This window comes from Hibiscus syriacus, unplaced genomic scaffold, assembly GCF_006381635.1.
Source record: "Hibiscus syriacus cultivar Baekdansim isolate YM2019G1 unplaced genomic scaffold, ASM638163v2 tig00000991_pilon, whole genome shotgun sequence".
NCBI lineage: Eukaryota > Viridiplantae > Streptophyta > Magnoliopsida > Malvales > Malvaceae > Hibiscus > Hibiscus syriacus.
In genome coordinates this window covers 717380-789468 of record NW_024061840.1, presented here as the reverse complement: position 1 = coordinate 789468, position 72089 = coordinate 717380, and the positions used below count along the sequence as shown (strand labels likewise).

Below are 72089 nucleotides of genomic sequence, written 5' to 3'. Positions count from 1 at the left end.
ACGAAATTTGTTTCAAGGAAAAGATATTCAAAGATTTTGTTTCAAGGGAAACTGTCTCAAGAGAGACAAGATTTTGTTTCAAGGGAAATTGTCTCAAAACTCGTTTTAAGGGGAACTGATTTAAATATTTTGTGTTTTAAGGGAAACGTTTTCAAGGTTTATGTTTCAAGAGAAACTATCTCAAGGGAGACAAAATTTTGTTTCAAGGGAAACTATCTCAAGAGAGACAAAATTAATTTCAAAGGAAATGTTTTCAATGTTTATGTTTCAACAGAAATTGTCTCAAGGGAGACAAAATTTTGTTTCAAGGGAAACTACCCCAAGCGAGATAAAATTTATTTCAAGGGAAATGTTTTCAATGTTTATGTTTCAAGGGAGACAAAATTTCGTTTCAAGGGAAACTATCTCAATCGAGATAAAATTCATTTCAAGGAAATGTTTTCAATGTTTATGTTTCAAGAGAAAAGTCTCAAGGGAGACAAAATTTAGTTCCAAAAGAAATGTCTAAAGGGAGACGAAATTAGTTTCAATGAAAACAAATTTAAATATTTTGTTTCAAGGGAAACTTGGAAATTGTCTCAAGAGAGATAATGGTGAGCACAATTCCCTTCGTCGTGAAGTTAAAACCGTGGTTGACCCCTTCGTTGTAAAGTTGAGCCTTGGAATTGGATATCCTTCGTCGTGAAGTTGAAATTCAAGTAAGTTGTATTGTTCCAAGTCCAATATCCTCCTCCGTGAAGTTAAAATTGACTATGGAACTAAGAAATTGTTTGTTGACAGCCAGCCGCCCCTTCATTGTGAAGTTGAGCTTGGGCTGCTCGAGTCCAATATCCTTCGCTGTGAAGTTGAAATTGGCTCCGAAATTGAGAAACTGTTTGTTGACAAGCAGCCGTCCCTTCGTTGTGAAGTTGAACTTGTGATGTCTCGAGTCCAATATTCTTCGTTGTGAAGTTGAAATTGGCTTTGAAATTGGGAAATTGTTTGTTGACAACCAGCCATCCCTTCTTTGTGGAGTTGAACTTGTGTTGTCTCGAGTGGCACGATATCCTCATCGTGGAGTTGAAATCGCAGGTGGCCCTTTCGTCGTGAAGTTGAGCCTTGACTTGGATATCCTTCGTTGTGAAGTTGAAATCCAAGTATTATATGTTGCGGGTGGACACGATTCCCTTCGCCGTGAAGTCAAAACCGTGGATGGCCCCTTTATTGTGAAGTTTGGCTTCGAGCTAGATATCTTTTGTCGTGAAGTTAAAATCTACTCTCGAGCGAATTGTGTCGCTTTGAGTTCCATATCCTTCGCCGTGAAGTTGAAATTGACTCTGACTGAAACTGGAAAGTTGTTTTGTTGTTAGATAGTCACCCCTTCGCTGTGAGGTAGAGTAACCACCATGTGCTTTTGAATCGAGCATCCTTCATCTTGAAGTTGAAACTTGACTCTAAAAGCTGCAAAAACTTATGTATACAAAAAATGATAAATGCGATGCTCTTAAGTATGTCTAAGATGCATGTAACATGAATTAGTTCTGTTTTATCCCCTAGATGGAGTCTCGTGCTTTGTGTACTTGTTCCTGCATATGGAGGAAATGCCTTCAAAGGTCTGATAATTTGCATCAGAAGTTTAATTCCCAAAGATTCCCCAATATTCGATGTTGAATCTAAAAAAACGCCCCAATATTTGATATTAAATAAAAAAATGCCCCAACATTTGATGTTGAATCTTCAAAGATGCCCTCATTGTTCCTGATTTCTTGCTTCAGCATTGATTCTAAGCATGAGTTTTGTGTTTGAGAGAAACATGTCATTTACCAAGATCCACTCTAGAGAGATTGTCTTGTTTTGAAAAAAAAAATGTTTTTCTTTCTTTTTATTTTCAAAGTTCTAAAAATATCAAAAAAGAGTTTCGAAAAATGTTTAACCAAAAGTTTTTGAAAATATTGCCCCTTTCACGGTTTTACAATTGAGACAAATCATAAAACTAGAGTTCATTGGATATCAAAGAATTAATTACATTGTTAATCCTTCAATAAATTATAGTCGTTTGACACGTTCCAAGATCAAATCTATTTTGGGAAATGGTTAAGTAAGGAAAGGATAAAAATGTCTCAGGTTATTGTGTTTGGTCAAAGGTTTGGCATTTTTGTTTATTTGATGCTCAAAGGTTTGATGGGGTATCTTGCGTGCTCCTCTATTGGAAGTGCTCTTCGACTCCCAACTTTCATGGTCACGCTCGGATTGTGTGATGCCTTATCAAGGAATTTGTGCGATCATCTCAACTGCACAATTTTTATATTCGAGCCGTCTTTTCAGGTTTTCAACTCGAATCCTCCTTTGGTTTCAAGACGCCATTCAGAATTTACGTCTTGAACCCTCATTTGTTATTTTTCTCTGCATTGCAAATAAAGATTAATCCAGATGAGCAGGATGAAATATGAAGATAGTCTCTTATGTTCAGAAATCCATGTATGATTAGAAGGGATTTTTAAGGCACGTAACGTAGGTCATGGTTCATGGTTATGATAGAAAGGGATAAAAGGCCCAAACAAGTGTTTAAGGGTGATTGAACCAAGGATCAATTCATTCTGATGTCTTCAATCATATCTTGCTCAATTTGAATATGCTCGTATGTGTCTCTCTCTTGATGCTCTATGATCTTCGAGTGAAGTGATTCAGTGATTCAGAAATGATTGTGTTTGATCAATCTCATTTAATGCTCTATGATCTTTGAGTGAAGTGATTCAGTGATTCGAAAATGATTATGCTTGATCAATCTCATAGTTTGAATCTCGATGCGTCGTTTGAATCGAGAGAATCTTTGCATATGCATCTTGTCTTCTTTTTTCTTCAATTTTCCTTTGTTTTTTTCTCTTTCTCTTTTTATTTTCTCTTTTTTCCTCTTTTTGTTCTGATTCAATCTTCGCACTTGGCATTTGGTTCACCTTTCAGTATCTCATCTGAATCAATATCTTCACTCATGCGAGCAGATTTTCTCCACATTGCCCCCTAGTGTGGAGGGTGATCCTTGGATAGGGTTGAATCAGAAGAAAAAAAATACTATAGGCTCAAAAGGGGATACAAGGAATATATATTTTCTCCTGTTGTCAAGGGATGAAGAAACAAAGTTATTCATCATTTCATACATGGAAGTCCTCAAAGAAGAGGTATCCCCAGGGGGATAGATTTTCAGGATTATTTTTATTCACATGAAAACAGTGTAATTAATACATGGTAGAATTATTTCGAGTGAATTCTTCTTTCTTCTTCTTGCCCCCAACATGTCTCAATGTTCAGGCTCCTTGCGAGATGCCCCAAGTTGTGTCTTAGAAGAATGCTCATGTTCAAATGAACAACTCAATGCCTTGGGTTTTAATGGTATAAAAATGTCAATTTTGAGTCTAAAAAGACAATGGTGTGACTTTATTAACTCAAAGAAAGGTATGGGTGTATCAAAAAGATAAAGGAATTCTTAAAAAAAAATTCAAAGGGAGGTAATGTCAAAATTTGGTTTCTTTGGTAATGACCATGAGTTATGTTGGGTAGAGAAACAAGGTATTTTATTTTGGGGTTTGAGACAGGATAAGAAAGGTCTAATCTTGCCATATGTCAAAAATCTATAATTCTTGAAGAATTAAAAGAATCTTTAATTCATTTAATATTCGAAGAACTAAAGATTCAAATTTGTTCAATTGCTCCACCTTAAGAAGTAACATAAATTCAATCGTTTAAAAGATTAAGCGAACATGAAAGATCAAAGACGTGTTCAAACAAAACAATCATCTAAGTGTAAATGATATATGCAATGCCCCCCCTTCTTCGGCTATCCATGCCCATGAAGCCATCAAGTTTTGGATCTTGCGCTTCAGTGCCTTACAGTTCTCAGAGGAATGTTTGGGGATTCCTATGTGGTAACTGCAAACAGCTTCAACATCGTATCCCTTAGGATATGTGGACTCTTTTCTCAGATCATCCTGGCAGGCTTAGTCCTACATTCAGCTGATCAAGCTCCCACTGTACTGATTTCAGTTTTTCTTTAATTGTTAAAATCTTGCTTCCATGTGGTATCATGTGGTTAAGACCATTTCATCGAATTCTCCGTGAAGAAATTTCATGTTTATGAAAATGCTTAAAAATGAATGTAGATGCAAAATGCAAAAATGCATGAGATGTTCGAGGTATTGATCCGAAAACATGTATGTTATTATAAATAATCTTTATTGGGACAAAAGTGTTTTATCTTTTAAGAGATAATAAACATATTTAAAGGTACATCCGGACTAAATACTCTAGACCCTGAAACAAGTTGACTAGTCATTTGCCTTCGTCTTTCATCGGTTGAATAACATGTCGAACCGCTCCGGTCTCTCTGAGTGAACCGTGAAAATGTTGAGTTGTTTTTTGTAATGGTTCCCAAAAGTATCGAATAACTGCATCTCTGGCTTTCATCCTTTGCTGAACCTGTTCTATAACGGAAACGCCATTGAAATCCTCCATCAAAGGGATTATCTGAAGTTCATTGAATTTGTCGACAATGGCTTCCAATTCAGCTATCGTTTTGTCATCTTGTTCTTGTTGTCTTTGAAGGGACTCTCGAGGTTAGTAACTCATTTTTGAAAAGTTGACTTTTGATCTATTTGATTGTGGGCACCATGTCTTCTTGATCGAATATAACACATAGTTGTCTTGCAGATTATCCTCATTTTCTTTCGGAGTGTTTTCTGACCATAGCCGGACCCCTGCGTTTTTCACCTCTTGTATTACAATCCCTTTGTCCATTAATGCAGATAATTCATGTTTTAACAAACACGTTTTTGGTGGATCAACACCTCTTTTAAATGATGCAAATGATAAAAACAAAATAAAAGAGAACAAAAATAAAATAGAGTTAGTGAGGTAAATTAAAACAATAATAAAAACGAAAAATCCTACCCCACATGCTTTAATTGCTACCCGGACATGATCTCTATCCCGCATACTAATTCCACACAAATCCTAACCGCATATTTGTCTAGTTCACATGTTTTGAACAGAAAGTAAAGCATGAAACAAAATAGCCTAGGGTTTGGAATGAGATTTTGGGGTGGGCTCAAATTCTCCATAGCCTTTCGGTTTAGGTTCTAAAAAACGGTACCCGAGTTTTCCTTGTCGGTGCCCCCTTGGGCTTACCAGACCCTTAGTCCTAAGCCCATTACAAGCTTATGTGGTCTAAGTTAAACTCGAGAGGAAACATTCCCTTATGCCCATACGGAGAATAAATTCACAAGAAGACATAAGGTATATGAATCCTGAAGGTTACTTGCTAGGCCCATACGGTGAATAAATTCACACGAAGGCGTCGCTTTCACCCCCACTTAAAAGGGTTCGGAGCTCGGGTATAGAGTCAGAGATGGAAACTTTTTCAAAAATTTGAAATCATTGAAAAAAGTCAGTACAACTATTTACTTGAAAAAAATAATCAAAGATAAATAATTGAAATCGAATAAATAAATTAAAATTTAAACTTGTAATTTTCGCTAAAAAAGAGACAACCGGAAATTAATTTCGGTCTGAATCACTTACCTGTCCCCAGCAGAGTCGCCAAGCTATCGTAACCGTCTTTCGGTTGGGCCCCGAACTGGGCTTCGACTTGAAATAATTAGGTTGGGAGTCGCCACCGACCACTTTAAAATGAATTTAGGTGGGTCGGACACCATCTTACTTGATCTGCGTTTTTACCAGAAATGTGTCGGTTTGGGAGTCGGTTACGGTCAAGGAAAGATTAGCACCCTTGAACCACCCTTTCGGTACCGATTAATTTGCCGGTTGTCTTAAATTAAGAAAATTATAATTTAAAATTAAAAGGTAAAAATACGATCACAATTACTTACCTTAGATAGTTTTAAAGGTGTGGTCTTAAGAATGTAAAAAAACCATGTTAGTTAAAAAGGTAAGAAATAAATAAATAAATTGAATTAAAATGAAGAAAAAACAAATTAAATAAAAGATAAGATAAAGAAAGCAAAGATAAAATAGTAAGTAAAAAAATAATAAATAAAGGAAAAAATGAAAAAATATAAATAAAACAAATAAATAAATAAATAATAAAAATAATATATATATATATAATAAATAAAAAAATAAAAAATAGTATATATATATATTAATAAAACTGATAATAAAAAATAATATATATATATAATCTAAAAAAATAAAAATATATACTAAAGTAAAAAATAAAATACATAAAATGTAAAAAAAAATATTACATGAAAAAAAAGAAAAAAAAAACAATTAAATAAAATGAGTAACAAGGGAAATGTGCGTATAAATAAAGTTAAATAAATAAAATAATAATAATTAAAACATAAATGTAAGAGACCGGATCAAAAGTAAAAAAGATGCTACCTTTTATTTCCTTTTCGAATCGTTTACAATAGCTTTGCCTTTGTATTTTCCGTGCTTTCCTCTGTATTTTGTATGTAAATCGTGTGTTACAAATGGGGAGGATTACATGTATTTATAGTGAAAAAAACTAACTATTTTTAGAATCCTATTAACAATAGAATCCTAATGCAATTAGACTCCTTGCTCGGTTGTTGCATGTTTGTTGGTGTGGTTGTTGCTTTAAAAGATATGGTGGTGGAAGAGTCCTCCTAGGAGAGAAACTATTGCTAGTTCTATCTTTTAAGAAAATGGGTGTCTACAGATAGTACTGTTTATATTGCAATAGTACTATTTACCTATATCGGTAATTAGCGTTGCGAATTTAAAAATCGCATTGCGATAGTACTGTTTTCCTATATCGGTAATTAGCGTTGCGAATTTGAAAACTGCATTGCGATAGTACTGTTTACCTATATCGGTAATTACCATTGCGAAATCAAAATTCGTGTTGCGATTTAGAAAATCTTGTTGCGAAAATGAAACTTGTGTTATGAAAAATAAATTCGCGTTGCGAATTTGAAATTTTCGTGTTGCGAATTTGGCTTCTGTGTTGGGATTTACAAATTCGCGTTGCGATTAACATATTAGCATTGCGATTTTGGAAAATCGCGCGTTGCGATTTACATATTATCGTTGCGATTTACATATTCACATTGCGATTTTGGAACCTGTGTTGCGAAATTGGAGTTCGCGTTGCGAATTTGTTGGTCATTTTCGTAAATCCAAAAAAAGTTGGTTAAAATTGTATATTATAAGGCATTTTCGGTCACTGAATTTATTTTCTCTAAAATAAATTGTTATATAAAAACACATTGAATCATAAAAGATTTAATTAATAAATAAATTAAATTTATTTCAAGTCTCATTTCGTTCGAACGTCGTATTAGATTGTATCACTTCGATCAAGTGATACTTTCCACGCCCGTTCTACAAATATGCTCTTGAAATTATCCGAAACAAATTTTTAGATAAAGAAAACAATGAAAATAAATAAATTTTGAAATTTATAAAATAAATATTTACAACACATGAAACTAGTATTTTATCTAAAATAATACCGAGAGTCGGAATATACAAAATGCATATACATGAAGGATTAGAACAAATTAAAAATATTACAAATCAAAATACAAATAATAAAAACAAGAAATAATCATATTCGATTTAAAGGACTAAAATAGAAAAACAAGGAACTTAAAGGACTAAAATAGAAAAAATAGAAACTTAAGGGACTAAAACTACAAAAACAAAACTTAAGGGACTTAAATAGAAAAAACAAAAACTTAAGGACTAAACCACAAATATAAATAAACTAGGTTCCCAAAATCAAAATTATTAAATAGTACAGGTGTTAGAAATGAAAATAATCCAAAATAAAGCTTAGGACTAAAATAAAATGAACTAGAAACATGGAGGATCAAATAATAATTAAATCAAAATAAGGTAGTGACTAAAATAGAAGATTCACAAATGTCATTACTAAAGTCAAACATTAACAATAATAATATAACAGGACTAAAACAAAAATATTGAAACATCAGTGCCCCGAACAAAATAAGGTAAAAATTTAATATTTAATCGAAAATACAAAACAATGACCAAAATGAGTAATATTCAAAATCATCATTCTAAAATGCAAAATCTTAAACTAATGCAAAAACATATATACATGACTAAAATGGAACATAAATAAATAAACAAGCTAAATAGGAAAAATGAAATTTCCATTACATGATTAAAATATAAGTATTACAAAGCAGGGACCCCTCCAACACAATTAACCCATACGCAAAAATCACACTCTAGGTCCTTCTTTCATATGACGTCGTTCGGGTGTGATATAAAAGGCCAACATAAGGCCCAAAAATATCCCCAAATCCCCCATTTACTTCCTTCTAACCAGAGAAACAATAGAGAGATAGAGAGATTCTCCTAACTCTCTCATCAGAGAAGGGAGATTTGGTCACCGTCGACGGCGCACGGTGGTCGGAGAGAGAGAAAGCCACCAAAAGACTCATCTCTTTTCCCTTAAACCGAAACCCCACTTAGTTTAACCTAAAAAGCCCCCTAATGACCTAGATTTAACCTTTTACCTCTCGAAAAAACGTTGAGAATCGGTGGCTTTTAGACCTCCCAGTTGCTTCAAATCGAGGTATGTATCCCTCTTTCTCTTTTTGCTTCGGTTTTTGTTCTTTGTATTTGGCTCCTCATTTTTTCTCAAAAACTCTCTGTATATTTTTTAAAACCCCCCTAATGTTCCCTTTTTTTTTCAACACCCCTGAATTAATTCTCTTTTTTATCTTCTTTTCCTTTTATCTCTTGATCTCTCATTTCTTTGGATGACTTGTGTTGATTTGAATGCTCAGTTGGTAGAGAAATGATACCCTAGATTCTAGTATAAGACTTGGGGATTTATTTGGATTTCTTTATTTATTTTTATTTGTGTTTTCCGCTATTTGATGGATTACTGTCACTATTGGTGGTCATTGTGGATGATACATCTGGAGGGAAAATTTGGCGACAGATCAGGGGCTCGGCGATCGGCTCACGCGTACGGGGAGAGGGGCTATGCAGTGCACGTGCGACTGGGAAGGTGAAATGTCACTGGCGGCGACTGGAGCTGAAGGGTCTTGAAACCCTAGCGGGGGTTTGGGTGTTAGGCCTGGACCAGGTTAGATTTCAGACCTCGGGTCTAGGTCAGCAGTTGTTTGGGTCTTGTACTGTTGGGCTTCGGTGGTTTGGGCTCCAGTATTGTGATATTTGGGCCTACACAATGTAAACTGTAAATTAATACTTAATAATAATAATAATAATATAATTAAGAAAATAATATTTTTGGTAGACCCAAACAAAAATGAGTGTCTACAGTTGCCTTCTTTGCACATTCTTGTGTTAACAATAATAGGGCAAAGACGAAAAAGACAACCAGTTTTTGTTCGGTTCTCTTTTTTTGGTTTTGGAAACTTGATGGTTTTTTATTTGGGGATGACATTGCTATTACGTGATGAAGAGTTATGGTCTTCTAAGGGTGACACAGCTCCTACGTGATGAAGAGATCTGGTCGGTGGATGACACGTCTCATACATGATTAAGAGTTCTGCCATCTTTAGGAATGGTGATAACACGGTTTCTACGTGATGAGGATAGCTGGTTATCTATGGGTGACACGGCTCCTACGTGATGAGGAGGTCTAGTCGGTGGATGACACTGTTCCTACGTGATGAGGATGATAGACGATCTTTAGGGATGATAACATGGTTCCTACGTGATGAGGATGGCTAGTTATCTAAGGGTGACGCTGCTCCTACGTGATGAGGAGGTCTGGTCGGGGGATGACACGATTCCTACGTGATAAGGATGATAACCCATCTTTAGGGATGATAACACGGTTCCTACGTGATGAGGACAACTGGTTATCTAAGGGTGACTCGACTCCTACGTGATGAAAAAGTATGGTCGGGGGATGACACGGTTTCTACACGATGAGGATGGCATGCCATCTTTAGGGATAATGGTTTCAAGAGAAACTGACTCAAAGGTGATGCTTCAAGAGAAGTTGCCTCAAGAGAGACAAAATTCGTTTCAAGGAAAACGATCTCAAAGATATGTGTTTTAAAAGAAACGGTATAAATGGAGACAAAATTTGTTTCAAGAGAAAAAGACTCAAAGATTTTTGTCTCAAGAGATACAAAACTTTGTTTCCAGATAAACATACTCAAAGATTTTTTAAAAAGAGAAACTGTTTCGAGAGATAAAATTTGTTTTTAAGAAAATTGTATCTAGTAAGACGACACTTTGTTTCTCAAAGGCGACAGATTAATTTGCTTGTTCCTGCAGGTCAAGGAAATGTCTTCAGAAAAAATGATTGTTGACTTCATGTAGTCCAATATGTGGATGTCATTGTTCTTTTAGGTTGAATATATTTGGTCATTTCTAAGCTTTTATTTACTGAAAGATCTAAATGATATATTTATTACTGCCTATCTTGAATTTTATGATGGATGCCAGGATGAAATTTATTTGATGTTTTATTGAATTTGTCCTCAAGAGAGGGAAAATGTATTTAATGCACATGATGATGAATGCAAAGATGCAAATTTCATGTATCATGTATGTATGCTGAGCAGTCTTCAGTCTATCCTTGACTTAATTTGTCTTCATTTCCACCAGGGTGTACTCTTGCAAACCTTAACCTGAGATAATTTGTTTTCCTTGCCCCATTAAATTTTGCCCCAAAAATTTGTCTTTTCTTGCCCTAGCTTCGATCTTGAGCTTCATAGATATTCGTTGAATTCCAAGATATGCCTCCAGAGAGATTATCTTGTTTGAAATGATTTTATTCTTTTGGAAACAACTTGACGAAGAAAGAATATGTGAATTTTCATTGTCAAATGAACTAAAATAATGCCCATTCTTCGGCCTCACAATTGGAGCAAATAAAAAAAATATGAATTCATTGAATATAAAAATAACTGCTCTTTTAATCTTTGATAGCTGCAAATCTTTGACAAATATCAAGATTGAAAGGTTGGTTTTGAGGTTGGCTACCTAAATTCTAAGGTTTGTGATACATGCACCAGATTCCATAATACATGCTTCTTTGGACTAATGTTTCTACTCGAACCTATTTGAAGAACAAAGTCTCGAAGATTCAAAACATATCTATTCGGTAAGCATAATATGTATGAATCATTAAACGATTCTAATGTTGCTCCCTTTAATGTTTCATATTCAATGTTTAATCTTTTTGAAGAAAGTGAGGATGACACATGCATCACAAGGCTCACATCAAAGGAAGAAGTAACAAGTCTTCCAAATAATCCACTCGTCCAAGCCTTGGAAAAGAAGACCAGAACAGAAACATACTTGAGATGACTTTTTTAATGAGATCCTGATCTTATTTGTCAACATATCTTCTGGATATACAACCCTATGTCTCTTATCTTTCTAACGGTTCTTGAATCGCATCAATCTAATATCGGGAACTCAAGATACGTTCATTTTAGTGAAGAGAGTGCATGCAGAAATTCCTATACGAGATAAATATGTGATTTTGTAAATATTACGAATTTTCAATATTTATATTGATTATTTTTAATATAATTTAATATAGGATGATGCATTATCTTTTAGGATTAGATTTATTATTTTATTAGGAATTAATGTTGAGTTAAAACATTACTTTTAGTTATTATTATTTTATTAGGAATTAGAGTTAAGACATGTTTATTTTGTTATCATTTTATTCATTAGTTATTTAGAACCTTTAGAACTTAGCCCTTATGTAAAGGAGGCTTCATTCAACTTTGTAAAATATATTTCTTTGATTAATAATACAATGAGAGTTCATTTTTGCAAGTGTTGATTGCTTTGTGCCTTCGAAGTTTCTTCTCCTGGAGTTCTTTCAAGTTCTTGTGAGGGAGATTAATCTTCACACTCCAATTTGCCTTTTCATCGCGACTACGAGGGTTGGTTAGAGACATATTATCATGTTTGCCTTTTCATTGTGACTAGGAGGGCTCGATAGGACATTATTCATCTATTTTCCACAAATCCATCCTCACCTTTACCATCCACCTTCACAAGGGAGAGCTTTTGATTTCGTGATTATCATATTTTATTTTTAAGTTCTTTATCTTTTGTTTATATTATTCTAATATTATATTTTACCTTGTTTCCAGTACCTAAAAGAAACCCTAAGAACCCTACTTGTTGCCACCACCTTCCCCTATTCATTCCCCATTGTTCTTCATCGAGTCTAGAGTTTTCTAGGTTTGATTCTTCAATAAGAAAAAAGTTCATTAACCTGCCACCGCTTCCCTATTAGTTTGTTTCATTGATTGGTTATCGTGAAGATTAGGACATGCCTCTCTTTCTTAATTTGGCATTTTGATCGGAGGCGAACAAAATGACTCAACTAGCATAGTCAGTTGCTAGACTTTTTAGAACATTTCTATTTCAGTTCTCTGAAATCTTTCATTTGTTCAAGCTTCATAGACTCACCTAGTCAAGGTAGCGCAGAAATATCAGTCTAAAAATGAGATTTATGAGTGCTCATGTGAAGTTGACTATAACAGGTGTTCCTCAACTCCCTTAGTCCATATTCACCGAAACTCCTTATTTATTATTTAATTTAAACTGCCATTGATTGGCTAGCTGAATTCAGCTTTATTGTACATATATTTTATAATTGCCTTTATATGGCTAGCTGAAGGATTCATGTAGTCATAAAGTTTTGACTTGACAACCATAGTGGAGCAAACATCGGATTGCCAAGTACCCGATCAATGTTATGGTTTGAATGTAATCTATTCATAAATCCAGAGCTTTCGAGTTTCCTCTATAACCAATTGATTTAGTAGAATAACTCATCTTTATTGTATACTTATATATATATATATATATATATATATATGGGTATATATGAATTATTCTTAAGCTTGCCAAGGAGAACCTGTTATAGTCCAGGTGCTGTTGAAGGTCAGAAAATCTCATCGTTAGAGTTCAATTTCCAAGCAACTGACCTAAACTAGATTCACCTACTCGACCATTCCATCTGAGAATATCATGATCATCGTTGAACTTCATTAACAGATGTAGAAACCAATTAGTTTTGAAATATCATATGCTAGTTACCCCATTTTGTTAATTCCTAACACAAACCTGAATGCCAAGATGATTAAATGTACATGCGAGGAGAGAGCTAACTTGGTTCCTTCAAGAGAATGATATGCACTCTGATGTATGATTGATTAGGATCAAGGGGTCCTTATTTTGCAGGGTTCAATCTTGTCATTTGTCATAGATTTATAACCTCAATTATTAAAATGCTTTTAAGTAAGATAATATTCAAAGAATTCAAGATTTAAATTTTCTCATTGCTCATTTCCTCATAACGAAGCATTTTATTTAAAATGTTCGAACATCAAGCGACTTACTAATATTTAAACATAAGAAGTACAAAAGAAAAACAAGTTCAAACAAGATGACATGCATGATAATGCAACAAAACTCCTGATGGATGCCCCAACCGACTCCCGATCAGAATACCCCATCACACATTGAATGTCAATGACCCTGAATCGATCAGATCTTAGACCTTGCGCTTCAATACCCCACAGTTCTCAGTGATGTGCCCTGAGCTCCCAATGTGATAGTTGCATATAGTGTTTATCATGGCCTTCGGGATATGGGGCCTCTATTGGTTTGGATTGAATTGGAATCACAAGGTTCCTCTCAACTAGCATAGGGATCAATTCCTCAAATGTCATTGGGATTGGATCAATGTGAGTCTTTTCACGGAAGACATTATGAGTTTTGGTCCTCAGACTACCTAGATAAGATTCCACAATGTTAATCTCAACTCTTTCCTCATTGTCAGTATGGCTAGTGCCACTTATCTGGCCATTCTTGACAGCTCTTTCGATTATTTCTCCACACATGACGATGTTAGAGAAACTCTTGGTGGCTCCTATCATGTAGTTGATATATGTAGATTTTAATGTGTCGATGAATAGAGTGATGAACTCTCTTTCAGTCATTGGTGGATGTACTTGAGACGTAACATCTCTCCATCGTTGAACATATTGTCAAAAGCTCTTATCACTCCTCATCTCCATATTCTCTAGCATTGTTCGATCTGGGGCCAAATCAATCATTTATTTGTATTGGCCTAGAAATGAACGAGCCAAATCCTTCCAATAGCGGATTTGAGTACGACTTAGTTGGTTATACCACCTAGAAGCGGGTCCAGTTAGATTGTCTTGAAAGCAATGGATCGACATCTTATCATTGTTAGTGTATCCAGTCATCCTTCGAACAAACATCGTGAGATGGGCATTAGGACAACTGGTTCCACTGTACTTTTCAAACTCAGACATCTTGAATTTGAGCGGGAGCTCCAAGTCGGGAACTAGTACTAGTTCTATTGCATCCATCCTGTTGTGAGAGCTCTATCCTTTCCTTCCCTGGAATGTCTCTCATCATCATTGTTTCAAATTCTCTTGGATCTCATTATTGGCTCTTCTCATCTTATCAAGATTTGATATATAGTGATTAGTAGAATTACCCCGAGGATTTATCACAGTTGTACGAGATTTAGTGGCTGAGAAGCCTACTTGGTGGCTTGGAAGCTTGTGGGGTGAAATGAGTATTTCAGAACTAGGATAGGCTATCACACATTCAGAGGTTTCACAGGTTGAGGAAATCTTCTCTTTGCCTCTTTCCTAGTTGAGCCCAGCCATCTTTGTTACAATTTGATTAACCAGGTCATCTTGGTTTTGCAAGATATGATCCATGGTAGCCTTTTGCACCTGCTCCATTTTAGCTTCCCATTCTGCCTGCATTTTTTGCAAACTCCCTTCCAGTTCTTTCTTTAGTTTCTCAAATTTAGCTTCCATTCTCAGTACTGTATGAATGTAGTCACACAGTTAGAACCACTTCCTCAAAGTCCCCCACAAGATATGATTAATACATGTAAAAATACTTAAATGAATGTCATGCAAAATGCCATGATACAAATGCAAATAAAAAATATTGATCCCAACGATAAATATCGTAGAATAATTTTCCCCAAAAATAAAAGCCTTCACATTACAAGAGAGTCCACTTTAAGAATGCCTTCGCTTAGATTTTGAGTATGAAGTGGATCACTACTTCGTCTCGGATTTTCATCCTCGGAAATAATGCCCTAAAATGTTGTGTACACTAACTCGGTTAATGCCCATGTGGTGGTGAAGTTAGTGTGTCGCTCCTTGATGGTTAGCGATGAAATGATCATAGATAAGAATCTACTGCTGGATAACTCCTCAGATCAATTAATCATCATATCAGTCAAGAATGCTACAAAATCTTTGAGCAAGTCTCATTCTGGTACTCTAAACTTATTTTAGCCCTCGGCGCATGTCTGTGTATGCGACTGCTTGATTGAAAACTTTCACCTCTTCTTGAGAAAATTTTCTCTCGAATATCCCCTTGCGGATCAACACTCTTGCATTATGTTATGACGATGTAATGCAATGCAAAAATGATGAAAATGATATAAGCAAAAGAAAATAAATAAATTATTGTACACAAACAAAAGAAAAGAAATTAGTTAGTACAAGTAAGACAATCGATACACATAAAAATGTTATTCAAAGATGAATATAACACCTAGCCCGTCATGATAACTATCCGAACATGCTTTAATTAAATAACATTCCTACCCGGACATGCTATCTACCCAAAATAAATTTTCAAGAAATTAATCCTAACTGCATGGTATCTAGTTTGCATGCTTTTATTTAACAGAATTTAAAGCAAAAGGAAAGGTTCAGAAATGATTATCCTTTGTGTACACTTATTTTGGGTATCTACTGACGGACAGAGGTTCGATATGATTATACCTAGGGTGACCATTCTAAGGTTCACTATATGCATGGCTTCAGCTTTAATAGAAAAGGGTACCCAAATTATCCTTGATGTTGGTGCCCCTTGTGCTGCCACACCCTCGATCCTCACCCATTATAGGTTTCAAATGGAACAAGTTCAATTCGAGGGGATTCACTGCCTTATACCCATACGAGGAATAAATCCCTACGAAGGTATAAGGTATGTATCCCATGGGTTATTTGCTAAAACTCATACAAAAATAAATTCTTATGAGAGTAAAACATTCACCCTGACTAATTTGGATCGAAGCTCAGGCCTAGAGCTTAACTCATACAAATGCACGTGATGTGTGTGAGGAGGAACGTACCTACCTTTGACTCAAAAATGGGAAAGAAAAAAACCCGACAAAAATTTTGACTGAGCTGAAAATAAAAATTCAAACGTTAGTATGACAATTAAAAAAGAAGCAATTAAAACTTCAATAATCGGATCATAAGTTAACTAAAGACTCTAACTTATAGTTTCCACCACAACAACAATGTGTAAGCCACTTACAACCTGACTCTCTAAAAAGGTTCACGGCAGAGTCGTCAAGCTATCATAACAATTTTTTGATAAAACAATTAAATATTATTTAAAAAAAACAATTATGACTTTTATTTTAAAAATTGGTTATTTTGAAGTGATTTGGATTAAATTGAAAAAGGAGTTATCATCGACCTTTGGGTTAGGTAGGTCGAATACCTAAAACGTCTTTTTAAAACAATTTCAAGAAAAATCATTTTTGAGACAAAAATCGATCTGCGTTTACCAAAGATTCGATTTAAAAGGATTCGGTAGTCGGTTACGTGTAGGGAAGGGTAAGCAACCCCACAACGCCCAAAACTAGTATTGAATCGCTTACACGCTATCGTAAATGGTGGAAAGTATAAATCAAATATATAGTTAAACTATGATACATTTATTAAAATTCGATTAACCTACTTCTAATTAATTATTTAAAGAAAATCCTTTAACTCGATTAAAATCTTGAAATTTGCAATCCTCCGTCGGGAAAGCTATTTCAACTATTTTTCATTGTTAAAGAATATTCCTCCTCGGTTATAAAAAAATGTGAATCGAATATAAATTGACAATCAATATTTGCATGAAATAAAATAAATTGCTATATAAAAACACATTGAATCATAAAAGATTTAATTAGTAAATAAAATAAATTTATTTCAAGTCTCATTTCATTCGAACGTCGCATTAGATTGTACCACTTCTATCAAATGATACTTTCGACGCCCGTTCTACAAATATGCTCTTGAAATTATCCGAAACAAATTGATAGATAAAGAAAACAATGAAAATAAATACAATTTGAAATTTATAAAATAAATATTTACAACACAGGAAACTAGTAATGTATCTAAAATAATACCGAGATTCGAAATTTATATAATACATATACATGAAGGATTAGAACAAATTAAAATATTACAAATCAAAATACAAATAATAAAAACAATAAATAATCATATTCGATTTAAAGAACCAAAATAGCAAAACCATGAACTTAAAGGACTAAAATAGAAAAAATAGAAACTTAAGGGACTAAAATAACAAAAATAGAAACTTAAGGGAATAAAATTGCAAAAATAGAAACTTAAGGACTGAACCATAAATATAAATAAACCATGTTACCAAAATAAAAAATATTAAATAGTACAGGTGTTAGACATGAAAATAATCCAAAATAAAGCTTAAGATTAAAATAAAATAAACTAGAAACATGGAGGATCAAATAATAATTAAACCAAAATAAGGTAGTGACTAAAATAGAAGATTTCCAAATGTCATTACCAAAGTCAAACATTAAAAATAATAATATAACATGACTAAAACACAAATATTGAAACATCAGTGCCCCGAACAAAATAAGGTAAAAATTTAAGATTTAATCTAAAATACAGAACATTGACCAAAATGAGTAATATTCAAAATTATCATTCTAAAATCCAAAATCTTAAACTAATACAAAAACAGATATACATGACTAAAATGGAACATAAATAAATAAATAAGCTGAAAAAGAAAAATGAAATTTCCATTACATGACTAAAATATATGTATTACAAAGCAGGGACCCCTCCCACGCAATTAACCCATACGTGAAAATCAAACTGAAGGTCCCTCTTTCATACGACGTCGTTCGGGTGTGATATAAAAGGCCAACATAAGGCCCAAAAATACCCCAAATCCCTTATTTGCTTCCTTCTAACCCGAGAGACAAGAGAGAGAAAGAGAGATTCTCCCAACTCTCTCATCAGAGAAGGGAGATTTGGCCACCGACGGTGGCACCCACAACAACACACGATGGCCAGAGAGAGAGGAATCCACCAAAAGACTCATCTCCTTCCCCTTAAACCAAAACCCCACTTAGTTTAACCTAAAAAACCCCCTAACGACATAGATCTAACCTTTTACCTCTCGAATAAACGTTGAGAATCGGTGGCTTTTGACCTCCCAATTGCTTCAAACCGAGGTATGTATCCCTCTTTCTCTTTTTGCTTCGATTTTTGTTCTTTGTATTTGGCTCCTCCTTTTTTTCTCAAAAACTCTCTGTATATTTTATAAAACCCCCTGAATGTTCCCTTTTTTTCCAACACCCCTGAATGAATTCTATTCCCTATCTTCTTTTCCTTTTATCTCCTGATATCTCATTTCTTTGGATGACTTGTGTTGATTTGAATGTTCAGTTGGTAGGGAAATGACACCCTAGATTCTAGGATAAGACTTGGGGATTTATTTGGATTTTTCCCTAATTTTTATCTGTGTTTTCTGTTGTTTGATGGATTGTTGTCACTATTGGTGGTCACTGGGATGATAACACCCTGATATCTGGGGCTTGACAGCTGGCTCACGCGTGCGGGGAGAGGGGCGGTGTAGTGCACGCACGGCTGGAAAGCTGAAACGTCACTGGCGTCAGCTGGAGCTGAAGGGTCTTGAAACCCTAGCGGGTTTGGATGCTGGGTCTGGACCGGGTCGAATTTCAGGCCTCAGGTATGGGTCATCAGCTGTTTGGGTCTTCTACTGCTAGGCTTCGATGGTTTGGGCTCCAGTATTGTGATGTTTGGGCGTGCACAATGTAAATTGTAAATTAATAATAATAATAATATAATTGATAAATAATATTTTTGGTAGACTCAAACAAAAACGGCTGTCTACAATTTTTTTTCGATTTGGTAGAGATTTTGATTTAATGTTAAAACTGGTAAATTAAATTTTTACCATTTTAATAGATTTTTTACCATGTAAATATTTTTGTTGTAGCCAATATAAGTTTTCGTGTCATTCTTAGCTGTCTAATTTTAAAATTTGATGACATATTTATTGTTGTAAATCATCTGGCCTTATTAATACCTTAGCATCAACTACAAACAACAAGAAACAAAATAAAGTCATCATTCTTACTAATGACGAAGCAGGACGGGACGAAGATCATCTCATCTACATTCGTTTCACGTTTGTATGAATATTAAAACTTTTATAATATTCATTTTCCAACCAAGTATATTGGATCGATTGATCAAGTTGGTCATCTTTAATCCATTAAGTTATAGGTTTAGACTCACTAGGAGCACTCCCCTTTATTGGATATACATATATTTATATATTCATTTTCGTTGATATCAATTATATCTATTTGTTTTACTATGCTTTATTCAACTTGTTTTATTAATATATATTCAACTTAACCTAGTGGCAGATTTAGAAATATTTTTTAGGGTGGACACATAAATGTTAACAACATAATTTTTTTAAATGGGATGAGTACAAATTAATAAAATTTCAGGGTAGACACCGTTCGTAAAATAAATAGCTAATCGAAGAAAACTCAAATTTTAAGGTGCACACGAAAAATTTTAAGGTAGACACCATTAGTAAAATAAGTAACTAATCGAAGAAAACTTGTCACCCTCACTAATACGTGGCTCCACGACTGACCTAACCATTGTTATTTTCTAGTATTCTTTTTTATGTTTAATTAATATTTTTTTGGTAAAAAAGATTATATAAAAAAAAGAAAAAAGGTGTAGAAACTCAAACTACTCCAATAAGCGTTGAAGAAAATTGCCGCCACCCAAAGATTGCATGCATTAAATTCCTTCAATTTTACCGTTGTCTTTTATTCTTTATTACAAAACCACAAATCCATGCAGCGTAACGGCTTTTACAATGGGTTTATGACTCGGTTCATGCAATCCATGTTGAAACAATCAACATTGGCGTTTCTTACAGCTCAAATCATTCTTAATTAAGGATTTCAAAATTCGGACAAATATTACAATGCAAATCATCTTCCAGCTCAAAAAATTTATGTCTGCAAAATTAACGTGGTCTTTGGTGGTCGGATTTCATAAACTGTTTGATTAATCTGTTAACAAAGTCAGAATATCATGAGAGGCAACAGACAATAGGATATGATATTTGACCCATTGGTAAGTTTTGCCCACAAGAATTTAAGTTGACCCATTAATTTCCAATCATTACGTCATTAACTTATTAACTGACAAGTAACAAGGCCATTTAATAATTAACATGATGATATATTTAATCTTTATTATTTATATGTTTGATCACGATTATAAAAAAATAACTTTTGATATTGTTATTTTTGGTAATGCTCATGTGAGTATGGACATAGTATCCCACAATATTAAAAGGAAATATTCCTTGTGAAGTGTATTCAAAGAGTCTTCTCTTCCATTCTTTTGTTGAACGTGGATAAGATAACTCCTGTGTACACGGGCGTCACCGTTATTTGTTCAACTCGGTTTGTGGTCATACGTATCTTTTATAAGTCCACACGTGTTTTGTTCCTTTTAGAGAATCTTCGTAAGAATTTATTTTTGTGTTCTAAAATAAATGAAAGATTTTAATTTCAGTTTTATAGTCTCAATAAATATTTTAAAGTTTAAAGATTTAGGGGATTGAGATGATGGTAAGGATGATGATCGGTTAGTGGATGACCGTTGATGGATGGGTGGTCACTTGGCACCGATGTGGTGGTCGAAAATTGTAAGCAACAAATTAGAGTAAAGCAATAGTTTAAAGCTTAAGAATGGTAGGCACTGATTTTGTTGAAGCACCGAATGGTAGCTAGCTGGTTTTTGTTGAAATTGGGTAAGGGGAAATTGCAAATTTAGTCTTTATACTTTAGGGTATTTACAAGATTAGTCCTTAAGCTTCAACTATAAATACCCTAACCCATTTAGCTTCAAAATAATCCCAAATCATTCGAGATTTCTCCCAATACTAGAGAATTTAGAGAGTTTTCTTAAGAGTTGTTTTCTCTTTTTTATCAAGATAAAATTGTTATTGTTTTCTCCTTGTTAGATCGATAGAAGCTGTAATTTCTATTTTCTCATAGTGAAATTCTTCTATCGTTGCCTGTGGATTTTACCCTATATTATTTAGGGGGTTTTCACGTAAAATTTGTGCATTCTTTATCTTCATTTTTATTTTCTCAAATTATCAGTTGCGATTTTACTCTATCCGATAGCCGTATTTCGCAACAATTGGTATCAAGAGCCAAATTAAAGTGTGTAATATCTACTTATTGTCTTTGTGGTTGCCACCAAAAGATGATCCTCTAACGTAAAAAGTAAGGTATTACCCATTCTTTGAAGGTTCCAGAGAGCTATTCACGATAGTGAAATAGTTGGAGTTATCCGTAATAGAAGCTATGACAATGAAATTTGATATTGAAAAGTTCAATGGGAGAAATTTCTCATTGTGGAATTTGAAGATGAAGGTCATCCTGAGAAAAGACGGTTGTCTAGCAGCTATTAGTGAAAGGTCGATAGATTTCACAGATGACAACAAATGGATCGAAATGGACGGGAATGCTATGACAAACTTTCATCTAGGATTAACAGATGAAGTATTGTCAAGCATCGATGAGAATAAGATGGCTAAAGAGATATGAGATCATCTCACCAAACTGTACGAGGCCACATCGTTGCACAATAAAATTTTCCTTGAGAGGAAATTGTACACTCTCCGGATGCCAGAGTCTACATCAGTGCTAGAGCACTTAAACACACTAAACACTTTATTTTCTCAGCTTAAATCCTTAAGATGTACAATAGGAGAACAAGAACGTGCTGAACTTCTACTTCAAAGTCTACTTGATTCGTATGATCAACTCATCATCAACTTAACAAACAGTAATGTAATAAGTCTAGTCTTCGATGATGTTGCAGTTGTTGTTCTACAAGAGAAAATTGGTGCAAGAGCAAGGAAGACAAACAAGTAAATCTGCAACAAGTAGAAGCGTTGACAACGATGAGAGGGAGATCAACAGAACGTGGCCAAAGCAGCAGTCACAAACATGGTAGATCGAAGTCGAGAAGCAAAAAGAATTTAAAGTGCTACAATTGTGGAAAGAAGGGTCACTTGAAGAATGATTGTTGGAGTCTAGGTAAAAACGCCAATCAACGAGGTAATACTGCAAACACTTCAGATGATGGAGATGCTCTATGTTGTGAAGCTTCAACCACCGTGGAAGGTAGAAAGAAATTTGCAGATATATGGCTCATTGATTCAGGATCAACATATCACATGACCTCAAGAAGAGAATGGTTCCATCATTATGAACCTATCTCAGGAGGATCTGTGTATAGTTACAATGATCATGCCTTAGAGATCGTTGGCGTTGGAACCATCAAATTGAAGATGTATGATGGAACAATTAAAGTTGTTCGAGATGTGCGACACGTGAAAGGCCTAAAGAAAATTTTATTATCCTACGGATTGTTGGATAATAATAAAGCAAGATTGAAACACGGAAATGAATCATGAAGGTGTTCCATGGAGCGCTTGTGGTGATGAAAAGTGAAAAGATAGCAGCAAACTTGTGCATGCTGAAGGGAGAGACTTTGCTAGAAGTAGAAGCCTCTTTTGTCTCATGTAGTTCAAATTCTACAATGCTATGACATTAGAAACTTGGACACATTTTAGAACAAGGACCAGTGACGAAATTATAGAGGCAAAAATGTTCTAGAATTGGTTCATTCTGATGTATGGCAAGCATTAGCTACATCCCTAGGTGGAGCAAAATACTTTGTCTCATTTATTGATGACTACTCCAGGAGATGTGGGTGTACCCTATTAAGAAGAAGTCAGGTATGTTTTCAACTTTTAAAAACTTCAAAGCGCGGGTGGAACTTGATTCTAAAAATAAGATCAATTGTTTTAGAATAGATAATGGAAGAGAATACACAAGTAAAGAATTTGATGACTTTAGCAGGAAATAATGCATCAAAAGACAGTTCACAGTGGCAAACACTCCTCAACAAAATAGAGTGGCAGGGCGGATGAATATAATCTTGTTAGAAAGAATAAGAACAATGTTGAGGGCTGCAAACCTAGAAAAATCATTTCGCGTAGAAGCAGTCAATACTGCCTGTTATTTGGTGAATCGAGTTCCATCAACTACAATAGAGCTGAAGACACCAATAGAGATGAGGACTGGTAAACCAGCTGATTATTCAAACCTCCATGTATTTGGAAGTATTGTATACGTGATGTACAACTCCCAAGAAATTTCAAAGTTGGATTCAAAATCCAATAAATACAAATTCTTGGGGTATGTTGATGGAGTAAAGGGGAATCGCTAGTGGGATCCCACTTCCCGCAAAGTAATCATCAGTAGAGATGTTATCTTTGTTGAAGATAAACTACAAAGAAAAGAAGACGATGATAGCACTGAAAAGTCAGAGACTACACAGATACATGTGGAAAAGAAATTTGAACAAGGAGATTCTTCTGAAGCAAAACCAACACATGATGAAAAAGAACCAGAGAGTTCTCAAGCTCCAACAACTCGTCAATAATATCTTGTGAGAAGACGTCCCAATTGGTACTCAGATTATGTTATAGAAAGAAATATTGCATACTGCCTATTGACATAGGACGGTGAGCCATCAACATTCTAGGAGGCAATAAACAACTCAGATGCTTCATTATGGATGATGGCAATGAAAGAAGAAATTGAAGCCCTTCATAAAAATAATACATGAGACCTTGTGCAACTACCATAAGGAAGGAATCCAATTGGTAACAAATGGGTCTTCAAAATCAAGTGAAATAGTGATGATCAAGTGGAGAGGTATCGTGCAAGACTGGTGGTCAAAGGATATGCTCAAAAAGAAGGTATTGATTTTAATGAAATTTTTTCTCCTGTTGTTCGACTAACAACAGTTCGAGTAGTCTTGGCAATGTGTGCTACATTGAATTTACATATAGAGCAGCTAGATGTTAAAACAACTTTTCTTGATGGAAATCTTGAAGAAGAGATTTATATGCTCAAACCTGAAGGTTTTGAAGAAAAAGAAAAGAAGAACTTGGTTTCTAGGTTGAACAAATCTTTGTACGGTCTAAAGTAGGCGCTAAGCGCCAAGGTGTTGGTATAAGAGATTTGATTCCTTCATTATGTGCCTTGGATACATCAGACTTAATACATACCCTTGTGCTTATTTCAAGAGGTTTGGTGATAACGATTTTGTTATATTGCTATTGTATGTGGATGACATGTTGGTTGTAGGACCCAACAAAGATCATATTGAAGAATTGAAGGCACGACTGGCTAGGGAATTTGAAATGAAGGACATGAGATCAGCAAAATAAATTCTAGGGATGCAAATTCACCGAGACATAAGTAATAGGAAGATTTGGCTTTCACAAAAGAATTACTTGTAGAAGATCTTGTCACGATTCAACATGCAAGATTGTAAGCCAATTTCTACCCCTCTTCCTATTAACTTCAAATTATCCTCCAGTATGAGTCCTAGTAGTGAAGAAGAGAGGATGAAGATGTCTCGAGTACCGTATGCATCAGTAGTGGGAAGTTTAATGTTCACTATGATATGCACAAGACCAGACATTGTACAAGCAGTGGGAGTGGTTAGTCGGTACATGGAGAATTCAGGCAAAGAGCATTGGAATATAGTAAAGAGGATCTTGAGATACATCAAATGGACCTCAAATGTTGCATTACGTTACGGATGATCAAATTTACTTATCAATGGGTATGTTGATTCTGACTATGCAGGAGATTTGGATAAAAACAAATCTACAAAAGGATATGTGTTCAAAATTGTTGGTGGAGATGTAAGTTGGGTTTTAAAATTGCAGTCAGTTGTTGCTACATCCACAACAGAGGCAGAATATGTAGTAGCTACACAAGCCACTAAAGAAGCAATCTGGTTGAAAATTCTATTAGAGAAGCTTGGGTACAATCAAGAGTATGTTTCTCTGTTTTTTGACAATCAAAGCGTCTCGCATCTAGAAAGGAATCCAGCATTTCATTCAAGGAAAAAAACATATACGAGTTCAGTACATTTTATTTGTGAAAAGGTGGAAGAAGGAACGGTGGATATGTAGAAAATTCATACCAAAGACAACATAGCAGATTTCATGACGAAGGAAATCAATGCTGATAAATTTACTTGGTGTCGATCCTCTTGTGGCCTGTCATAAATGTAAGCAACATGAAGGTAGAAAGAATGGTGTGAATATATGATTATTTCAATCAAATCTTCAAGTGGGAGATTGTTGAAAGTCAAAGTCCATTTGGTGGGTAGGCAGTTGATTTTGTTGAAGCACTGAATGGTAGGAAGCTGATTTTGTTGAAGCATCGAATGATAGGTAGCTGATTTTTGTTGAAATTGGGTAGGGGAAATTGCAAATTTAGTACTTTAGGGTATTTACAAGATTAGTCCTTAAGCTTCAACTATAAATACCCTAACCCATTTAGCTTCAAAATCATCCCAAATCATTCTAGCTTTCTCCCAATACTAGAGAATTTAGAGAGTTTTCTTGAGAGTTGTTTTCTCCTTTTTATCAAGAGAGAATTGTTATTGTTTTCTCCTTGTTAGATCGAGAGAAGTTGTAATTCCTATTTTCTCATAGTGAAATTCTTCTATTGTTGCCCGTGGTTTTTACCCTATATTATTTAGGGGTTTTCCACGTAAAATTTGTGTCTTCTTTATCTTCATTTTTATTTTCTCAAATTATCAGTTGCGATTTTGCTCTATCCGATAGCCATATTCCGCAACAGGTTTGTGGTCATATGTGTCTTTTATATGTCCACACGTGTTTTGTTCCTTTTAGAGAATCTTCGTAAGAATTTATTTTTGTGTTCTAAAATAAATGAAATATTTTAATTTCAGTTTTATAGAGTCAATAAATATTTTAAAGTTTGAAGATTTAGGGGATTGAGATGATGGTAAGGATGATGATCGGTTAGTGGATGACCGTTGATGGATGGGTGGTCAATTGGCACTAATGGTGGTGGTCGAAAATTGCCAGCAACAGTAATAGGGTTGGAATTAGAGATTTTAAAGTTTTGGGTCTTTTTTATTTTAGAAAAATATTTGGGTTTTTAAATAATAATATTTTTAAATTTTTAAAAATATAATTTTTCAAGATTACTAGAACGTGGCATGTGTCATTAAACAAAGTTTTTCAACAACCATTGCTATTGGGGCACCTAAAGTGGTAATGTTTGTAACGTTAGGCACCTGGATGAATCGAAAAAAATTTGGGCACCTACTTGGGAAGAGCGGTATAGTTTGACACTTATTTTCTAATTAAGTCTTTTATTTATTGGGGACTACAATAGATGAATGAGGTTAGTCATGTGTTTTGAGTTCATTTTTGTCTTAACAAATAAAGGATTCGTTCACTTGTTTAAGAAAAGAATTGTTCATTTCTAATATGTACTTGTTCAAGATTCGTTCACTAGTGCTTAAACAACTAATCTCGCTATTGTTATTTTTGCATTTTAATTGAAATTGATTATCAGTTTTCATAAATGAATTCTTTTGCATTAGTGTGGTAATACTAAGTACGACATGTAAATTCCAAATTAAGAGGAGAAATGTTCCTAGACGAGTTAATAAAAAGCCTTTCCTTTCTTTCCTAGTTAAATATAGAATGGAAATGCACTCGTAAATGTGTACTATCATCATCGCCGTTGTCCTTTCAATTAGCTTGATTCAGTTTGGTTCGTGTTCATGTTAATACATACCTTAGAAACAACATAAGCAATGTTGCGATACTCGGCTTCTGCTGTTGATTGAGCAACTACATGTTGCTTCCGTGATGCCCACGAAACAAGTTTTCCACAAAAATAAATGCAATACCATGTTGTAGACCATATATCATCATAATCGTTTCCCAAATTGACATTAAAAAACCCTGTAATAGTCAAACAATGTTGAGGAGAAAACTTCAAACTAAAATCAATAGTGCCCTGCAAATAACGAAAGATACGTTTGACAACTTGTAAATGAGTATCACACGATGTTTGTATAAACTGGCACACCCTGTTCACTACATAAGTTATTTCAGGTCGTGTAATAACAATGTACAAGAGTGTTCCAACGATGCTTCTGAATTCAGTGACATCCTCAACTGGACTCCCAATATCAAAACTCAATTAACAGCTGGTGACCATAGGTGTAGGCAATCCTCTTGCATTATTAAAACCACATTTATATAACAAGTCAATAATATACTTCCTTTGACTTAAAAGTATACTTCCGTTAGCTTCATAAAAAACTTCAATACATAGAAAATAACGAAGTGCACCAAGATCTTTAAGAGTGGAAGTTTCATTCAGATTTGTCACAACAGTCTGAATCTCATCGATGTTGCTTTCGGTAATGATAATACCATCAATGTACACTAAGAGATAAATCAAAGCATGTGGAAGTCTTTCTCACAAAAAGAGATAAATCAAACCTTGCTCTGAGCCCTGGGACAGACTCTAACAAAATGATCCAATGACCCACAGCTGAAGTAACCTCCAGACACCCGATAACACTCTGCTAGGTGCCTCCTACCATATGTCAAGCACATTGGGTAGGATGGAGTCCACTCTGTCCTGCTGGCGCTTGATCCGAAAACTGACGCTAAGGGTTTTCTACGGGGCCCAAACCTACCCCTGCGATCTGAACTCTGAGTTGCTCCCCTAGACAGTCGTAACGATGGTCTCCCTCAACTCTGAGAGCCCCTGTCCAGCTTCACCAACAACTGTGATGGTCTATCCGTCTTTAGAGCTCTCCGAATCTGATCCACCGAATCGCTATCGGGTCAATTCCACAAAAATACAGGGAGGGTCAATTGTCAGATGGGTGAGGATGTCTAAATAGACTAATAAAGGCCCTCCCTAAACTTTCTACAACGGTAAGCCTCGGTCACTACAAGCTATGGTGCATAACGGGTCAATCTGAGGAACTCCCTCTCATACTCGAGTACAATCTTGTTGCCCTGGGTCAAATGCATGAACTAGTCCCTCAAATAATCCGTGTGGGAGTCTTCAATGTACTTTTCTTTGAACTCTAACAGAAAGTAATCCTATGTAGGGCTCTCTAGCTCCATCGCCATCTTCACTGTCTCCCACTAGTCGATCACGTCACCTTTCAAGAGGGGAGTGACACACTATAACATGCCCTCAAGAGTTAGATGCAGCTGAAATAATATACGGAATATCTCCCTGAGCCACTGATCTACTGAAATGGGGTCGTCGTCCCCAGATTCATAGAAGTCGGTAGTCTTGTACCTATAGAGCCTCTCGATCAGAGACTATTGAGGTGCTATTACTTGCTGAACTGGAGATACGAGTGGAGGAGGTGGCATGGCAGATGTATTCGGAATAACGCGGACTATCTGCCTAAGATTGATCTTCATCAAACACTACATCACAACTAATAACAATTTTTTTGGTAATATGATTGTACAATTTGTATGTTTTTCATTGTTTACTAATAACTAGAAAAATATGCTTTTTGCCTTTGTCATTAAGCCTTTTCCTCCTCTGATCAAGAACATGAGCATATATAGGCGACCCACCCAAATAATTTGAAGTAATCTACTTTCGGTCTTTGACCACTCCAAGATTCTTGTGGTGTAATATTTTGAAAACATACGATTGAGATTCTGTTCAAAATATGAACACTTTAATTAACAACTACAAGCCAGAAAGCTTTTGGAACTCCACTCCTTGCTAATAGACTTCGTACCATGTTCAGAATTGTGCGATTATTCCTTTCGTAAACGCCCTTGTGTTGAGGTGAGTACGCTGTTGTTAGTGGTTTTTTTTATCCCTTGCTCATCACAAAAAGCAACAAAGTCATCTGAATTGTATTCTCCACCATGATCACTATGCAATACCTTAATCGAAGTACATGTTTCCTTTTCAACTAGACCTTTGAAACTTCTAAAAGCTTTGAGAGCTTCAGAATTTTGATGTAAAAAATACACCCATGTTTTTCTACTAAAATCATTAATGAACAATATCAAATATCGTTTACCTCCATTTGACATTGGATTGATAGGTTCACATAAGTCTAAATGCACAAAATTCAACACCTTCTTTGCCCTCCATGGTTTTTCTTTTTGAAACGGTTCACGATGTTGTTTATCGATGACACATTCTTTACATACTTGAGAAGAAATTTGGAGTTGTGGTAGTCTTGTCACCATATTCTTTTGTTGTAAAGTTTTTAAACCTCCAAAATTTAAATGGCCATATAGAAAATGCCAAACCCAGCTTTCATTTTTCAACCTTACAGAAAAACATGTGTTAGTGACAGTGTGGAGGTATAATGGAAATATCCTGCTAGATGTCATGTCAAATTGGGTAATGTTGGTTTTTGGCAAAAGTCCCACATTGGTTGTGTATAAGGAGGAGGGGAAATTCTTTTGTTATAAATAAAGCCCTCCTCCTCCTTAGTTAATCATCCCACAAATATAAGCCTTCTTCTATTTTAAAGGCTATTTGTATTCTTTCTCTCTTTGTAATATTTCCTCTATTAGTGAAATATTTTGGTGTTCTCTTTTATGTCTATTTAATAGCTATTGTCGGGTATAGTTGTTGTCAATTATTGTCCTATTAAAATTACTTGTCTTGGTAGTTCTGTCTAAGGAAAGTGGGTTTTAAGAGGGACCATTGTGACCCCTCCTCTTTCCTGGGAATCTACCTTGGGGTGATTTTTAGTACAATCGTTTTCACACTAGTCACCTAGATAATAGTTTTCAAGGTGAATCTGTTATTGGTGGAAATTAACCCGAATTTCATAACAATTGGTATCAGAGCTCTTGGTTTATTTTAGTATGCTCTGTGGTTGCGGCTTAGGCTGATCTTCCACATCAGAAAAATTTCCTTGGGATAATTGACATTCTGCATTGGCAGTTATTAAATAGAATTTGTAGCAGAAATGGCAGATACTTCTTCATCTTCAATTTTGGCAAGAAATGCTATGACAAATGTTAGATTTGCAGTGGAGATTTTTGATGGCACCGGTCATTTCGGCATGTGGCAAAGCGAGGTTCTAGATGCCCTATTTCAGCAGGGTCTAGACATTGCTATTGAAGGAGAGAAACCAGATGATGTTGAGGAGAAAGAATGGAAGAGGATTAATAGAATGGCATGTGGTACTATTCGATCGTGTCTTTCTAGAGAGCAAAAGTATGCATTTTCTAAGGAAACTTCTGCAAGTAAATTGTGGAAGGCACTGGAGGAGAAATTTTTGAAGAAAAGCGGTCAGAACAAACTCTACATGAAAAAGAGACTGTTCCGCTTCAACTATGTACCAGGTACCACTATGAATGATCACATTACTAGCTTTAATCAGCTGGTGACTGATCTGATGAATATGGACGTGACTTTTGAAGACGAAGATCTGGCTCTGATGTTGATGGGATCACTTCCTGATGAGTTTGAGTATCTTGAAACTACTCTACTTCATGGGAAGGTTGATGTGTCTCTCAGTGAAGTAACTGCTGCCTTGTATAGTTATGAATTGAGAAAGAAAGATAAACAAGAAAACACAAGTGTCGAAGCAGAAGCTCTTATTGTTAGAGGCCGTTCCAAGAGTCAGAATAAAGGAAGCAGAGGGAGATCGAAGTCAAAGTCTAGATTGAGCAAAGATGAATGTGCCTTTTGTCGAGAAAAAGGGCACTGGAAGAAAGAATGTTCCAGGCTAAAGAATAAAGGCAAACCTGAAATGGGGAAGGCTGTCTCAGAATCAAATGTGGTCGAGTATGATGATGGAGATTCAGATTTCGCATTCGCTGCTACGCCATCAACCAGCTGTTCCAGTTCATGGCTGTTAGATTCAGCTTGTAGCCACCATATGACCCCCAATAGAGAATGGTTCTTTGATTTTAAAGAACTAAAAGGTGGAATTGTCTACACAGCAAATAATTCCCCTCTTGACACACTTGGGATTGGTTCAATTCGCTTGAGGAATCAGGATGGATCAATCAGAACCTTAACAGGTGTCCATTATGTACCAGATTTAATGAGAAATCTCATCTCTGTGGGAACCTTAGAGTCAAAAGGTTTAGAAGTGAGGGCAAAAGATGGGATTATGAGGATTATCTCTGGTGCACTGGTGATAATGAAGGGAATCCGAAAAAGAAACAATGTGTATTACTTTCTGGGTAGTACAATTGTTGGGACAGCAGCAGTGGCAGCTTCTACTGATGAACAGGAGTCAGAAGCAACCAGGTTATGGCATATGCGCTTGGGGCATGTTGGTGAAAATCCTTGAAATTACTGATAGATCAAGGATTATTGAAGGGTGCTCGGGCTTGCAAATTAGCTTTTTGTGAGCATTGCATCAAAGGGAAGAAGACGAGGGTGAAATTTGGAACAGCAATCCATGATACTAAAGGTATTTTGGATTATGTTCATTCAGATGTATGGGGGCCTTCCAAGACAACTTCATTGGGAGGAACACACTATTATGTCACCTTTGTTGATGATTTTTCCCGGAGAGTTTGGGTGTATCCAATGAAGACAAAGGATGAGGTGCTAGGATTTTTCCTTAAATGGAAAAAGATGATGGAGACTCAAACAGGCAGAAAAATCAAACGTCTCCGTACAGACAATGGTGGAGAGTACAAAAATGATCCATTTCTGAAAGTCTGTGAAGAGGAAGGTATTGTTAGGCACTTCACTGTCAGAGGTACACCACAACAGAATGGAGTGGCAGAGCGTATGAACCGGACATTAGTGGAGAAGGTTCGGTGTATGTTGTCTAATGTTGGGTTAGGCAAAGAATTTTGGGCTGAGGCTTTGGTCTATGCTTGTCACCTTGTCAACCTCTTACCATCGACTGCTATTGGTGGTAAAACACCATTAGAGAAATGGTTTGGAGTACCTGCTATAGATTATGATTCCTTACATGTGTTTGGTTCCACTGCATACTACCATGTTAAGGAGTCAAAGCTGGATCCAAGAGCAAAGAAGGCGATTTTTATGGGGATCACCTCTGGTGTGAAAGGCTATCGTCTTTGGTGTCCAGAAACAAAGAAAATAATCTTCAGCAGGGATGTTACCTTTGATGAATCTACCATGTTGAGAAAGGTGACTTCAGAAAAATTGGAGCAGACAGATGGAACTCCCAAAAAGGTGGAGTTTGAAGGAAGCAAATTTGTCCCAACCAGTAAAGAAAATGATGTTGACTCTCCTATGGTAGAAGAAGAGTCAGATGAAGAAGAGGTTCAGACCCAAGAACCTCCACAGCAACATGAATCAATTGCACTCAGAAAGGTAAAGAGGACCATTAGACAACCTGCTCGTTATGCTGATATGGTCTCTTTTGCATTACCAATTGCAATTGATGACGTTCCTGCCACTTTTAATGAAGCAGTTCAAAGTTCAGAACATAAAAAGTGGAGGATTGCCATGAATGAAGAAATGCAATCCCTTCAAAAGAATCAGACGTGGAAACTAGCTAGTCTTCCGAAGGGAAAGAAGGCAATTGGGTGCAAGTGGGTATATGCAAAGAAAGATGGATTTCCTGACAAGAATAGCATCCGCTATAAAGAAAGATTGGTGGCTAAAGGCTACGCTCAAACAGAGGGAGTTGATTATAATGAAGTATTTTCTCCAGTTGTAAAATATTCCTCCATCAGAATTTTGTTGGCTTTGGTAGCGCAGTTGGATTTGGAACTAGTTCAGATAGATGTAAAAACTGCATTTTTACATGGAGACTTGGATGAGGAAATCTACATGACTCAGCCAGATGGATTCAAAGTTGTTGAAAAAGAAGAGATGGTGTGCAAATTAGAAAAATCGTTGTACGGATTGAAGCAATCTCCAAGGCAGTGGTACAAGCGATTTGACAAGTTTATGATAGGGCAGAAGTACACAAGAAGCAAATATGATCATTTTGTGTATTTACGCGAGCTAGAAGACGGATCCTATATATATCTTCTTCTTTATGTTGATGATATGCTGATAGCTTCCAGGAGTCAGACAGAAATTGCGAAACTAAAGACTCAATTGAACAGGGAGTTTGAGATGAAGGATCTTGGTGAAGCGAAGAAGATTCTAGGCATGGAGATATCAAGGGATAAGAAATTGGGGAGGCTTTGTTTGTCTCAGAAAGAATATCTGAGGAAGGTACTAAAACGTTTTGGCATAAATGAGATGTCAAAACCAGTTAGTACACCTCTTGCTCCTCATTTCAAGCTCGGTGCATCCATGTCACCTAAGGATGATGCAGAACGGGAATACATGTCAAAGGTTCCGTATGCAAGTGCTGTTGGTAGCTTGATGTATGCAATGGTGTGTACGAGACCCGATATTTCACAGGCAATTGGGGTTGTGAGCAGGTATATGCATGATCCTGGAAAGGAGCATTGGCAAGCTGTGAAATGGATTATGCGGTATATTCTGAACACCGTAGATGTTGGTTTGGTCTTTCAGCAGGACAAACAAGATGGTCAGTGTGTAGTTGGGTATTGTGATTCAGACTATGCAGGTGATTTGGAAAAGCGTCGATCAACTACTGGTTATGTGTTTACATTTGCAAAGGCACCAGTCAGTTGGAAGTCCACCTTACAGTCAACAGTGACTTTGTCTACTACAGAGGCAGAGTATATGGCAGTTACAGAGGCTGTGAATGAGGCAATTTGGCTTCAAGGGTTGCTTGGTGAATTGGGAATGGAACAAAAGCACATCAAAGTGCACTGTGACAGTCAGAGTGCTATTCATTTAGCAAAGAATCAGGTTTACCATGCAAGGACGAAGCACATCGATGTTCGATATCACTTTGTACGAGAGATTCTAGAAGAAGGTGGAGTCATAATCCAGAAGATTCGGACCACTGAGAATCCTGCTGATATGTTGACAAAAGTGGTAACTGCGGTCAAGTTTAAACATTGTTTAGATTTGGTCAATTTTTTACAAATTAAAAGATTGTTTTTTTAGAGATGTGTGTGGAATTTGCCAAGGTGGAGATTTGTTGGTTTTTGGCAAAAGTCCCACATTGGTTGTGTATAAGGAGGAGGGGAAATTCTTTTGTTATAAATAAAGCCCTCCTCCTCCTTAGTTAATCATCCCACAAATATAAGTCTTCTTCTATTTTAAAGGCTATTTGTATTCTTTCTCTCTTTGTAATATTTCCTCTATTAGTGAAATATTTTGGTGTTCTCTTTTATGTCTATTTAATAGCTATTGTCGGGTATAGTTGTTGTCAATTATTGTCCTATTAAAATTACTTGTCTTGGTAGTTCTGTCTAAGGAAAGTGGGTTTTAAGAGGGACCATTGTGACCCCTCCTCTTTCCTGGGAATCTACCTTGGGGTGATTTTTAGTACAATCGTTTTCACACTAGTCACCTAGATAATAGTTTTCAAGGTGAATCTGTTATTGGTGGAAATTAACCCGAATTTCACAACAGGTAACTAATCTAAATTTCTTATCTTGAATTTTGTAAACCCCATCTTTAATGGAAATTTCATATCCTTTCTCTGGCAACTGTCCAATACCTAGTAAATTTGTCAACAAGTATGGAACAAAAATAACACTAGATATAAGAATATTGCTTTTTGTTTGAATTGTTACCTCTCCTTTTCCCATCACAGAGACTCCTGAATCATCACCAATCTTCACATTATAATGGAAAGACTCATTTAACGAAGAAAACACAGACTTGTCACCGCTCATATGGTTGATACATTCTGGGTTCAAGTATCATATTTTTTTATGTTTCTTCTTTGAGATATCAAACCATCAACAAAGACACTTCTTTTTCATTTTCTGCAAAGTTAGTTCTTTCTCTTTTTTCATTATTCAAATAAATATTTAATACCAGACTTGTCTGCTGACTGTGTTATGAAAGATGTAGAGTGATGTCCTTCACGTCCCCTTCATCTCCTTTGAGAATGATTCTCATGTTGTTGTTGATGTTTTGGGTAACCACGATCATTGTTTCCTCTCCCTCTTACCCCGCCTCTATTTCTTCCATGACCACAATCACTTTTTGTTGTGGAATGATGATATGTAGAAGCTTTTAAAGCCTGCTGATCATTCTCCTATTGGTAGAGTTTTCGTTCATGAATCAACAAGGAACTTTGCAGCTCATCAATTGAAAGTTCCTCGACAACGTGAGCTTCCTCAATGGAGCAAACTATATAATTGAATTTTCGTGGAGCGAAGTACCTTTTCTATCACAACAACACCATATGTTTTATCACCATAGATATGCATCTTGTTGACAATGGTCATTGTATATGAAAAATAATCGGTTATCGACTCACTTGATTTCATTCATAGTGTTTTAAACTCTGAACGAAGTGTTTGAAGTTGCTGCCTCTAGGCTCTTGTAGAACCTTGATATTTTTTCTTCATGAAATCCCAAATATGCTTGGATGTGTCTTTGCACAGGATTGTTTCCAATATTGAACAATCAATCGCTTGGAAAAGATAATTTTTTACTTTTAAATCTTTCAAGCTCCACCCTTCACTTTCCTTTTTCTGAGCCTCTGTCACTGTTGTGTAATTTTCTAGTTCCTCAATTCCCTCAAAAACAATATGCCAATACTCATTGGTCCTCAAGAAGTTATCCATCAATATATTCCAATGATCGTAGTGATCATCAAAGCGGGAAATTGTTGGTTGAACAAAGTTATCGGTGGCTATCACTTCGTCTGTTATTGTTGTGGTAGAACAAATAAAATACAGAACCCGACTCTGATACCATTGTTACAAGAATAATAGAGTAAATGGAAGCAAAAATCATATCTTCTCCATTTAGCAAAGAAGCCTTTAAATAGGCAATGTATACAACAGCGGAAAATTAAATTTAACAATTAAAAACAGAAACATAAGTGCTAGATAAAAACTAGGAACAAATAACAAAGTAACAAATTCCTAAAGACTATAACAACCGACATTATTAACAGTTCTCCCGTCAGAGAAGTTTAAGTTTAACGTAGACGCGGTTGTATAGGGAAGCTTCAGTATTGTTGGGATTGGTGGTGTATTTCGAGATCATAACGGAGTTAGGCTAGTTTGCTTATCAAAATCCATTGGATTATCAATTTTAATGGGAGTCGAGCTTGCTGCAATATTGGAAGCCTGTGAACTATTCTCTTCGAGGTGGTTCAACCAGAATATGTTGTTAATCGGATCAAACAGTAGTTTGGCTGTTAGTTGGATACAAAATTCAAGGTTATCTCCTCCCTCATTTATGAATCTTGTATATAAATTTAACAAGTTCTCTGTTTCATTTTTTTCAATGTATGTTTTGTGTTTAAAGAAAGGAATCAGGACACCCACGCTTTAGCACAAGAAGGAATTGGGAGAAATCAAGTTCTAGTTTAGATGATGGAGAATGGTTAGTTTTCGAGCTTGTGTGAAAAAGTTGTTGCACATTTGGTGCTCTGACGGGAATATTGTGAGGGCTGCTATATACCTAGAGTAATAGGTTACTAACGAGTTATTTGGTAACTGATACTTTGTGATTCTTGGCACTTTTTCTTTCGCTGCATTTTTCCCCCTTCATATAAATGTAGGGAGATTTTTTAACGAGGCTCGAACCAAAGCTTACTTAAGGTTTCACCGTCATTAATAGTATTAGTATCCTTCCTTTCAAATTTCTTTGTGATTTAATTATTTTTTAAGATTTCATAAGTTTAAACATTTAATAATTTAACCTCTATTGTTTCGTCTTGATTATGTGGTTGCTTGTTTTATTAAAACCACAAGCATGACATTTGATTTCTAAATATAATTTATTTTGGGCTATCGGCTGACCTGGTGTGATTGATATGTCCTTGATTTTATTTATAATAAGTATACATGTTTAATTAAATTTGCAGGCCTCCAACAGCGACACTCAACACTGCAATCAGTTTTTTAGAGAGGAGACCAAAGAAGTTGGAATACAAATTAGAGTATTTCATTATTGGTGTTTGACCGTCAAACAAACCATAACCCTAATCATATATATAATATTCTTATTGTTTTTCACTATTTAAATCATTAAAACTTCAATTATACGGTATAGCCTATAGGCGTGATTTATTGATGGAATTTTTCAAATTTAATGATTAATTAAATTTTTCTATAATATTGTATGAGTCAAATTAACACCATTCAATTAAATGATTATTAAAAAATATTTTAAATAATAATTTAATTATTATAAGAATAGTTTTATTTTTTTTCATATATACTTTTGAATTCTTTAAAGTTAAAATAAAAGAATTAAAATATATTATTTCAGAATTAAATGTGAGACCAATAAATTCATATAAAAATATTTAATTTTTTTCATATATATATATATTACATAAAATAATAAATTTGACAATTCAGTATATATAAACTTCAATTAAAAGTTCAAAAAGAAAGTTGTGTCACGGAAATGCATATTGTGTGATCATGATTTAAATCCCTAATTTTAGGAGGAGCTCGTAAAATGTTTCCATTGAAAAAAAAAAGAGTTTACTTAAGTACTCTTTTATAAAACTCAATACTTGAATGTAAATTAAGTTAATTAATAAAAATATTGTATACGTAGAGTTGTAGACAGATAAGGAAATCTCCAAAGGATTAGGCTTGTAAACGAACCGAACGCACACGAATGGAGGTATATTCATGTTCATTTAATAAATAAACGAACAAATTTTTTTTTGTTCATGTTCGTTCATTAAGGAATATAGCTTGTTCATGTTCGTTCATTTAATAAATAAACGAACACGAACATAAACGTTGGAGACCCTACCTTCCATTGTTCTTTCATGAAAAATAGTCGACAATGCAAATCAACCAAATCTACAGTGATAAATAGCGTAAGAGCTGATTAGCAGTGATGAAATGTTTGAAGATATCATATATTTCGATCGATCTTTTAAAGATATTAAATGATTCACAAGAATTTAATTTAACGCTATAACATTTATCTTAGTGGTCCATGATTACATATGAACAATCATTTTCCACTACGTTATTCTAATAAATTCGCCGGCTAAAAGTTTTGTGACATCAATGTCAGACTTTAGTGAAATTTGTTAATCATGCTCATTTCCGTTGGCAGAGTAGAAAATTTAACAGCATGAAGATTTCGAAATGTACAAATTGGACTACAATGCAATAACATAGATCCGAAATCCCTCCGATGCTACATATCGTAACTGATATTATTGCTAAACCATCATTCAAAATTTCAACGTACCTAAAGTCTACTCCACAACTAAAGGTCACACAAGAACTGTGAAAACAAAAGTTCATTGTCAAAGTGTATTTTCTACTTATTAATGGGTTCTTCCTGGAAAACTCATTACTTCCGCTATTACACTCTTTTTCAAAAATTGCATAGAAACCTTTGTTTTGTTTTCTGGCAAATTCTATATATTTTTCCCTTTACTGATGCTCGTATACTTCCGATTGTTACCTTTATCTTCTCATCTATTCCTAGAAAGAAGTATGATGTTTTCTTGAGTTTTAGATGTGAAGATACCCGTAATAACTTTACATATCAACTATTAAGCCAAATAAAACAAAGAAAGATAAAAACAGACTTGTAAAACTTCATATTGCACTATACTATAACTTGTTTTGAAGCTTTCATCGATCGTCTCCACTCTCCAGTGAACACTAGGATTTGGGGAAAAAAGGGGAAATGAATATAGGTGTGAGGTGCCTAACGGCTTAACATATTGGATTTAATCTCCAAATAAAATTGGGTTAATTATAGAATTGGTCATCAGAATATCAGATTAATTAATATTTTTAAGATACTTACAAATTGGTCACCAAATTTGATTTAAGAAGATTAGGTTAAACATAAATGAACAAACATAAACGAACATAATCGAACGTAAATGAACGAACGAGACCTATGTTTGTGTTCGTTCATTTAATTAAACGAACACAAAATCTTGTTCATGTTCGTTCATTTAATAAATAAACGCACATAAACGAACTTCCCGTCGCACGGTTTATGAACGGTTCGCTGAACGTTCGGTTCATTTACAGGCCTACAAAGGATCATAAACCATTAATTTTATAATGTTTTAAAAGGTCAGGGATAAGAGTGAGGTGTTATATATATATATATATATATTATTAAGTTAAGATGATTATAAAATATTATTTGTTTTAAATATTTTCAATCATTTGACAATAAACACTTAATCACTCTACTGTAGTCGTTGATGCTTGAACCCGTGACCTCTAAAAGCAACAACAATTTCTTTAATCACTGAAGTAGGTTGATTCATACATAGAGGTATTATGTTTTGATTCATAGTTAGTTGTGTCGTAACCGGTTTTCGCCCGGGTACGAATTTTTTTATTTGGCGGGAAAATAATCTGAATAAATGGTTTTTTTAAATGTTTAGAGAGTCGCCATCGGCCTTTTGGGTCAGGTAGGTCGAATACCTAAAAATTATATTTTAAAAGAGTTTTTAATAAAACATCAGTTAAAAGATAAACTGGTCTGCGTTTTAACCAAAAATTCGTTATTTTTAATAATAAAAAGGGATTCGCGGTCGATTACGTTTAGGGAATGATTAGCACCCCACAAAGCCCAAAATTGGTACTCATTAATTGTAAATTGTCTCTATTATTGGAAATTTAAAAATTCAAAAATATATTTAATTCATAATCCTGTTATTTCAAATTTATTAATATCTATATTTTTAAATCAGATATTTATTTACTTAGAAATATCAGAAAATGGATCCTAGGTGCTTTAAGACAGCTCTTTTCTTAATATAAATAAATAAATAAAACATTTATCTAAAATAATAAAAATTAAAATAGATTAACATATTTATAATTGATAAAAGTAAAATATTTATTTAAAAATATCATAAAATGGACATCTAGTTGCTTTAAGACTGCCCTTTCTTAATATTTAAATAAATATTAAAAATAATAATTTTCCTTAATAAAATAAAACAATATGTGTTTTATGGTTTTTATAAGTAGGATATTTATTTATTTTTTAAAATACCAGAATAGGACATCTAGTTGCTTTAAGACTACCATTTTCTTTGATATTAAAAATAAAATAAATATTATATTTAAACAAATATATATATATATCTATATTTATATGATTAATATGAAAATAAAATAATAATTAAAGTAATAATTTAAACATATTGAAAAATAAAGGATAATAATAAAATGCAAATAAATATTAATAAAATTAAATAACAAAATTAAAATGTAAAATATAAAATCTAAAGGCCTTAACTTGAAATATCATAGAATTTTAATTGCTAACGGTGTAATAATTAAGTAATTAGGATTAAAATAAAATTAGTTAAAATTATGATGTACTAAAATGGGTATTTATCCTAAATATATATAAGTACCAATAGTGACTAAATTATAAATTAATTTAAATTATAAAACCGAATTGAAATGATTATAATTTGATTTAAGTGACCAATTCGTAAAAGTTACAAACTAAGGGTACTACGTAGAAGGTTTACCCATAAGTAAATGACGCCTATACCCCCTACCCAAAACGACATCGTTTGGGACGGGTATATGAACCCCGAATGGCTGGCCCTTCGGGCCATTATTCTCATTTCCTCTCTTATCATTTTCTCTCTAACTGAGAGAGAATGAGAAATGCTCTGCCTTCTCTGTAAAACGAAGAGAGAAACCAATGGCCGGCAGTCGTGCTCCGGCCCCGACCACCACTGCCGGCCACCGTGAACGATGGTCAGAATTTACAAAATACCCCCAAAGTGTAGATCTAAACGTCCTAAGGCCCGATCTAAGGCTATTTTAACCTAAAACCCCATAATATATCGTAAATCTACGATTTTAACCTTCGGCGTTTCGGTTCTCCGACGACGTTTGGAGCTCTCCGACGACAGAGTAAGTTCCTCTCCTCTCTTTTCTTCTCTTTTATTTTTGTTTTTGGTTGCTGCTTCATTTTGCTCTATTGGTTGTTTGCTTGCTCTCGGGTTCCTCTCTCTGTTGTTGTTCTCTCTGTCTTTCTTGGTTGCTCTCGCTGTTGCTGTTTCTGTCCGTCTTTTCTTTTTGTTTTACAGGTGTGGTGGTGAGTCACCAAGCTATGGTGGTGACTCACCATAGGGCTTCGACGTGGGGCTGCTTCTGGAGTATTCAGCGAGGCGGCGACATGGTGGCATCATCGGAATGGAGCACCTGGCAATGGGAGTGTCGGCAATGGCGTGGCAAAGGCGGCTGGATGTTTAGAGGCGGCAGCTGGGGTCTGTTGGAAGCAGCGGCGGTTGGAGCTAGGGTTAGAAAACCCTAGCTGAAACCCCAAATTAGTTTAGGGTTTCTATTTGGGTCTGGGCCGATTCTGATTGGGCCTGTGTTATAAACGGGCCTTCTAGTCTTTGGGCTTGTAATTATTATTTTTTAATAATAATATTAATAATAATAATATATAATAAAAATAATAATAATAATTTTAATAATCATAATAATAATAATAACTATATGAAAAAATTAGTGTTTACAAGTTGAAAAATCAAATAATATTCCAAAATATTATATGGTTTTGATGTGATTTGTTGACCTAATCAAACTACAAAGTGACGTATCTGAAAACAAAGGGAATTGAAGGCAACGTTGCTATATTTGTAATAACATCAACTAATTCGTTAATTAACTAACAACTTGCTTATTCGTCATTTATTTAGTTATTTTTTTAAATTAATCACATGTATTTGATCTATTGACCGACTAATTCATATCAGATTTTACATAGGCTCATTATGGGGCGACCCTCCTAACCCAATTTGTTCCATATGAAAATGCTAGGATTCGAATCCCTGGCCTTACTTAAGGAATCTAGTGTGTCATCCTACTAGATCAATTGATTATTGGTTCTTTAGTTACCTATTTTGTTGCTTTAATCACTTAATTTATAAGCAATCATTGATGATTTAGGGTTTAGAAGGAGTACCCTTGGCCGATATTATTGGACGTAATCTCTGTGAATGGATCTATTACGCGGTGTCCAATAATTTTCAACTATTTATTACAAATATAAAAATAAAGATGCGTGCATATTTTGTTTGTTTAGTTCAAGAAACGTGCAATTTTCCTATTGTCTTATGTAGGTTCGTTCATCGACAAGTGTAACATGTCATATATTATAAAATTTTAAAATTTGGAAATTTATACTTTAAAAGAATATCACGGTTTTAATTTTAAGAACTGAATGATGATACTTTTTAAAAAAATATCACAATTATAGAGTTGTTTTGTGATATTGTTTTAGTTTCATATTTTTCTTATAAGAAACAATCTTAATATAGTAAATTATGATATTTTATAGTTTCATCTTAGTATAAATTATTTTAGAAGTTTCATTTTAAAAAATATCATATTACCTCTATATCTTTCAGGACGGACTTGTTTCGAACTCATACGAGAACACCCAAGCCAAGACACGTCTTATAATATAGACTTTGAAATGAACAAGTCATGCATGCAATATTCCTTACACGGTGCACTTCTCTATGTAAACCTCATATGATACGTTTACACATTTTGTTTAAGTATAATGTTAAGATTAGTCACTAATATTTATTAAATGAACATTTGACCTATATTTTTCTTTTGGATCATTTTGTCCTCCAATATTTTATTTAGGACAAAAAGATTCATTTTGTTTAACTCTTATTCTTTTTTAAAGAGTATTTTGATCCTCAACGTTTTATTTTAGGATTAAAAAGTTTTATTTTGGAGTGTTAATTATTTGCTAACTGATGATTTTCATCCATAGAAGAAAATTTTGGTCCAAAAATGAAGGGGTCAAAATAATAAAAAAAAAGGGACTAAAATGACCATTTAATCGAACAATGGTGACAATTTTGGCATTAGCCTTTGATTTATTATTTGCTTTTTAGATTTGATGGCTCGATTGTTTTTTTTTAAATATATCATTCAGTTTTTTTTATTTAACTATTTTTTCATTTAATTGTTTCATCAGAAAATAGCAAGAAATTACTTTATTATACCAAGATAATAAAAGTAATATAACGTTTCTAACTAGACTGATAGAATTTCTAAATATAAAAGATTAAATTTATTAAATTATTTAGGATTAGGACCAAATTTTTAAACTGTATAAATTTAAAACTAAAATTATTATTATACCGAAGCAATCGCTATTTCATCAAATATATAACGATATAGTGATATGTTTATAATAATGTTTTAATAGGATAACATGTTTATAATTTTCGTTTTAAAAATGGCATGTATGTTACTAAGTTCATAATTAAGTGAGATTACAGATAATTTACCCTTTCATTTTCTTTTATGCATTTGTGAATATATACACTATCCGTTCATTTTAAGACATGAATTCGTAGAGCTGAAGCGAAGATCTTAATTCAAACTACTTTGTTAAGGTTGTGTGGATAACTTTTAAATGATAAATTGGGTCATGCTTGAGATTGAGTGCAAATAAAATATTTTCTTTAAAATTAAAAAATAAACAACCCAAGATTCAATCCATGTAACTAAATGGCACATCATTCACATCCTTGGTTCCAATTTAAAAAAAAATGGTCAACGGTCATCTTCTATAAATAACTATGTTATAATTAGATGTGATTTTTTGATCGAGTTTATGAAATTACAACTTGAAGTCGATTCAAATCGAATCAAGTCGAAAAAATTAACTTTTCAAGTCGATTCAATTTAAGTCGAGCAAAATTCAAAACCAATGTGGAAATGAGGATCTCGACTCCCTTTAGTCACTTGACAGTGTTTAACACAATAACTGCTTTGTTACTTTTCGATAACATTAATAATTATTTTGTTACATTCGAAATGTTAATATGAAAGAGAAAAGCTTACTCATACTTCAATGACCATTTATATAGTTTACCCTGTCGTAACCGGTTTTCGTCCGGGCACGAAATATTTGTTTTTGGCGGGGAAATTAATGTTAATAAATAATTTTGAAAATAATTTGTGAGTCGCCATCGGCCTTTTGGATCAGGTAGGTCGAATACCTAAAAATTATCTTTTAAAAGAGTTTTTAAGAAAACCATATTTAAAAGATGAACTGATCTGCGTTTTATAACCAAAAATTCGTTCTTTTTAATATTAAAAAGGGATTCGTGGTCGGTTACGTTTAGGGAAGGATTAGCACCCCTACAACGCCCAAAATTGGTACTTTTTAATTATAAATTGTCTCTATTATTAAAATTTTAAAAATTCAAAAATATATTTAATTTATAATTCTATTATTTCAAAATTATAAAAAAAATATTTATTTAAAAATATCAGAAAAGAACTTCTAGGTGCCTTAAGACAGCTCTTTTCTTTGATATTGATAAATATTAATTTAAATAATATTGTTTACTTTTTAATTTTAAAATATCAGAATGGGACATCCAGTTGTATTAAGACTGCCCTTTTCTTTGATATCGAAAATAAATAAACATTATTATTTAAAATATATATATATTTATATGACTAAGATAATAATAATAATTAAAGCGATAATTAAAATATAAAAGTAATAACAAAATAATATTGTAATTAAATAATGATCAAAATAAAAGAAATTAAATTATAAAACTAATATAAAGTATCAAAAATAAAGATAATAATTTGAAATATTAAGAAAGATGATGGTTAATAGTGTAATTTAACCTAATTAATTAATACGGGATTAAAATAAAAAAATACTAAACTATGAGGACTAAATTTGACCTAATTTACCTATATCATTTAATACTGGTATGGACTAAAACATAAATAATAAAATTCAAAGACTGAATTAAAATGCTCAGAAATTAATTTCAGTGACTAAATCGTAAGGATTACAAACTATAGTGACTGCGGAAATGGTTTACCCATGATGGAAATTACACGCACACCCCCCCTCAAAACGACGTCGTTCAGGGAGGATTTATAAAAGTCCCAAACAGCTGGCCCGAAGGGCCAGCTTCCCCATTTTTTCTTTCTCTTCTCTTTCAAACAGAGAGAGTTTTATAAAACTCTCTCTCGCCTCTCTCTGGTTTCCTTCGCCGGAGGAAACCAGACAACAACCGGTCGCCGTATTTTGCCACCGGTACCACCACCGGCCACCATCAACGGTGGCCGGAAAATTACAAACACCCCCAAATCGATGCTCTATTTACCTTAAAGCCCAATCTAAGGTTGTTTTAACCTAAAAGCTTACCAAACGTCGTAGATCTGAGATAGTTTCCTTCGACGTTTCGGTTCTCCGATCACTCGTGGAGGTTCTCACGACGGAGATTTCCTCAGTAAGTCTATTTTTCTTTTCTTTTATTTGGTTGTTTTTGCTTGTTTGGTGGTTGCTGGTTTGCTTGGCCTCTATTTGTTTTTGTCTTTCCGTTTTTCTTCGATTCCTCCTCCTTTTTTTTTTTTTTTCAGGTTCAGTGGTGGCTTTTATAGCCACCACAGTGTGCTCCTCGGACCGGTCCCATGGGTAGCATCTTTGGTGAGTCACCAAGCTATGGCGGTGACTCACCATAGAGCTCTGATTTGGTGAGGCAGCTGGCTTCTGGAAAGCTCGACGAGGCCGGCGTCGTGGAAGCAGCAGCGTCGGCAGCAACTGGTTGGACCATCTGGAACTGAAGCGTCGGCAAGGCAGCTGGAGACAGTGGTGGCGCCGCGTGGATGTTCTTGAAGCTTGGAGGTGGCGGCCGGGATATAAACCTAGGGTTGTGAAACCCTAGGGCTTCTGGGAGTTGGGCCAGAGTTGTAATCAGGCCCTGATCTTGGGCTTTTGTATATATATATATATATAATAATAATAATAATAATAATAATAATAATAATAATATTTAGTAATAATAAATTTAATAATAATAATAATAAAATTTAAATGAAAAAATGATGTCTACAGCTGCCCCTCTTTGCTCATCCTTGTATTAACAAGAATAGAGCAAAGACGAAAAAGACGATAATTTTTTCATTTGACTTCTTTTGAGCAGGATGGAAATGTTTGAAAACATCATGCACGAAGGGCTTATAGATGACCCGAAGGCTTTGAAAACATCAAAAAGCTCCCGAAGGCTTTTTGGAAACATCATGCACTGAAGGACTTACAAATGACCCGAAGGCTTTGAAAACATCAAAAAACTCCCGAAGGCTTTTTGGAAACATCATGCACTGAAGGACTTACAGATGACCCGAAGGCTTTGAAAACATCAAAAAGATCCCGAAGGCTTTTTGGAAACATCATGCACTGAAGGACTTACAGATGACCCGAAGGCTTTGAAAACATCAAAAAGCTCCCGAAGGCTTTTTGGAAACATCATGCACTGAAGGACTTACAGATGACCCGAAGGCTTTGAAAACATCAAAAAGCTCCCGAAGGCTTTTTGGAAACATCATGCACTGAAGGACTTACAGATGACCCGAAGGCTTTGAAAACATCAAAAAGCTCCCGAAGGCTTTTTGGAAACATCATGCACTGAAGGACTTACAGATGACCCGAAGGCTTTGAAAACATCAAAAAGATCCCGAAGGCTTTTTGGAAACATCATGCACTGAAGGACTTACAGATGACCCGAAGGCTTTGAAAACATCAAAAAGATCCCGAAGGCTTTTTGGAAACATCATGCACTGAAGGACTTACAGATGTGGGAAATAGTTTACTAAGTAAAAAAAAACTAAGGAAATCGTTTTCTTACTTTTCAACAATTTCTTTTTTAGAAAAGATTGAATGAGAAACTATGGAAATCGTTTTCTCATTATTTTTCAAATAACATGTGATTAGGTAACATGCCCCAATCTCAAAATAATGCTCATTTTTGTAGATTACGTCCATCTATTCTTCAGATGTTTACGTGATTCCTGTATTTACAGTTTTGAATACCTTCTTCTTGTAAGGTATTTCTTACCATGAATCTTCTTGTTCTTCCGAAGATCTGTAAAACTTCATTTTTGAATGTACTCAGATGTATCAATGTAATGCATTGTCTATTGTGCAAATGATGTTCTTATGAATGCATGAATGTTGATGCAATCTTCATTTGACTTCAAAGTGGTGAACTTGGTCTTCCTTCACTTCATCATTTATTGCCAGGATTACCTCTAGATATCAGTGTAGAAACTTATGCTATCAAGCTTGCATTCATGCAGAATCATCTGATCAACTTGTATCTTTGCTGTCTTTTTTGCTTCATGAAAGTCTTAGAAGAAATGTTTCACTTGTGGAACTCTTGTCGTAGTCAAAATTATGACCCTGATGCCCCATTTTGTCTTGGATAAAACCAACTTTATTTGCTTTGACTTGTGTGTAAATCCCATAAGGCTTTCATTTTTTAAAAAGAGAATCTATCATCTTTGAAGAGTGTAGATGTAGATATGCCTGACTCAGCAGGGATTAATTAGGAGAGTAGAGTCTGTTCCAATTTAACTCTTGAAACATATCATAAGGAAAATTTATTCCAATTCCTTTCATGTCTCCACATATAATCAGATCTCGAATAATGCAACTTGGACCATATCATGTCGAGATGCTTAACAACAACTTGTTGTTCAACCTTAATTGGCTCCACTATTTTCTTGTTGTTAAAATTTCAACTCTCTTTCTGTGGAAAGGAATCTTCATTATATCTCATTTCTGATCTTGAAGTTGAAGAATACAAACTTCATCTTGTATCAATAAAGGAAAACCATATGATCTGCAGTATTGGTTCAGCATCATAATTACTGGTTCGTAAAACATTTGACAACATATTCTTCATCTCATGTGTTTTTTGCTCAGATGTAAACATTTGAAAATACATTTATCCTTTTCTGTGGCTTCTGCTCAGATGTTCTCAATTATTGAAGCTCTTTGCCTAGTGTTCAAAGCTTTTGAATGATGTCACAAGACCATTTGAGAACAAAAACTCTGTGGGGATTCAAGTGTAATGTTGGTAAGACCAAAAAGTTGGTCAAATACACAAGATATGCTGGAGTCGAATTGAATAGGAGACACTAACTGATCTTGATATCATCTCGGGTAAAGACAAATGTAATACTGATCACGTTTTCTTCTGTAATTAGCATTGTAGAAAGTAGAAGTACTTCAGCTATAGGATCCATGTACAGAAAGATATCTGTGGAATTCTTGCTGCTGGGGATGAAACGCACATAATAAAACCCAAAATAGATAAAAATTCAGTTCATTCCTGGCTGGCAATAAACCCCAGTAACAACGGGAATAACAGTAATATAAGCGAATCGAGTCTCCCTTTCCAATGTCATCGATTAAGCGAAAACTATTGTGAAAAACAGCTTCGTAATTCCAACAGTATGGTATGAAACTAACTGCCAGGAAATCTCAAAGAAATATTTTCAATTGTTACCGACACAGAGAATACAAAATTCAAAGATGAGATCTCGAGGAACTGAACCCTGGATCAAATAGTTTGTATGGGGACCATCTTTATTCATGCAACCATGATGTAGCTTAACAAAGAACACGCTGTCATGTGATACACGGTTAAGAAGATTGGGTACTTGAAACCATACTTGCTGAGTAGATATTTGTTCAACAACATGATCATAATATAACTGCTTGATGAACGAAGCAATTATGTATAGTCAGCTCGATTATCATTGTTTCACCATTTTCATTCTTCACACCTTTCTCAACATTCTTCATTCTGATTGAAAGGGTTTTGCTGATATAATGTTCAGAATACATCAATATTTCTGATTCTAATTGAAGTGGGCTTTTAGTCTGCCCCAATATATGCTTCTGATTCAACTCTCAATGTATGTTTAACTGAAATGTCATGATTCCCACGAGGTCCAATTTTGACAATGAACTATTGTAGGTACTTGTGGCTTTATTCGTGCCCCAAATCTGTTTATCTTGAATACTCTCATTCTGGTGTCACTAAATAGTAATATTGTCAAGTAACTTGAGAAATTCTCTTGATATTGTCACAAACTTAAGAAGTACTCAATCATTCTGACAGAAACGTCTGAAATATGTGTCTTCTGAATGAGGTGACCATTTTCTGTATCTGGAGGGATTTAGTCGGACAGATCAGTAAAAATAGCTTGGTAATCCGTTCCAGGCTGACACAGTGGCTTATCATCTTTCAGTGAAAGCCATCTCTGAAATATACTTTTCTGTGGGAGAGAAATCAATTTATGCAAACAATAATCTGATGCAATGGCAAGACTACATATACAATGGTACAAGCTCATCAAAATCCGCACCCATGCAACATGTTGATCCTGATAACAACTCATCTGATTATGAAGCGATTTTTCAAGATGATTTCACAGATATTGATAGTTCTTTCTGATACTGAGGAAATCATGAATTCTGATTCTGATGAAGAGAGTAAACTGTTATACTTGACAAAAATGGGATTCTCAGAGGCTGAAACTTCAAATAACCATGGAGAGATGTGGTTCAGATTCATCAATTGCAGAATTGACAGATTTTATATGTGCTGATCAAATGGCTAAGGTTACTGATGCACTTCTTATGGTAGAAGATAGGAAGCCATTATGCAATGATTCCAATTACAAGCAAAGGCGAAACTTGGGCTATGATTTGTGAAAAATGAAGAAGTAGAGGAAGCTTGAAAATAAGCTTCTTAATGAAGATGATCATGCAGTTCATCTTTCAATTCCAATGATCGGTTCTGGGGTTCCTACCGAATCAGATCAGATAACTCAAAGAACACTTCCAGAAGATGCTATTGAGTCTCCTTATTTCTACTATGAGCAAATTCATCTTCCAAATTCAATGACTGGTTCTGTCCAACCAGATTAGATAACTCAAAGAACACTTCCAGAAGATGCTATGAACAAATTCATCTTCTAAATTCAATGATTGGTTTTGCCAAACCAGATCAGATAACTCAAAGAACACTTCCAGAAGATGCTATGAACAAATTCATCTTCTAAATTCAATGATTGGTTTTGCCAAACCAGATCAGATAACTCAAAGAACACTTCCAGAAGATGCTATGAGCACATTAATCTTCCAAATTCAATGATTGGTTTTGCCAAACCAGATCAGATAACTCAAAGAACACTTCTAGAAGATGCTATGAACAAATTCATCTTCTAAATTCAATGATTGGTTTTGCCAAACCAGATCAGATAACTCAAAGAACACTTCCAGAAGATGCTATGAACAAATTCATCTTCTAAATTCAATGATTGGTTTTGCCAAACCAGATCAGATAACTCAAAGAACACTTCCAGAAGATGCTATGAGCACATTCATTTGTTCCATTTAATGTTTGGACTGGGATATCACAATACTTATTCGATGTAGAGCCAGAATTTGTAGATTCGAAGCATTTTCATGCTGTCACACTGAAAATAGGCTATATTCATAATCTACCAATTAAGAACAGAGTTTCTCTTATTCTGCTTCCTCCATGTGCTGATGCTTTTCCATTGACAAAGAAATGATGGCCTTCTTGGAATCCAAAAATAAAGTTGAACTGTTTATAAACATGTACAGGAAGTGCCAAATTGACAGAAAGGATCTGTTTGTTTTTGAAGCTTATGACAATGAGCCACCTTAGAGTGTCCAGAAGTATGTTCTTAATGAGTGCTGAAAATGGAATCTAGTATGGGTTGGAAGGAATAAAGTTGCTCCACTTGAACCTGATGAGGTGGAAATACTTCTAGGTTTCCTTAAAAACCATACATAAGGATCTGTTTAGAGACATGTTTCCCAGTGATATCAATGTCTTGTTTCTTTTTGCTGGAATCAGTGCTGCAAAGATCGCCTTCTACTGTCTTAGTATATCTTTGAAAACAGAGGTGCAAGAACTGAATGGTGATCGGTTGGAGCAATTGATGAATAGATTTGGCGGATTCGACCTTGTTGTCGGTAGCATCCCGTGTAACAATCTTACCGGAAGCATAAACATCATCATGATTAACTAGAAGATTTTTGTTGGTGCATTTTCTTGTAATGACTGCTACGACAGCTGTCTCTTCTGCTGCTCCAAAATACACACTGTCATATCTCACTCTTCCTTAACTATGGAAAGGTTTAGTTGATGGTAAAACTGGTTATCTCATCTTTTGGAATCCTGTACAGCATACAAGTGTAGAATCTGTTCCAATATCTTATTCTGTGCCCTAAGTCCTCTAATTCAATTCAGCAATCTTCTGAAGGACATAATGGTATCATCTTGACAAAGAAAGTGATCGGCATAGAAGAAGTAGCAATGATGTATCAAGACTTGAGCCAGCATCACGGTATAACCAGAGTGCAGGTAGTGACTTGCTCATGGTTCTATAATGTAATTTTCTAGAGAACATGAATTGATGGTTGGAGAAAATAATCGGTCTGATGATCCTTATTGCCCTCAGTATGAGATAAACGATCTTTCTTGATGAGCTGCTAATAATGTCATAGGAGAGTGTCACAAGTTCAATTCTCCAGACTTTCTGGCTTCTTGGACCACTTGCCTTCAAAAATGTGAAGTGCTTCATTATTCTGGCTTCGTTCATTCTTTTTCTACAACAGAGGTAGAATAAGCAACAATTGCTTTAAGGACCTTCCTCATTTGAGACTGTACTGTTTGAAAATGTTTTTTCTCCTTTCTTTATTGAAGAATGAAAGAATTTTGCAAAGTATTACCCCTTTCAGGTTCACAATATAATCGAATCATAAACAAGGAGTTTAATGAATATCAAATAAATCAACTACACTTTTAAATCATTCAAAAATCATAGTCCTATGGCAAGTGTCAAATTATTGACTGATTTGAGGTGTAGGTTGATTTTGGTAAAGTAGGTTCTTTCAAGTTGGTTCAGTATGTCGCTTCGGGCTTCCACTAACTTGAAGAAATGGTTGTTATGCTCATCTTGTAGAGATGCTTCTCGTTTCCAGAATTTCAGGAACGTTTTTGATATGTGTGGTGCTTCATTAAGAGCTTAAGATCGTCTCTTATGTCGTTGTTGCACCATTCAATATTCTAGCCGCCTTTTCAGGTTTTCAACTCGAATCCTCCTTTGGTTTCAAGATGTTATTTAAAAATTTATATCTTGAACCCACCTTTATCATTTTTCATATCATGCATTAAAGATTTTAAAAACTAATTTTTGCAAATAAAAATCAATCTTGGAAGGCGGAATGCATTCTAAAGATATCATCTTTTACTTAGAAACCCATGTATGATTAGAATGGACTTTTCAGGTACGTAACGTAGGCCATGGCTTATGGTTACGAAAGAAAGGGATAAAAAGGCCCAAATAAGTGTTTAAGGGTCATCAAACCAAGGATCAATTCATTCTGATGCCGTCAATCTTGTTTTGTTTGACTTGGATCTGCCTTGCTGAGGAATTTTCCATCAACTGGATCCCTCTAGAGTGCCAAATTTTGGATTCATTTCCATTTTCTCATATCTCCAGCATTTCTTGCTCTTCTTGTTTGTACTTGATCAACCTTGTAACTTGAGGCTCAATAAATCACCCATCTTTATTCGATTTTCCTTTTTCTTTTTTTTCTTCTTCTTTCTTTGCTGGATGAGTATAATACTTCAATTGCTTTGAGCACCTCTTTTTCCTTTTGCATTTTGGAGGTTTTCCATTATTCTTGATTGGATTGATCTTCAAGCACTCTGTATTTGACATACTTTGTAGTTCAAAACTTTCATGACTTCATGGAAACTTGTCTTCGTAATAAAACTGTATTGACAATCTTTATTCTTGTGAGCCAATATCCTTTACCTTGCCCCCTAATGTAGAGAGTGATCCTTGGTTAGGGTTGAATTAGAAGAAACATTATTCAGGCTCAAATGGGGACAACAAAGGATATATATATATATATATTAAAGGATAAATGAAACAATGCCGTTCATCATCTCATACACAGGAACCTTTGTAAAAAGAGGTATCCACAGGGGGATGAATATTCAAGATTAACTTTATTTACATGAAAAATGTAATTAATGCATGATATATTTATTTCAATCAATCACTTTCCCCTTCTTCTTTGAGTATGCCCTAAACACTCGAAATTATCATCAATGAGTTGATCCATGATGCCTCATCTCGTCTCTTCTTGCAGTAAGATTCACGGATATTTGAAAGTTTGGTTCTTTTGAGGTCTTTTGGTTTATGATGGTTTTGTGTTCAAAAAGACAAATGTGTGACTTTTGAAGTCATGTATATGGTGGAATGTAGTATCATCAATCAACTATATCCGAAAAGGTAAACATCTGGAGTAGGTGTAAAAACAGGTGGAGACATTTCTTCAGAATCTTTGTAGTGTCAGGATTTGGTTTGAGTAATTGGCATTGGATGGGATATTGAAGATATAATTTTACCACTTGCCAATAGATCTATAACTCTTGAAAAACTAAAAGAACATTTAATCTACTTGATACTCAATAATCTCAAGGTTAAAACTTGATTCCTTGTTCATAACCATAATAAGTAACACATATTTATTTATTGCACAACAGGTAGAGAAAGGAACAAAAAACAAGTTCAAACAAGATGCTAAAAATAGAAAGTACTACAGTGGTAGATAACACTTCCACTTGTTTATGCATCATGCCTCATTACTCCTATAATGGTATGTAATAGGATCAGGGTTCTTTTCTTCATTTGCCCCCCATTTCTTGATCATTTCTTGTGTCAAAACCCCTTTGTCAACAAGCATCTCAATTTCTTTTAACAATGGCCTACAATTGCCTGTAGAATGCCCTTTTACCCCCAAGTGGAAATTACAAACACTATCTTGATCATAGCTATGAGCAGAAGGGTTTGATGTCACTTTAGTTGGTCTTGGTGTGATGTATTGGCCTTTAACCAAATGAGGATACAAGTCTGAAATAGAAGTTTGGAACACTTCCAAAGTTTTTCTTGATCGCTTGACTTTCTTTGGTCGATCCGAACAATTACTTGCTCTTTTTCTTTTGCAGTTGCGGGGATTCTGGATGCGACATACATTCACATCATCAGCTTTTGCTTTTTGATCCGTTAGGCTCTTGGATGTGACTTTTGAGTTTTCTTCATTGATTACATTCTCAATTAAATCTCCACTTGTCACTAGATTCTCGAATTCAGTTGTCGGATTTGCCTGCATCAATTCGAAGAAAGGTAATGGAAGGGAATCACGAAACATACGTGATATTTCTTCTTCTAACATGGGAGGTTGAACTTGTGCTGCCATTCCTCTCCATCTTAGGGCATATTCTTGAAATCTTTCATTGGTTTTCTTCTTTACTCTTCGAAGATCCATACGTGTTGGAGCTAAGCCTTTAACAAACCGATATTGTCCCAAAAATGCATCAGCTAAATCTACCCATTTCTTGATCTGTTCTTGGGTCAACTGATTGTACCAGACTACTGCTGGGTTAACAAGGCTATCGTGGAAAGAGTGAATTAACAGGTCATCAGAATTTAAATATCCTCCCATTTTTCTGCAAAACATTCTCAAATGGATTAAGGGACAACTGGTGCCATCATATTTCTCAAAATCAGGCATTTTGAATTCATGAGGAATAATCAAATCTGGAACCAAGCTGAACTTTCTTGCTTCTAATTCTTTGTGGGAAGTATCAACACATTTCATATTTTTGATTGCTTCATCCATCTTCTTGAATCTTTGAACAAGGCTATTCTTTGGGTTCAATTGGGAAGCCCCATAGGGTTTTACCATTTTCGACTCTTCAATCTGACAGCATGATTGCTCTTTATCAATTATCTCTTCTTTATTAGATGTCACATACTGGATAATTTGATTTGATCCATCTGATATTGAATCTGATTTTTCTTTCCTTATATCCGGAGGTAAACCTGTCAATTGTTCTGGCCACTGATCTTGTAATCCCTTATAAGATTGCTCCATGATGACAGTAAAGTAATATGAATGAATGACCTTGGTTTTACTGTTACAAAACCTTTCATTAATTATTAACATGTTTTTATAATTAAAGTACATGACAGTACTTAAATAAAAATGTGAAAAATGCATAAATGGAAAAATAAGAATGCAAAATGTGCAATTCAAAGATATAAAAAGTAAAAATACAAAATGAAAATGCACAGATACAAAATGTAAATGCATGTATGAAAAGGTGTTACTTAAGAGTGATCATCTTAGAACAGATTTCATTGAACATAAAAGCTTCAGTACATCAAACAAAACTTTTACATGTAGGGGACAATTTTCAGTCCTAACTTCAACAAAACTTTACATATAGGGAAAAACTTTCCCATTTTCTTCTCTAAAACCAAGTTAGTTTATCAGCTTATGGGCCATATTGCTTTTCTGGACTGCAGCTTCTTCCATGACATTCTGGTGTTCTTTCATCTCCTATGTCAATTCTTAGAGTTGATCATTTTCCTTTGCGAGAGAACATTTGTGTTCAAAAAGTTTTTGGAGAAAATCTTCATGTATGCTGCAACTCTTTTTCAATTTGGTGACCCCTGATATCCACTATTCTGGGGTGTTTCCTATACCAGCATTTTGAAAAGCTTGACTGACCTTCTGGAAGTCTTCATATATGGTTTCCATTTTGGTGCACAATTTATTGTTTTCAATCTTCAAATGACGTATTTGAGCTTCAAACCTCAACAAATCTTCTTCTCTCTGGGTGCCCCTACTGATATTCTTACCTTTGAAGACTTTTGGTATTAATCTATCAGGACCTTTGGTTACCAAACTAGGTCGATCATCTACCATAAATTGTAAGGTTCCATAATCCAAAAGATTTTGGACTCGCCGTTTGAAGGCAAGACAATTCTCGATGGTATGTCCTTGAGCTCCGGCATGATATTCACAATGAACGTTGATGTCATACCAATTTGGATATGGAGTTTGGAACGGTTTTATATAATATGGATCCACTTCTTGTGATTCAAATAGCTTCTCATACAACTCTTTATATGATATGGGGATAATATCAAGATGAGATCCACCTTTTGTCTTGGATTGAACCTGAGTTTTAGACATCGGGAGCAGACCAAACTTTGATGATTTCTGATTATATGATTTCTTCTCTTCTCTGGGAGCTTGTATGGTTGTCACCATTTCTTTGGTATCTCCATACGATTTGTGAATACGAATGATGACTGTCTGTAATTTCTCTAATTGGTTAGGAATCGAAATCCCTTGCGTATCTGAAACTGCAGAGTTAGGTTCATTGAGCTCTCTCTCTTTCTGTGCTGGAATCTCTTTTCCTTTGGCCAACACAGATATTCTATCCATCATCTTGGACATCTGTTCTCTTATTTCTCGTATCTCCTCTTGCTCCTTAATGGTCATACAATCTTTGGGTGCATAGCTCTTCTCTATCTTCAGAGTTCCCTCAGGATGTCTTTTCTTGGCCGTGTCATATTTTGTTCGATCATAAAACTTTTTGTCCATTTATGATTTCTTTCCAATATGATGAACAGTCTTTCAAGTAGACACCTTTTGGTTATGCTATGATCATGCAATGCAAACAAAAGAAATGAGAAAAAATAAAATAGTTAGTACCAACTAATGAAAAAAATCTATCTATCAAGGTATAAATCTTAACCTCATGCTTTCTAGTTCCATGCTTTGTTTGGAAAATTTAACCTAACCGCATGATTTTTAGTTCGCAGGCATTTATTCAGAAAAAATAATAAATTAAAAAATTAAAAGCTAAAGCTTATTTCTCATTTGTGTACACCTAAGGACAGAGGTTCAGTATTGTCTTAGATCAGGATAAGTTCTAAGGTTTATTACATGCAGGGTTTCAGTTCTAGGAGTAAAGGTACTCGAATTGTCTTTGTTGATGCCCCTTTGGGCTATCAACCCTCAATCCTAGTCCATTATAGACTTAAATGGATCGAGTTCAATTCGAGAGGACACATTTCTCTATACCTGATACGGAGAATAAATTCTCACGAAGACATAGAGCATATGAACCCCAAAAGTTACTTGCTAGGTCTAACACGGAGAATAAATTCTCACGAAGACGTCGCTTTCACTCTCACTTAAAAGGGACAAACTCAATTATAGAGCTTTATGTTATGCAATGCAAGTGTTGTGTGTGAGGAGAAATGTTCAAACTTCTAACAGAAAAATAAATAACGAAATAACATACTTGCAAGTAAAATGAAACATATAAATATTATGAAAATAATAAGTAAATATACAAATTTTGAAAAGAAATAATTAAAAATTAAATATATGAACTTTTAATTTTTAATTAATAGAGACAATTTATAATTGATTTTAAAGTTTGACAGTCCCCAGCAGAGTCGCCAAGCTGTCGTAACCGGTTTTCGTCCGGGCACGAAATATTTGTTTTTGGCGGGGAAATTAATGTTAATAAATAATTTTGAAAATAATTTGTGAGTCGCCATCGGCCTTTTGGATCAGGTAGGTCGAATACCTAAAAATTATCTTTTAAAAGAGTTTTTAAGAAAACCATATTTAAAAGATGAACTGATCTGCGTTTTATAACCAAAAATTCGTTCTTTTTAATATTAAAAAGGGATTCGTGGTCGGTTACGTTTAGGGAAGGATTAGCACCCCTACAACGCCCAAAATTGGTACTTTTTAATTATAAATTGTCTCTATTATTAAAATTTTAAAAATTCAAAAATATATTTAATTTATAATTCTATTATTTCAAAATTATATAAAAAAATATTTATTTATTTAAAAATATCAGAAAAGAACTTCTAGGTGCCTTAAGACAGCTCTTTTCTTTGATATTGATAAATATTAATTTAAATAATATTGTTTACTTTTTAATTTTAAAATATCAGAATGGGACATCCAGTTGTATTAAGACTGCCCTTTTCTTTGATATCGAAAATAAATAAACATTATTATTTAAAATATATATATATATTTATATGACTAAGATAATAATAATAATTAAAGCGATAATTAAAATATAAAAGTAATAACAAAATAATATTGTAATTAAATAATGATCAAAATAAAAGAAATTAAAATTATAAAACTAAATATAAAGTATCAAAAATAAAGATAATAATTTGAAATATTAAGAAAGATAATGGTTAATAGTGTAATTTAACCTAATTAATTAATACGGGATTAAAATAAAAAAATACTAAACTATGAGGGACTAAATTTGATATTTACCTAAATATATCATTTAATACTGGTATGGACTAAAACATAAATAAATAAAATTCAAAGACTGAATTAAAATGCTCAGAAATTAATTTCAGTGACTAAATCGTAAGGATTACAAACTATAGTGACTGCGGAAATGGTTTACCCATGATGGAAATTACACGCACACCCCTCCCCTCAAAACGACGTCGTTCAGGGGAGGATTTATAAAAGTCCCAAACAGCTGGCCCGAAGGGCCAGCTTCCCCATTTTTTCTTTCTCTTCTCTTTCAAACAGAGAGAATTTTATAAAACTCTCTCTCGCCTCTCTCTGGTTTCCTTCGCCGGAGGAAACCAGACAACAACCGGTCGCCGTATTTTGCCACCGGTACCACCACCGGCCACCATCAACGGTGGCCGAAAATTACAAACACCCCCAAATCGATGCTCTATTTACCTTAAAGCCCAATCTAAGGTTGTTTTAACCTAAAAGCTTACCAAACGTCGTAGATCTGAGATAGTTTCCTTCGACGTTTCGGTTCTCCGATCACTCGTGGAGGTTCTCACGACGGAGATTTCCTCAGTAAGTCTATTTTTCTTTTCTTTTATTTGGTTGTTGTTTTTGCTTGTTTGGTGGTTGCTGGTTTGCTTGGCCTCTATTTGTTTTTGTCTTTCCGTTTTTCTTCGATTCCTCCTCCTTTTTTTTTTTTTTTTTTCAGGTTCAGTGGTGGCTTTTATAGCCACCACAGTGTGCTCCTCGGACCGGTCCCATGGGTAGCATCTTTGGTGAGTCACCAAGCTATGGCGGTGACTCACCATAGAGCTCTGATTTGGTGAGGCAGCTGGCTTCTGGAAAGCTCGACGAGGCCGGCGTCGTGGAAGCAGCAGCGTCGGCAGCAACTGGTTGGACCATCTGGAACTGAAGCGTCGGCAAGGCAGCTGGAGACAGTGGTGGCGCCGCGTGGATGTTCTTGAAGCTTGGAGGTGGCGGCCGGGATATAAACCTAGGGTTGTGAAACCCTAGGGCTTCTGGGAGTTGGGCCAGAGTTGTAATCAGGCCCTGATCTTGGGCTTTTGTATATATATATATATAATAATAATAATAATAATAATAATAATAATAATAATAATATTTAGTAATAATAAATTTAATAATAATAATAATAAAATTTAAATGAAAAAATGATGTCTACATACCCTATATAGAATTATAAAAGAAAAGGCTCAATCAAAACTCTTCTTTAAGATCCAATAATTCATATTAAATGAGAAAAATGAAGTGAAAGTTGAACAATATATCGAGTAGGCATTTAGAATCTCTGTCACGGCCCGCAGAGTTCAGCTCGGGACATTGGTACAAATGTCCGACAAAGAAGTTCAAGATAGAGTATCGGGCTTGTCAAAACCACCAAACTTGGTCTATCACTTGGAGAATGTTGTGGAGCCCGTTCACACTAACCGTGCAAACAAAAACAGTGACACCTTATCAGATTGTGTCCACATAGACAACGCAAATATGACAAGAGACAACAAATCAGAGGAGATTATTGGGGAATCTTACCATATCAAGTGTGATCAGCCATCCAAGGAAAGAAAACAATGAGCTTACACCATAATGGCATGCTTCCTCAATGGAAAGTACATCTCCCTCTTCTTCTCCCTCTCTGTTTTCAAAAATTGCTGCATAAAACAAAACAATGAGCTCAGTGCCAAATTAACCATTCCGGAGTTCGGACTCATGTTGCCGACATGATTAACACTTAATAACATCTAGCGCAGAAAATCCAAAACGTGGTTTAGGGTAAGGCAAAAACAGAAATAGACGATGCGTACGAAACACGAACAAATCGACCATTTACAAACCGAAGTTGGCAAGCATTAAACATAAATGGAGACAAGATTCATAAAGCAGCTTTCCACTTCAACGGTAGATAATATTTGAACATTGCATCACGTTGTTTTTCTGCTTATGCTATTTCATATGTAGCATCAACCTTCTGCTACCTAGATCAGCAAGTAAGCCAACTGAAGGACCCTTTTAATGATTTCATCAGCTCGGTCATGGTCGTAAAAGAGATTAACAAGCCAAAACAAATTCGTTTACATCAAGGAACAAAATCACCAATTTTCTTCGGATGTGAGCAACTACCATAATCACAGAGTCCAATCTCTGTATTGAAATAGGGGAATAGATTATACTACAAGGCATCTTCACATTCGTGCTTTATTGCTCTACATGTCCCAAGCATTAACATAACTGTGAATGGAAGTCTTCACCGAACACGATCAAAGGTGCATTTCTTAGGACCAAATACTAGCCAGAAAGAAAAAGTTCAAAAGTGCTTCGAATTAAGTTCGCTGTGGTGATGGAAAAATGAAACTACTTGTAGTAAGTTAAGGCTGGAAAAGTTAAACTTAGTGCCAATCAAGATTATTTCACTTTCATACATACACATCAACACAACATTACTAAAACCAAAGAATATGGAAATGCCAATAAATTAAACATAAAAGAGCTGTCAAATTACAACAAATGTTGAACAAGTAACGAAAATTTTCCCATAGATAACCTGGTGTTTGGTAAGGCGGCGGCAGCGAATGGCTCTGTTCTTCTTGGGACGGAGATCAAGAGGCAAAAACTTCTTCTTATAGGCTTCCCTCAATGCAGTCTTCTACTTCTGGGATATCACTGTCAACACTTGTGCAATCGATAGTCTCACCACCTTACTAAAAAACAGACACCAAAAGGATCAAATACCCACACTAAAAGAGAAAAATATGAAAAATCAATAAGTGGTTGAAGAGAGAATTCAGATACATTTTGGAGAGCTTGTTAGGGGCACCACCAGTGGCCTTGGCTACACGAAGTAGAGAAAGTTCAGCCTTCAAGTCCTTGAGCTGGCTTAACAGCTCTGTCTTTGATTTGTTAATCAATTCGTGCACCTTAATCCTTGCCATAAAACAACCATTCCATAAAAAATTAAAAGGAGATTAGCAAACAATTGATATAACTAAATCAGAAACGAAACAAAAATGTGGTTTTCATAAGTATTATCATCAATACCCATGGTGTCTGCCTGCCTTTCTTTCTCTCTTTGCGGTCAAGAAGGTCCGGAGAGTGCAATCGATAGTCAGGGTTTTAATACCAGTTTGCAAACAAAACCCTAATTCGGGAGAAAGGATGGTTTCACTTTTGGGGGCCAATTCTTGAGGACTACGTGCTCTGAGATATGTTTTGAGCTTATGATAGCCCAATTTTATTTTGTTCAAATAGAAAAGGCTGAAACTTCTTCTTCTTCTTCCGAGTAAAGAAACTTCCTTCTTCTTCCTTCTTGTACTCTGATATTCGGTAGTTACATTAAGTCCAAGTCGGATGTGTTGAAAATATAGTACTCTAATAAGTAAAATTAAATTTAAAAAGGTTATTGTATCATGGAAATTCATCATTATACAAGCGATTTCATATTGATTAGTGTAATAGTGAAGTACATGTCGTCTAAAAAAATGATACAAAAAATGTTCACATATCATAGATACATGTTAACACAAACACAAAATCATAGATGAGTAGCAACAATTACACGTATGAACCTCTCTACTGAAAGCGAGTTCTTCTAATATTATTTTCTTCATTCATAATACTCTACTTTATCAGACAAGTTTGTAGTTGAAATCCAAGTATCATTTCGGTTGATTTTTTAAAAGAAAGTGAACCAACTAATTCGATTGGTTGAAGTTTCAACCAATTCTGTGAGCAGCATTCTAGTAGTTTATTCGATGGTGCAAATACTTTATGTACAATTTTTTAAACTTACAAAGGCAAAACTGGTTCATCCTATACTTTTTTCTTGATTAATGCTTCATCCTATACTTGAATTAAAAACAAAGTAAAATGCATGTGACAATGGAGATTCTTTCCATTATATATTATTACAATACCTGACAGAGGGAAACTTTACCCAGAAAAAGGTTGGTTTATACATATACAAAAAGAACTGCTTTGTAAAAGAAGACACATATACATATATAAACTGATTTCTTTTGCAGCACAATGTTGTTCGAGGCAACTGCTTAGAAACATGTAGCCCAGTCTTATAATGGATAAGTTCTGCTATATGCAAAGTTTGAGATCCCCACTCTCCTTCAGCCAAACCAGATTCATTAATTGTTTCTAAAAGAGACATTACCATTTCAAAACCACAAAATGATATGCTAATAATGCAAATTACTTATAGATGCTGGTGATGAAATGCTCATTTATATATAATAAGGTCTAGATGAGTCCCCACGAGAAAGCTTTTTGATAATCAAGAAGTTGATAAAGTGGTCAACACTAAAGCTCTAATCAATTTGCAATCGATGATGAAAGTTGGGATTTCAATTCACTGTGTTATAAAAAGATCATTTAACTTACTAGGACGTAGGCGAGATTTTATATCACATGTTCAAAACTAGAGAGTTATATTAAATATTCTAGCCATAATCATTACAAACAATCTTCATATACAGGATATGAAGATCACAAGGTGTTCCATTCTCTCAAATAACCCAAGGAAATATGTTTAACAGTTCCAAATTCCATAGTCCCATGATACTGGTAGTGGTACTAATCATGTTTGAATACATTAAAATAATGTCAAAAGTTAATCACAACTTTGAAGGTCCAGAATTTAATCACATATTTTTCCGGTGTATGATTAAACAACACTTTTCCAAGTGCGACCTAACTGCTGCTTTTTTCCCCTTCCATGCTCTCTCTCCCTAATCCACCTACTTTAAAAGAAGATTAGTTGGCCTTGAAACTTGTATCTTCTCCAAATAATGAAAAGAATGGATTTTTTTCTGTGCTTCTCAAGCTTCAACAGCCATCTGCTCCAGCCTGGACCACCGTTTCATGGTCCGCCGTGGCCAGCGGACGATCGACCACCAACGTTCTAAGCCTTATGCACCTTGTTCATCAGAATTGCCCATTATTCCAGGGCTGCCGAAAAGAGTAGAAAGAGCTCTCTGAAGTCAAGCGATGTACGTCGAAAAAGTTCGGCTGATATCTATGATCTCAGAACTCCTCCTGGTTCCTCCAGATATCTTCTAGGCGACACACAAAATGTAAACGTTTGGGGTTTTGTGTATAAAATAGAGTAAAATAGTGGTTGCTTGTCCTTTGAAACTTTAGCAATAGCAATGGCTTATAACATTACCTTTATTGTTTTTCAAACGCACTTAAACTGTTCACAGGTAATGAATTCAGTAAATATATTTATACAAGAGCTTTTTTGGATTTAGTTGATGAGAGGGTTGAATTGGGTGCAAAGACATGATAATGGGAGGTCCTTGTAGCACTCGATCCTTAAAGGCATGGGATTTAATCTAATGTGGGATAGGATTTGAGTATTGTAGCAATTCTTTCTTTCTTTCTTTTTTTTTTTATGAAATGAAGCTTTTACTTATAAAAAAAATATTTATAGCCATAGGTCAAGCGTGGTGAAATAATAACTTATATTTAAATTAAGGGTAAATTATGGGAGCTTATATTTTGGTCGATGAACTTCTAAACATTACTACAATTACTAACCTTTTAATTTATTTTCATTACAACCCATCAAGTGACCCAAATGGTTAATGAGAATGTTGTTCTCCCTAAAAGGTTTGGGTTTGAACATATGTGTCTGCAGGGTGAGCGTGCGTTGTCAATTGATTAACAAAGTTTTGAACAAAATTATTCTTGTAACCACACCAGAATATTCAAAAAATTTCATCATAGTCACTATTGTCAACTACCTTTAAAAAATATTGACATGACACATTAGATTCGTATTCTTCATAACAAAAAATTAACCCTAAGTTTCCCGTACTAATAATAATGTTAGATATTACCTTAAAATCTAATTGGTAATTAAGTTAGATTTTATTATAATTATAATACTTAAAAATTATATACTAATTAAGTTTATTTAATAATATATATTTATCTTAGACAAGAAATTTTATGGAATTAGGTTTCTTGATGACCAAATATTTTGAAAATATATAGGAAAATTCTATAATGTTTGACGAGTATCGATGAGCACCACTAATGATGAGCACCATTATTTTAATTTATAAAATTAAAAATTTTAAAGGTCTCAACGTGTAATTATAAATTAGTTAAAAAAGTTAAAGGTAACTTATTTAAAATAAAGGGTGAACTATAATAGTGATCACCTAACTATTGTCTCTTTTCATTTTAACCACTATTTTTGAAACTTTGTCAATTCGGTCACTCAAATAATTTACACGGCCGAATTGGGTTTCCAGTACAAGAGATAAAAACATTACCGTTCTCTGGTTTCGTCTTTTCCTCGCTGGAATTCGAAAGTTCAACACCACAGTAATGACACATCTAATGAGATAACAACTCCAGCAAATTCAATCACCTATTGGATAAGAAGGGGGGATAAGTTTGTTGTGCAAAATAATGTGAATTGTTCTAAATCAGTGAATTCCATCTACACATTAAGATCATCTTATTGAGCCAACCAAACACTTCGGTAAGGCACTGAGATTCACTTACTTACAAAGGTTAAAATTATTCCATCTAGACATTAATATTTTTTAAAATCTGTGTAACTTTTTGTGTTTATGTTGTAGAAATGGCTTTGCAAGGATGTGGGAAAAGTATTTTAGGATATATCGAGTTTTGATATATATATACCGAATTTTGGGATACATTAACTCTGTCGCACGGAAGACTTTCACTCCTCAATCTCACGTCTACCCTAGTCAAAACAAAAACCCTAACTCACAACCAATCAGTCAAAATGAGAAGCTGCACTAATCTTTAGAAAATCAAAGGAACAAGAAGAAAAAAAACACCAGTTAAGGAAACCTTTACATGGAAAGTTGTGCACTACGAGAATGTTGACTTACCTTTTACAACCTCAGACATTTATAAACCCATTCTTAAAATATTTAACAACTCCATTTGCTTAAAGATTCTACAAGTGGGAAAAACACATGTTCTGAACCACTCCAAACGCGATTTTCCCTGCTCCATCATTGTTTAAACTCGTTCATCCACCATCAACAACTATATATATTTATATAAAGCCTACAGAATTCATGTTTAATTAAGAAAAAAAGGCTTCGATTCTTTTCATTTTGACAAAATTATAATGGCCAAAGAGCTACGAATTAAGGGCACATTGTACATCTTGCTCTTATCCATCACCATGAAATATTATTCCGATGGAGCAAGAGTCGTCACTGAAGATGACACACTCTCACCTTTTCCCCCGTCCGGAACAATGGAAATCAACCCGGTTCCGACACCCGTAGCTCACACGGCGGCGCCGTTAGAAGGTCCCGTGCAGGCTGCAACCCCTGGCACAAGTGATCAACCCACACTGTCATTCTTTATGCATGACATATTCGGCGGTTCAGCTCCATCATTAAGGGTGGTGAACGGGATCGTTGCCAATACCCCACAAGTCAAAGGAATCCCTTTCTCCAAGAAACGCAGCGGCATTATAGATGGCAAAGCACTCCCTGTTGTCACTCAAGGAGCAACTTCACAGAACCTCTTATTCGGAACCATACTCGTGATCGATAATGAATTGACCCAAGGGAATGAATTCGGGTCTTCCATAATCGGTACAGCACAGGGATTTTATCTGGCAAGTTCAACGGATGGTAGCAGTCATACAATGGCCTTCACTGCTATGTTCCATGATGAAGATGATCACGATAAAGACGACGCCATCAGTTTCTTTGGGGTGCACCGTACAGCTGCGGCCAAGTCTCCGATAGCTATAGTCGGTGGAACAGGAAAATATGGAAATGCGCAAGGGTTTGCCGTCGTTGAGACCCTTCTCCACACGAACCAGTACACCACTGATGGCATTGACACGCTTTTGCAGTTTAGTATATTCATAACTTAATAGTAATGAACCTTTTTTCCTCAAGGATTTAGTGATCAATTTAATCATCATAAGTAGAAAAATATTATAGCTAAGTTAGGTGATATTATGATAACCACTCGTTCTATTTCTATGCTATGTTTCATATGAGAATTTCGTGTTTCTTTTATTTGATTTCAATTTTTGCTGATTTTGTGTTTTGATTACCTTGAGTAATTCAATTTTTTTATTCTGATTGTATCTAATTAAACGTTAAAAAGATATGAAAAAGATTTACATGTATTCCAATACGGTAAGAAATTTTGCGAAGACGTAATATTATGGGAACATAAAACCTTTAATTCGTTCATATTACAAAACTAACATAAACCGAAAGAAAAAGCTTTTATTCGCTAAACATCCCAAAAACATTTCATTTGAAAAAGAAAAACTAAAACTAGCGACAGCTTAGGAGATTTGATTCTTCATTTGGGTGGTGGGAAGAAGATGGCATCATTGGTTCTCTTGGACCGGAAATGTTTCTCCGTCTCAGCCGGAACCTTGAAAGCTGCCTGCAAAACTTCTGGGGATATAGCCTTCCATGCCCCAATGCTTCCAGCCAAGTGAGTGAATACAGGGCTGCAAACGTGAATCAAAACATGTCTCACTGTTATAAGCAACCATAATTAATGGATTTGAACTCTGAACGAGTGGCTTACTTGGGAGTGGTGATGATCGAGAACCACGACAAGCCCTCCGGATCAGCAATCTTTGAAACAACAAAGAACCTCGGCACAATCAACAGGTTACCTGGTTTCACAATGGTTTCCAAGACCCTTTTCCCGTCAACACCAACAACTTGGAGACGGCCGCTGCCCTTGACAATATAAGTTACCTGCAAGGCTGAATCACAAGAGAACCCAGGGGAGCACATTGCATTGCCTTGCAACCTAACCAGATCAGCACCAAGCCCCACCTGACCAACCAAAGGAAGATTTTTTGTATTCAAGAGCACAACATTTCCGGCATTCTTGATATCAGTATCCAAAGGAGCTTCCTCGCAGTTCAAAGCCATTCCTTTTCGGTGATCAAGCTTTGGTTCAGGCATCTTGACACTGTCATCGAGCTTCACAATGCCTTTTCCTTGTTGGTTGCCGATGAGAGCCTTAGCAGTATCATCATCCACATCCCATGCTCTTTTCACAAAATCAGTTGTGAAACCAGTGAAGATACCATTGGCACCAGTCAAAAAGAAATCAGTGAACTGGCCGGCCTTGTGGCCTTTAGAGGTATCTCCCATAAAGAGGACTTCCAACTCAATGTCATCCTTGTTGTACAAGTGATGACACCGAAAGGAAGAGCAATGGCATCTCCCTTCTTGATTGAAATCACTTTCTCCTCAGACTCGGGGAGAATAATTCCAGCGACTCCAGCTCCTATACCAAGAGATCATACATGGAGAAATTTAGATAACAATTCAGCTTATTGCAAATTGATAATTAAATCAAAATCAATCAATAACATTAATACAATTCTGGGAAAGAAACCACATGCAGTGATTGATCAACAATAATTCAAGTTTGGCACATTAAAAGCAAATAATTGATTTGGATGCAGATCCGATGCTTTCCTCCTACTGTATAAGAGGACAATTAAAGAATAAAAGATAGGTCCTCTCTCCGATTGATAAAAGCAATCACAAATAAAATCAAAAAGAATAAACACTGAAGATTAAAGAAAACTATATTTTGATAAGTAGAAAACCCCCAAACAGTAAATCAATCAATGTAACATGAAGAGCATATGAAATTTGCGGCGAGATCTCAAGTCCCAACATCATAAAAGATCTTACGATAAAACAATAAATCAATCAAGATCTTATGATAAAACAATAAATTAATCAATGCAAAATGGAGATCATATCACTGTGAAAAGCATAAATCATAAAAAAAAGATTTTGATCATATCACAACTCGATCTTGTATCAGATGACGAGAAAGCAATAGAAAAGATGCCTCCGTAGTGCGTGAACAAAACCCAGAAAGAGAATAAATACCTTGAAGAACATAAGCCACTTTCGATGAATCTGAGTACCGAGGAAGGGCAAAACCGTTCTTTTCAAGGGCCAACTTGGCGGCACCGATGTTGCCTTCACGCAACATTGGGAGTTCATTGGGGCACCAAGCAGAGTAGCTTCCGCCATCACCGCCGTACACCATCTTAGCCAACTTAGGAGAAAGATGTAGTTCCATCTTCTTCTTCTCTCACAAAAGAAATAAATTCCAAAATCCCTTGAAGCTGGAAAGGAAAGAAAAAATTGAAGCAGAGAAAGAATCACTGAAGTGGTGAATTTTTTAGGTACCACTGCATGACATTTATAATCTTGAGATGTTGGTGTTTGTATTTATCTTAAATGTCTAAATTTAGAGTTCAGTATATTTCACACTTTTAAAACAAAGCATTCGTTTGTTATTGTTATCAAATATATAATAAAATATTTACTTTATTAAATTTTTATTCCTTAATGTTTTAAAATATTTATTAAAAAAATAAGGATTTATTAAAATGAAAGTTATATTGTTCTTTGATTCTTATCAAATTACACATTTATTACTACACACATCCATCTGGAAACATCATGACATAGTTTACTTCTTTATCGACAGCAGAGGGAAATTACGTAGGGACTAGAGGGGGACAGGCCCCCTCAAAATTTGGGAAAATTATTATAAGACCCTTCAAAGTTTTTAAAAAGTTTATTTATCTCACTTAAAATATTTGGAAGAAAAAAATATTTTACTCTCTTCAAATTATTAACATTTCATATTACTCTACACACATCCTTATATGTTTACAAATTAAATTAAATTGATATTGTTAAAATATGAAGTTTAAATATACAATTTGAATTCTCGTAAATAAAAATCATAAATATGTATTTAAATTTATTTATTAAATATTAATGTTTTTACTTCTAATAATTTAGAACTAAAAAAATATTGATAATACTTAATTATTATATCTATAAATTTAATTATTTTTTAGTTTTTATTTTAGTATTGCTTTTCTATTTTTGAAATCATGGTTTTCTTATTTTTCCTCTATTTTTATAGTACTTTTAAATTAAATAAAATAAGAAAAACTACATTAGAGGAGACCAAAATTTAATTTTTCTTCAAATTTTGATGGATGAAAATTAAAGAATTTCAACAATCTCGCATAATATTTTAAACACTTTTAGGCTCTTATTTTATTCTATAAATAAATATTAATTCCTATTAATTTTCTCAATATTTTAGGTGTTCTATCTACAATTTGAGTGTTAAAACCAACTACTGTAATTTCATTCCATTCTTTCCATAAAAATCTTAGTAGAGAGTTTATAAAAAAAACATTTAATAAATCTACATTTGTTTAATGAAATCACATAAAAGTATATGAAATATAATATATAAAACTATTTATAATTAACCCTCCAAAATAAAATGTCTAATTCCGTTGATAGACAGCATCTACAAGACTACAAGCTCATAGTATAATTTTGACAACCTTTGGACGATAATTGTTTTAAATGTGATAAAACAACCAATAGGGGTAAAGTATATAAATGGTCGCTGAACTTTTAGGGTACTTACATTTTAGTCACCCAACTTTTAAAACTTCCAATACAGTCATCAAACTTTTAGATCGTTTTCATTTTTGTCCCAACCATTAGCTTCCGTTAATTTTTGTTGACGTGACAGTTATGTTGATAATGCTCAATCCCATATAGTATTGGAAATACTATTGGGAATGAGTATTTATGGTTTGGATTTCCCACTTCCTTGTTGAGTGAAAGAGAACAAGGGGGACTCTCGCGCACCGCCGCCGCCGCCGTCTGTCTCGGCACGGCTCGGCTCGTGGTCGTGGTCGTGGTCGTGGTAATACGTGTCTTCGACACGTCCGCGCGGATACTATCTTTTTAGAGAAAATTCTTGAGGAATTTCTCTTTAAAAGAAACAAATGGAAAAATGTGAAAGATTTCAACTGATATTTATAGGCTGCCGAGGACTGTTTAAATTCAAACGATAACAGTTGGTTTATGAGAGTTAGCAGAAATTAAACAGCTTTTCCTAATTAAATCAAAAACGTTAAGATGTATCTGGACTGATTTCCAGCTTTGTACAGAGGAGACAAGCTGTTAATATCAGGAGTTACAGGAGTTATTTGATTTAATTCCAGGGGTTACATGATATAATTTCGGGAGTTATAACAGCTGAATAATGATGCAATGAACCTGGACTATTTTTGAGTCAGGTTCATCTAAACGTTTCAGTTGTTACAAAAGAAGATATTCAATCCTGAAATTTTATAGACGATTTTAACCCTATTTCTAGCCTATAAATAGAGGGCTATATTCAGCTTCTCAACTCACTCTCAACAATCAGAATTCACTCTCCAAGTGTTTTCTAAATATTCTCTCTGTGTGCTTTCCGATAAGAAGAGCAATACCACCGGCAGTCCACTCTGATTTCGGCTGTACGGAATTCGGAGCGACCATGTTAACCTCGGGGGACGGTCCGCCTACTGCAGCGATTACACACATCGAGGCAAATTCGTTTCTAAGGCAGTGGTTATACCACGACACGGTTTAAAAATCTGTTCCTTTTAATTATTGTTTATCTTTCCAGTCAGTACTAACGGTGTAGTTTTGCAGTCTATTTTACCAACAATTTAGAAACGAATTCTATATACTGCAATCATGTCAACACCTTTGAGCAAACTGATACCCGATCTTTCCAAGCTCGATGCACTTGATGGAAAGAATTATAGAAGGTGGTCCCAAAGAATCCTGATATTCTTCGAGAAACTTGATCTTGACTATGTGTTGCTCAAGCCACCACCGGGCGAATTCGTTTCTAAGGCAGTGGTTATACCACGACACGATTTACAAATTTGTTCCTTTTAATTATTGTTTATCTTTCCAGTTAGTACTAACGGTGTAGTTTTGCAGTCTATTTTACCAACAATTTAGAAACGAATTCTATATACTACAATCATGTCAACACCTTTGAGCAAACTGATACCCGATCTTTCCAAGCTCGATGCACTTGATGGAAAGAATTATAGAAGGTGGTCTCAAAGAATCCTGATATTCTTCGGGCAACTTGATCTTGACTACGTGTTGCTCAAGCCACCACCTACCATGCCGCCAACCCCAGCTACCGGTAATGATGCTGATGCGGTCCTCAATGATGATGCCCTAGCAACTGCCGCTGCTGCACTCGCTACCTATGAGAAGTACGAGAAAGACAACAAAACGATGTGAGGACATCTGCTTAGTCACATGTCAAATAAATTATTTGTTATATTCCTTAGAGAAAGGAGTGTCAAGGCAATATGGGATACTCTCGATAAAAAGTATGGTGTAGACGATGTTGGCATCAAGAAGTATGTTGTCGGTGAATGGCTCAAATTCCAGATGACTAATGACAAGCCAATAATGGATCAAGTCCATGACTATGAGAACCTAGTTATTGACATCATCGCCGAAGGGATGCAAATGTACGAGGTGCTGCAAGCCAATGTTCTCATTGAGAAGCTGCCCAAGTCCTAGTCTGACTACCTCAACTCTCTTAATCATAAGAAGAGAGAAATTTTGCTTGAAGAGCTCGTGGGTCATATGAAGATTGAAGAAGCCAACTATTTAAAAGATAAGCTTACTAATTCTATGAGTAATTTATCTTTTAGAGCTAACTTGGTTAAGTCTACATTTAAGAAGATCATGAAACGTGGGAATCAAGACAAGAAGACGAAACCTCATAAGGCTACCAACTTCAAGAAGTCAGGAAATGCCAAACCTGAAGGAAAGACGCTCAAGTGTTATGTCTGCGGTTTACCCGACCACAAAGCTTACCAATACCAACACCGCTCAGATCGCCAGAATGAAAATAAGCCACAGATGCACGTTGTAGAAGAAGATGATAAGATCATTGCTGCGGTGGTCTTAGAAGTCAATCTGGTGGAAAATAGTTCAGAATGGGTTGTTGACACTGGTGCTTCAAAGCATTTCTGGGCAATGAAGGAGTTTTTCACCGAATTCGA

The 72089-nt window shown here is 34.8% G+C and overlaps 1 protein-coding gene and 2 pseudogenes across 1 annotated transcript; 1 reads left to right on the top strand and 2 right to left on the bottom strand.

The window, feature by feature from the left end:
- Positions 1-59736: 59736 nt before the first annotated feature.
- LOC120119346 lies at positions 59737-61223 on the bottom strand (annotated as a pseudogene).
- A 4059-nt stretch (positions 61224-65282) lies between these two features.
- LOC120119335 (dirigent protein 9-like) lies at positions 65283-66047 on the top strand. The gene has a single exon (XM_039139156.1). The coding sequence runs from the start codon at positions 65283-65285 to the stop codon at positions 66045-66047; it is 765 nt and encodes a 254-aa protein (XP_038995087.1).
- A 442-nt stretch (positions 66048-66489) lies between these two features.
- On the bottom strand, positions 66490-68272 carry LOC120119326 (annotated as a pseudogene).
- Positions 68273-72089: the final 3817 nt, after the last annotated feature.

Bases quoted from the DNA above. Each gene is read 5' to 3' on its own strand.
- LOC120119335 (XM_039139156.1), top strand. From the start codon at position 65,283: ATGGCCAAAGAGCTACGAATTAAGGGCACATTGTACATCTTGCTCTTA.